At 51.2% G+C, this 71,818-nt stretch overlaps 1 protein-coding gene across 2 annotated transcripts; it reads right to left on the bottom strand.

The window, feature by feature from the left end:
- Positions 1-15,648: 15,648 nt before the first annotated feature.
- On the bottom strand, positions 15,649-53,203 carry PLEKHO2 (pleckstrin homology domain containing O2). Of its 2 annotated transcripts, none has more exons than XM_038767577.1 (6): positions 53,088-53,203; positions 41,808-41,957; positions 31,063-31,203; positions 27,096-27,203; positions 23,294-23,392; positions 15,649-18,972 (listed from the first exon to the last, which is right to left on the bottom strand). In XM_038767577.1, the coding sequence occupies exons 1-6, from the start codon at positions 53,094-53,096 to the stop codon at positions 17,893-17,895; spliced, it is 1,587 nt and encodes a 528-aa protein (XP_038623505.1). In that variant the 5' UTR covers positions 53,097-53,203; the 3' UTR covers positions 15,649-17,892. The 2 variants fall into 2 exon arrangements, with proteins under 2 accessions (XP_038623505.1, XP_038623506.1); XM_038767578.1 differs by having other exon boundaries at positions 31,063-31,179.
- Positions 53,204-71,818: the final 18,615 nt, after the last annotated feature.

The raw sequence follows: 71,818 nt of genomic DNA, 5'->3' as shown, positions 1-71,818 counted from the left end.
TACCAGAAGCTTACACTCTAGAGGGGCAGACTGGACTCAGTCAATCATCATCATCAATCGTATTTTTTGAGCGCTTACTATGTGCACAGCACTGTACTAAGCGCTTAGTATGATCAATCAATAGTATGAATTCAGAACTTACTGAGTAACCGCTTAACTTAGAGAAGCAGGGTGGCTCAGTGGAAAGAGCCCGGGCTTTGGAGTCAGAGGTCACGGGTTCAAACCCCGGCTCCGGCAACTGTCAGCTGTGTGACTTTGGGCAAGTCACTTGACTTCTCTGGGCCTCAGTTCCCTCATCTGTAAAATGGGGATGAAGACTGTGAGCCTCCCGTGGGACAATCTGATCACCCTGTAACCTCCCCAGCACTTAGAACAGTGCTTTGCACATAGTAAGCACTTAATAAATGCCATTATTATTATTATTAACTGAGGAAATCAAGGTGAAGTGGGTTGGGGGCTGGGGTGAGGGGCCTGAACCAGGACAGTCAGAGGGAAGATTTACCTTTAGGCCTGCTCCCCCGTCCCCGAGTCCAGCCTGTTTCACCAGGGCTGGGCCCGATGCCCCCCACCTTCCCCAAAAATGACGGCCCCAGGCCCAAGGTGTTGCTGCCAGGGGTTGGGGCAAGGACAGGGGCAGGGACCGGGGCTGGAGACAGAGATTGGGCCCAGCCATGCCCTGAAGAGTGGAAGAGGAAAGACTTCTTTTTGCGGCTCCATCCTGCCCACTCTTGCCTCTTCCTCAGGGGCCCGGGGTCATCGCCGATGACCCCATTCCACTCCAATTAAGAGCACGGGCATTGATTTTCCAGAGCAGAAATAAACACCAGACAGCTTCTTCTGTGCCTCCTGCCCCTCCCAGTTTTCAGATCTTGTTCCTTATTTCACCTCAGTGGCCAGCCCTCTTCTCTTCTTCCCTCTCCGCCTCCCCCTCCACTTCTCTTCTTCCCTCTCCACCTCCTCCTCCTCTTCTCCCCTCTCCACCTCCTCTTCTTTTCTTCGTCCCTCTCCACCTCCTCCTCTTCTCTTTGTCCTTCTCCTCCTCTTCTCCCCTCTCCTCTTCTCCTCTTCCTTCTTTTTTTCCCCTCACCTTTCTCTTCTTCCATCTTCCCTTTTCTTTTCTCCTTTTCTTCTTCCATCTCCTTCCCTCTCTTCCTCTTCTTCCCTCTCCTCCTTTTCTTCCCTCTCCTCCTTCTCTTATCCCCTCTTCTCCTTCTCCTCTTATCTTCTTTTCTTCACTCACCTCCTTCTCTTCTTCCATCTCCTTCCCTCTCCTCATCTCCCCTTTCCTTCACCTCCCCTCTTTCTCCCTCTCCCCTCCCTTCCCTGTCCCATCTCCTCCACCCTTTCTTCTACTCCTCTATTTCTCCTCCTTCCCCCTACAGATCCCATCTTCTCCTCCTCCCCTTCCCTTTTCCCTCCTCTTTGTCCTCTGGCCCTCCTTCCCCTTTCCTCTCCTCCCACCTAGGGCACCTAGAGGGGCAATGGTGGGGAGCAGGGGTCTTTGGATGGGTGTATGTGTGTGCATGTGTGTGAGGGGGCTGCTCGAAGACAAGGTGGAAAAATGCCTCCACCCCATAGCTATGGTTCCAGTTACAATGGTAAACTGCCCCACAGTCTACTTCTCCACTTCAGGGGGCCAGTGACTGATCCTGTTGCCCCCCACCTCGGGTAGCCTCAGGCCAGGGGGGTCACACATGGACCCACGTCGGACTAGCATTTTTGGCCAGGCCTGATACACCCCTAACCGACAGAAGGACCCGGCGGACCCAGAATACTGCGTTTCCCACAGCAGTCGCGAACAGTCAGTGCTTAACAAATACCCACAATTATTGTTATTAGTCGGCAAGAGCGTTTCCACCCTCCAGAGCTGGATTCTTCCAGCTGGGTTTCCTTTTAGGGCTCAAACTGGGGCTTGTCCTGGTAGGACCACTCAAACCTGTCCCCTTTAAGGACTTGATATTCACCCTCCTTTTCAGCTCCACTGCACTTATGTTCCTCTCCGGGATTGAGCTTCTAGCCTCATGGGCAGGAACGGGCCTGCCAAATTCTGTTGTATCGTCTCCTCCCGACCGCTTAGTCTAGTGCTCTGCTCGTGATAAGCGCTCAATAAATATCCCTGATGGACCCATCGATTCCCCCCGTCCTCGAAGATCCCAAAGCATTTCAGAGTGTTTACGAGAGAGGCAGAGAGACAAAGAAGGACACAGAAGGGCCCAGGCAGCCGAGCCAACGCCTTCGTGAGACGGGAAAGAGTCCTGCAGCTGTTCACAGCTGGCCTGCAAATCTCCGCCCCGCGTCCGGAGCAAGACAGCTGAGATGGGGGGAAAAAATGTGTTGGTGGATCCTTTGGCTGCATTCTGGACTGAATATCTGTTCTCCATTCCCTCCTTAGGCCATGGTGCGGAACAGAGATTGTGTCAGACCTCATTATCTTGCATCTACCCCAGCACCTAGTATACTGCCTGGCGCCAAGTAAGCGCTTAAAAATAACAATAATGATGGCATTTGTTAAGCGCTTACTATATGCAAAGCACTGTTCTAAGCGCTGGGGGGATACGAGGTTATCAGGTTGTCCCACATGGGGCTCACAGTCTTAATCCCCATTTTACAGATGAGGCAAGAATAATAATGATGGCATTTGTTAAGCACTTACTATATGCAAAGCACTGTTCTAAGCACTGGGGGGATACAAGGTTATCAGGTTGTCCCACATGGAGCTCACAGTCTTAATCCCCATTTTACAGATGAGGCAACGGAGGCCCGGAGAAGTTAAGTGGCTTGCCCAAGGTCACACAGCTGACAAGTGGTGGAGTGGGATTCGAACCCACGACCTCTGACTCCCAAGTCCGCACTCCTTCCACTGAGCCACACCGCTTCTCTACTTAACCACGGCTACAATTATTACCGTTATTATTATTACAATTATCACCATTACAGAGAAGCAGCGTGGCTCAGTGGAAAGAGCCCGGGCTTTAGGAGTCAGAGGTCATGCGTTCAAATCCCGGCTCCGCCAACTGTCAGCTGTGTGACTTTGGGCAAGTCACTTCACTTCTCTGTGCCTCAGTTCCCTCATCTGCAAAATGGGGATTAAGACTGCAAGCCCCACGTGGGACAACCTGATCACTTTGTATCCCCCCGGCTCTTAGAACAGTGCTTTGCACATAGTAAGCGCTTAACAAGTACCATTATCATCATTATTATTATTATTCTCTGGGCCTCAGCTCCCTCATCTGTAAAATGGGGATGAATACTGTGAGCCCCACGTGGGCCAACCTGATGACTTTGTATCTATCCCAGCGCTTAGAACAGTGCTCGGCACAGAGTAAGCACTTAACAAATGCCATTATTATTATTATTATTATTACTTAGTACAGTGCAGGGCACTCAGAAAATACCACCATTGACTATTAACTCTCCTCCCTCCTACTTAGACTGTGAGGCCCATTTGGGACAGGGACTGGTCCCTCCAGCATATAACATATCCACCCCCAGAGTTTAAAATAGTGCTTGATACATAGTAAACCAGGGCCTTAGTGTCCAAAGAACCTAACTTCTAAACTCAACTCTGCCCCTTGTCTGCTCTGTGACCTTGGTCAAGTCACTTCACTTCTCCGGGCCTCAGTTCCCTCCTCTGTAAAATGGGGATGAAGACTGTGAGCCCCCCCGTGGGACAACCTGATCACCTTGCATCTACCCCAGCGCTTAGAAAAGTGCTTGACACATAGTAAGCGCTTAACAAATGCCATAAAACCCCCCAAATATGACAATTATGAGTCTTATCCTTATTATTATTACCCCTGGAAAGACCGTTTGGTCTTTGAAAGTGGGGGCAGGGCTTGTGTGGGTGGACTCCCCTAGATAGCCATCTAATAATAATAATCCTTATGGTATTTGTAAAGCGCTTACTAAGTGCCAAGCATTGTTCTGAGCCCTGGGGTAGATATAAGTTAATTAGGTTGGACACAGTCCCAGCCCCTCATAGGGCTTACAGTCTTAACCTCCATTTTACAGATGAGAGAGTTGAGGCCTGGCAAAGTGCAGTGACTCACCCAAGGTCACACAGCTAGGCCTTTGCCAGTGGGTCCCCCAAACCACCAGCTGGACAGGAAATGGGTTAGAAGGAGCCCACACGCCCCATGAGGACCAGCTTCCTTATTAGATATGATTCATTTTTTTGCTGTGGCTACGGTAGCTACGATCTCCGGGCTTTGGGTGGATTTGCTGGGAGGAGAAGCTGATGAGCGAAAACACAAATACCCCCCCGAGGGGCACAGTACGGGGAGGTCTACGGGGCACTACTGGGAGTCCAGTTGCGTTGACCACCTTGGCTGGACCTAAGCCGGTCAGGGGGTCCGGTCGAAGCCCGGGAAGTGAGCCGACGTGGCCCAGAAAGGTTGGTGGGGCTCAGGCTGGGCTGGACCGGACCTGCAGAATAATAATAATAATAGTAATTATGGAGTTAAGCACTTACTACGTGCCAGGCGCTGTTCTAAGCGCTGGCGTAGGTACAAGTTAACCAGGTTGGACACAGTCCCTGTCCACATAGGGCTCACGGTCTTCACCCCCATTTTACAGATGGGGGAACTGAGGCGCAGAGAAGTGAAGTGACTGGCCCAAGGTCACACATCAGACAGGTGACAGAGCTGGGACAAGAACCCATGACCTTCTGACTTCAGGGCCCATGCTCTATCCACTAGGCCAAGCACCCTCTCCTCATCCTTAAGAGAAGCAGCGTGGTTCAGTGGAAAAAGCCCAGCCTTTGGAGTCAGAGGTCATGGGTTCAAATCCCGCCTCCTCCACTAGTCAGCTGTGGGACTTTGGGCAAGTCACTTCACTTCTCTGGGCCTCAGTTCCCTCCTCTGTAAAAAGGGGATGAAGACTGTGAGCCCCCCGTGGGACAACCTGATCACCTTGTAGCCTCCCCAGCGCTTAGAACAGTGCTTTGCACATAGTAAGTGCTTAACAAATGCCATTATTATTATTAGTAGTAGTAGTAGTAGCACAGTGCCCTGCACACAGTACGACTGAATGAATGAATGAATCTAGTGTGTGTACGCGCTTCGGAAATATAATAATAGCAATTATTATTCCCCAGCGGGAGCAGTCCCACCCTCCCCTCGGGAAGTCAGGAATGAGCGTCACGCTCCGGGTGGGTGGGCCGGCCATGGCCTACAATTTGGGCCGGGAGAGATGGGGAGGCGGTCGGGGACCCAACCGGCCTGGGGTCCTGGGGACGGGGCAGGTAACAGGGCCGAGGGCAAGCGGGGGGCTCCTCCCTGCCACTGCTAGGGGTCTGACGTCCAATCAATCAATCAATCGTATTTATTGAGCACTTACTGTGTGCAGAGCACTGTACTAAGCGCTTGGGAAGTACAAGTTGGCAACACATAGAGACAGTCCCTACCCAGGTCCAGGGGCTGCTCCCGTCGTCGTCGTCCGTGAGGGAGCCGGCAACGAGCCGTGCCCAGTTCAGGCTCATGGCCTTATTCCTGTGAGGTAACTGAGGCAGAGAGAAGTGAATCTCCCCCTCCCCCTCCCGTCTTATCAATCAATCAATCAATCGTATTTATTGAGCGCTTACTGTGTGCAGAGCACCGTACTCAGCGCTTGGGAAGTACAAGTTGGCAACATATAGAGACAGTCCCTACCCAACAGTGGGCTCACAGTCTAGAAGGGGGAGACAGAGAACAAAAACAAACATATTAACAAAATAAAATAAATAGAATAGATATGTACAAGTAAAATAAATAGAGTAAAAAAATATGTACAAACATATATACATATATACAGGTGCTGTGGGGAAGGGAAGGAGATAAGACGGGCCTTACCTCCTTCCCCTCCCCACAGCACTTGTATATATGTTTGTACGTATTTATTACTCCATTTATTTGTACATATTTAGCCTATTTTGTTAATATGTTTTGTTTTTTTCTCTGTCTCCCCCTTCTAGACTGTGAGCCTGCTGTTGGGTAGGAAGGTACCTCCTTCCCTTCCCCACAGCACCTGTATATATGTATATATGTTTGTACATATTTATTACTCTATTTATTTATTTATTTTACTTGTACACATCTATTCTATTTATTTTATTTTTTTAATATGTTTTGTTTTGTTCCCTGTCTCCGCCTTCTAGACTGTGAGCCCACTGTTGGGTAGGACCGTCTCTATGAGTTGCCAACTTGGACTTCCCAAGCACTTAGTACAGTGCTCTGAACACAGTAAGTGCTCAATAAATACGATTGATTGATTGATTGACCGTCTCTGTATGTTGCCAACTTGGACTTCCCAAGCACTTAGTACAGTGCTCTGCACACAGTAAGTGCTCAATAAATACAATTGATTGATTGACCGTCTCCGTATGTTGCCAACTTGTACTTCCCAAGCACTTAGTCCAGTGCTCTGCACACAGTAAGTGCTCAATAAATACGATTGAATGAATGAATGAATGTTGGGTAGGGACCGTCTCTATATGTTGCCAACTTGGACTTCCCAAGCGCTTAGTCCAGTGCTCTGCACACAGTAAGCGCTCAATAAATACGATTGAATGAATGAATGACTGTTGGGTAGGGACCGTCTCTATATGTTGCCAACTTGGACTTCCCAAGCGCTTAGTCCAGTGCTCTGCACACAGTAAGCGCTCAATAAATACGATTGAATGAATGAATGAATGAATGAATCGTCTTGCCCGAAGTCACACAGCAGACAAGTGGCAAAGCTGGAATTGGAACCCAGGTCTTGGCTCTATCCATTAGGCCACACTGCTCTCCTCTGGTTCCCTCCTGCCACCACCCCAAAATAATAATAATAATAATGATGGCATTTATTAAGCGCTTACTATGTGCAAATTCATTCATTCATTCATTCAATCATATTTATTGAGAGCTTACTGTGTGCAGAGCACTGTACTAAGCGCTTGGGGAGTCCAAGTTGGCAACATATAGAGACGGTCCCTACCCAACAGCGGGCTCACAGTCTAGAAGGGGGGAGACAGAGAACAAAACAAAACATATTAACAAAATAAAATAAATAGAAGCAGCATGGCTCAATGGAAAGAGCCTGGGCTTTGGAGTCAGAGGTCATGGGTTCAAATCCCGGCTCCGCCAATTGTCAGCTGGATGACTTTGGGCAAGTCACTTCTCTGGGCCTCAGTTCCCTCATCTGTCAAATGGGGATGAAGACTGTGAGACCCCCCGGGGGACAACCTGATCATCTTGTAACCTCCCCAGAGCTTAGAACAGTGCTTGGCACATAGTAAGCGCTTAATAAATGCCATTATAAAAAAATAGAATAAATATGTACAAATAAAACAAATAAATAAGTAGAGTAATAAATCCGTACAAACATATATACATATATCCAGGTGCTGTGGGGAAAGGGGGGGGAATGGGGACGGAGAGGAGGGGGAGAGGAAGGAGGGGGCTCGCTGGGGAGGTTACAAGGTGATCAGGTTGTCCCACGTGGGGCTCGCAGTCTTCATCCCCATTTTACAGATGAGGGAACTGAGGCACAGAGAAGTGAAGTGATTTGCCCAAAGTCACACAGCGGACAAGTGGCAGAGCCGGGATTTGAACCCATGACCTCTGACTCCAAAGCCCGGGCTCTTTCCACTGAGCCACACTGCTTCTCTGTTTCCCAAAAGGAGGGTCCCTTGCAGGGACCATTTCCACCATGCCCCTGCTTCAGGGTTGGGGGCCCCAACAACAATAAATACGATTGAATGAATGAATGAATGAACGCTCAGTGGGGCCTCATAATAATAATAATGATGGTATTTGTTAAGCGCTTACTATGTGCCCGGCACTGTACTAAGCGCTGGGGTGGATACAAGCAAATCAAGTTGGACACCGTCCCTGTCCCATGTGGGGCTCACAGTCTCAATTCCCGTTTAACAGATGAGGTAACTGAGGCACGGAGAAGCGAAGTGATTTGCCCAAAGTCACACAGCAGACAAGGGGCGCTGCCAGGATTAGAACCCATGACCTTCTGAGGTAACTGAGGCACGGAGAAGTGAAGTGACTGCCCAAAGTCACACAGCAGACAAGTGACACAGCTATAATGAGAACCCGTGACCTTCTGTGGTAACTTGGGGCCCAGAGAAGTGAAGCAACTTGCCCAAAGCCACACAGCAGACAAGGGGCACTGCCAGGATTAGAACCCACGACCTTCTGAGGTAACTGAGGCACGAAGTGAAGTGACTGCCCAAAGTCACACAGCAGACAAGTGACACAGCTGTGATGAGAACCCATGACCTTCTGTGGTAACTTGGGGCCCAGAGAAGTGAAGCAACTTACCCAAAGTCACATAGCAGACAAGGGGCGCTGCCAGGATTAGAACCCATGGCCTTCTGAGGTAACTGAGGCACGGAGAAGTGAAGTGACTGCCCAAAGTCACACAGCTGACAAGTGACACAGCTGTGATGAGAACCCATGACCTTCTGTGGTAACTTGGGGCCCAGAGAAGTGAAGCAACTTACCCAAAGTCACATAGCAGACAAGGGGCGCTGCCAGGATTAGAACCCATGGCCTTCTGAGGTAACTGAGGCACGGAGAAGTGAAGTGACTGCCCAAAGTCACATAGCAGACAAGTGACACAGCTATGATGAGAACCCACGACCTTCTGTGGTAACTTGGGGCCCAGGGAAGTGAAGCAACTTGCCCAAAGTCACACAGCAGACAAGGGGCGCTGCCAGGATTAGAACCCATGACCTTCTGAGGTAACTGAGGCACGGAGAAGTGAAGTGACTGCCCGAAGTCACACAGCAGACAAGTGACACAGCTATGATGAGAACCCATGACCTTCTGTGGTAACTTGGGGCCCAGAGAAGTGAAGCAACTTGCCCAAAGTCACACAGCAGACAAGGGACGCTGCCAGGATTAGAACCCATGACCTTCTGAGGTAACCGAGGCACGGAGAAGTGAAGTGACTGCCCAAAGTCACACAGCAGACAAGTGACACAGCTATGATTAGAACCCATGACCTTCTATGGTAACTTGGGGACCAGAGAAGTGAAGCAACTCGCCCAAAGTCACACAGCAGACAAGGGACGCTGCCAGGATTAGAACCCATGACCTTCTGAGGTAACCGAGGCACGGAGAAGTGAAGTGACTGCCCAAAGTCACACAGCAGACAAGTGACACAGCTATGATTAGAACCCATGACCTTCTATGGTAACTTGGGGACCAGAGAAGTGAAGCAACTCGCCCAAAGTCACACAGCAGACAAGGGGCGCTGCCAGATTAGAACCCATGACTTTCTGAGGTAACTGAGGCACGGAAAAATGAAGTGACTGCCCAAAGTCACACAGCAGACAAGTGACACAGCTATGATTAGAACCCATGACCTTCTGTGGTAACTTGGGGCCCAGAGAAGTGAAGCAACTTGCCCAAGGTCACACAGCGGACAAGTGGCACAGCCAGCCAGGATTAGAACCCGTGACTTTTCGACTTTCAGGCCCACACACAGTCCGTTACGCCACGCTGCTGCTCATAAGGGGTTTTCCACTTTCTGCTGGGCTTAGTCGGGGCGGGGGATCGTGAGCTATCAGAATTGCAAGGCACTTCCTGCAGCAGGAAGAACAGCGCGCTTTTCCTTCCCCCCGTTCAGGCAGATGGCTAGGAAAGGAAACGCGCTTTATGACAAATCCTAAGGAGGGAAACGGGAAATCTGACGCAAAGTGGCTCGGTGAACGCGACGGGGACCGGGAACTTCTGGGCCTCTTTCTCCCCTCTCCCTTGGAGACCCCAGACGGAAGAACAGAAAGACAAGGGGCCTAAAAGCCGGGGGACCTTGGTCCTCCTCCCGTCTCTGCCGCTTTCCCTGCTGTACGACCTTGGACAAGTCACTTCGCTTTTCTGTGCCTCAGTTTCCTCCTCTGCAAACTGGGGGCTTTAAATGCCTGTTCTCCTACCCGCGTAGGATGGAAGCCCCGTGTGAAACAGGGTCTGTGTCTGATTCATTCATTCAATCGTATTTATTAGAACCCATGACTTCTTTTAGACTGTGAGCCCACTGTTGGGTAGGGACTGTCTCTATATGTTGCCAATTTGTACTTCCCAAGCGCTTAGTACAGTGCTCTGCACACAGTAAGCGCTCAATAAATATGATTGATGATGATGATGACTCCCAAACCGGGCTTTTTCCACTAAGCCATAAAGCCACGCTGCTTCTCATACAGGTAAGCAGCGTGGCTCAGTGGGAAGAGCACGGGCTGGGTGACTTTGGGCAAGTCACTTCACTTCTCTGGGCCTCAGTTCCCTCACCTGGAAAATGGGGATGAAGACTGTGAGCCCCCCCCTGGGACAACCTGATCACCTTGGAACCTCCCCAGCGCTTAGAACAGTGCTTTGCACATAGTAAGCGCTTAATAAATGCCATCATTATTAATATTATTATTATGGGTTCGAATCCCGACTCTGCCACATGTCTGCTGTGTGATCTTGGGCAAGTCACTTCACTTCTCTGGGCCTCAGCGACCTCATCTGTAAAATGGGGATGAAGACTGTGAGCCCCACGGGGGACAACCTGATCACCCTGTCTCCTCCCCGGCGCTTAGAACAGTGCTTTGCACATAGTGAGCACTTAACAAATGCAAATTATTATTATTAATTATTAACTGTCACAGTGAGGCAAGGGATTGCATCCCCGGGGGAGGCCCGCAATCCAGCCAGACCACAGCGGGGCCGGTCCACACCCATTCATTCATTCGATTGTATTTATTGAGCGCTTAATGTGTGCAGAGCACTGTACTAAGTGCTTGGGAAGTACAAGTTGGTAACATATAGAGACGGTCCCTACCCAACAGTGGGCTCACAGTCTAGAAGGGGGAGACAGAGAACAAAACAAAATATACTAACAAAATAAAATAAATAGAATAGATATGTACAAGTAAAATACATAAATAAATAATAGAGCCCACCCACGCTGGACGCAGCCTGGGAACCTAGGAGGATGCGTCAGAGGGAAAGGGGGTAGGGAGGGTGACTGATTCTCCCTCCTCCTCTCTCTCTCTCCCCCCAGTACCCTCTTTTCGGGATTTTCAAGGGGAGAGTCTAAACTGTAAGCCCCCATGGACCGTAAGCTTGTCGTGGGCAGGGGACGTGCCCACCAATAATGATAACTGTGGTATTTGTTAAGCTATGTGCCGGGCACTGTACTAAGCACTGGGGCTTATTTATTTTATTTATATTATTTTGTCACTGTGTTTTGTTTTGTTTTGTTGTCTGTCTCCCCCTTCTAGACAGTGAGCCCGCTGTTGGGTAGGGACTGTCTCTATGTGTTGCCGACTTGTACTTCCCAAGTGCTTAGTACAGTGCTCTGCACACAGTAAGCACTCAATAAATACGATTGATTGATTGATTGATTGATTTTTTAGACTGTGAGCCCACTGTTGGGTAGGGAATGTCTCTATATGTTGCCGACTTGTACTTCCCAAGTGCTTAGTACAGTGCTCTGCACACAGTAAGCGCTCAATAAATACGATTGATTGATTGATTGATTGAGCCCACTGTTGGGTAGGGACCGTCTCTATATGTTGCCGACTTGTACTTCCCAAGCACTTAGTACAGTGCTCTGCACACACTAAGCGCTCAATAAATACGATTGATTGATTGATTGATTGATTGAGTCCGCTGTGGGGTAGGGACCGTCTCTATATGGTGCCAACTTGGACTTCCCAAGTGCTTAGTACAGTGCTCTGCACACAGTAAGCGCTCAATAAGTACGATTGAATGAATGAATGGGGCGGATCCAAGGAAATCGGGGGACACAGTCCCTGTTCCAGATGGGGCTCACTGTCTCCATCCTCGTTTTAAACATGAGGTAATGGAGGCTCAGGGAAGCGAAGGGGCTTGCCCAGGGTCACCCAGCAGACAAGTAGCGGAGGGGGGATTAGAACCCACGACCTTCTGACTCCCAGGTTGGGGCTTTATCCGTTAAGCCGAGCGGCTTCTCGACTGGCGTGGGTGAGGGAGAGGAGCCTGGCGAGGCCATGACCATGGGCAGACCGTGGAGGATGGAGGGCTGGGGGGGTGGTCATGAGTTTGGCAAGGAGAGCCGTCTCGCCCATTTGCCTCTGGCCCCGGGCCAAGGTCAAAGGAAATATTAAAAATTTCCCATCAGTGGGCTAATGGAGCCAGTCGAGCGGGAGGGCCCTGGGAAATCAATCAATCAGTCAATTGTATCTGTATAAATAATCAATCGTATAAATCAATCAATCGAGCGTAAAATAAATGGAGAGGGGTGATTGGCTTCTGCCCAGCGGAGTCTGACAGGGAAGGGGAAGGCCCCAGATGGGCTGCCAGCAGTGAGAAGGTCGGGAGGGGAAGCAGTGTGGCCTAGCGGATAGAGCGCGGCCTGAGAGTCAGGAGGACCGGGGTTCCAATTCCACCTCCCCCATTCATTCATTCATTCACTCAATCGTATTTGTTGAGCGCTTACTGTATGCAGAGCACTGTACTAAGTGCTTGGAAAGTACAATTCAGCAACAAATAGAGACAATCCCTGCCCACAGTGGCTCACAGTGCAGAAAGGGGGAGATAGATATACAGAAGAGTAAAAACAGTAGCATCCATATAAGTAAATAGATGTCCTCTAGTTGTCCAGACCTCCCCATGAAGCCACCCCACAGCCCCCTCCATCTCCCAACAGCCCCCTCAGAGCTGCTCAAAACTTCTCAAATCCCCGATTTCCGTGAATACCTCCATCATCCCTGTCCCCCTCAAACCTGGCACTGCCTAGACCCCCCCAGCCTGGGTTCCCGACACCCCAACCCTTGGAAAAAATTGTGCCCTCCACAAAGGATGCCCTCTCCAAGCCCCCCACAACCAGCCCCGGACCCTGCCCCACTTTCCAGCCTTCCCTTCGGCTCTCTCACCCTTCAAGGCGCTGAGGCCTGGAGCTAGGGTGGTTGAAGGGGTTGTCTTTTGAGGAGGAGGCTATAGAGGAGCTATGAAGCTCCAGTTGTCTACCGTGCGACCTTGGGCAAGTCGCTTCACTTTTCTGGGCCTCAATCACCTCATCTGTAAAATGGGGATTAAGACCGTGAGCCCCATGCGGGACGGAGACTGTATCCAACCCGACCCGCTGGTATCCACCCCAGCGTTCAGTACGGTACCCGGCACACAGTAAGGACTTAAGAAATACCACGATTATCAGGAGGTAGAAGTAATGGGGATTCAACTAGTGAAGCGGCTTACTTGAGGCTCACAAGCTTGATCCCCATTTTACAGATGAGGGAACTGAGGCCCAGTGAAGTGACTTGCCCAAAGCTGATAAGTGGCGGAGCCGGGATTGGAACCCACAACCTCTGACTCCCAAACCCGGGCTCTTAAAACACTAAGCCACGCTGCTTCTCTAAAATGGGGATTTTGTAGAGTGGGGATTCTGTAAAATGGGGATGAAGACTGAGCCCCATGTGGGACAACCTGATTATTAACTTCGTTCATTCAGTTGTATTTATTGAGCACTTACTTTTTGCAGAGCACTGTACTAACCGCTTGGGAAGTTGTCGGTTCCCCCTCCTTCCTCTCCCTCTCCTCCCCCTCCCCATCCCCCCCCGCCTTACCTCCTTCCCCTCCCCACAGCACCTGTATATATGTTTGTGCAGATTTATTACTTTATTGATTTTAGTTGTACATATTTATTCTATTTATTTTGTTAATATGTTTTATTGTCTGTCTCCCCCTCCTAGACTGTGAGCCCGCTGTTGGGTAGGGACCATTCCTATATGTTGCCAACTTGGACTTCCCAAGCACTTAGTACAGTGTTCTGCACACAGTAAACGCTCAATAAATGCGATTGATTGATTGATTGATTGATGATTAGTACAGTGCTCTGCACACAGTGAGCGCTCAATAAATACGATTGATTGAATGAATGAACGAATGAACCAGGAGGCAACAGACAGGGAGGCAACGGGGCCTAGTGGGGAGATGGGGCTGGGGCCCCCCACTCCTGGCCTGCTGGGTGACCTTGAGAAAGTCACTTTACCCCTCTGGGCCTCATGTGAACAATCCCATAGCGTGTAAAATGGGGATATGGCCCTTCGGGTGTGTTCCGCTGAACTCAGTCCAGTCATAAAGACTTCAGGACCCCGGGCCCGCTAGGAAATGGGATAAATATAGGGATGAGAAACCTGTTCAGTTTCCTTCTTAGACTGTGAGCTCAGGGTAGGACGGGAACTATGTCTGATCATCATCAATCGTATTTATTGAGCATTTACTATGTGCAGAGCACTGTACTAAGCACTTGGGAAGTACAAACTGGCAACATATTTGTCTGATCTGATTATCTTGTTACCAGCTCTCGACACACGATTAACACGGAATAAATACCATCATGAACTACCATCTCTGATCTGGTGGTTTTGTTCTTCGAGACTGTGAGCCCACTGTTGGGTAGGGACTGTCCCTATATCAATCAATCAATCAATCGTATTTATTGAGTGCTTACTGTGTGCAGAGCACTGGACTAAGCGCTTGGGAAGTACAAGCTGGCAACATCTAGAGACAGTCCCGACCCAACAGTGGGCTCACAGTCTAGAAGGGGGAGACAGAGAACCAAACCAAACATACTAACAAAATAAAATAAATAGAATAGATAGGTACAAGTAAAATAAATAAATAAATGAGTAATAAATATGTACAAACATATATACATATATACAGGTGCTGTGGGGAAGGGAAGGAGGTAAGATGGGGGGGATGGAGAGGGGGACGAGGGCGAGGGGAAGGAAGGGGCTCAGTCTGGGAAGGCCTCCTGGAGGAGGTGAGCTCTTGGTAGGGCCTTGATTGTTGCCAACTTGTACTTCCCAAGCGCTTAGTACAGTGCTCTGCACACAGTAAATACGATTGATTGATCCCTTTTAGACTGTGAGCCCACTGTTGGGTAAGGACTGTCTCTCTATGTTGCCAACTTGTACTTCCCAAGCGCTTAGTCCAGTGCTCTGCACACAGTAAGCGCTCAATAAATACGATTGATTGATTGATTGATTGATTGTTTGGCTTCAGCTTCCAGCCTCTGGCCTGGCCTTCTGGAGGTGCATGAATTCACTGCCTGCTGGTTGTGGTTCTCTCTAGACAAGGCCCCCCACCCCACTGCCTGCTCGGAGTGATTCTTCTAGACTGTGAGCCCACTGTTGGGTAGGGCCCGTCTCTATATGTTGCCAACTTGGACTTCCCAAGCGCTTAGTACAGTGCTCTGCATACAGTAAGCGCTCAATAAATACGATTGATTGATTGATTGTTTCTGGACAAAGCCCCCCACCCTGCTGGGAACAGTTCTCTCTGGACAAGACCCCCCGCCCCCGCCACTGCCTGCTGGGAGTGGTTCTCGCTGAGCAAAGCTGAAGGGGTTGAGATAATAATAATCACAAATGGCATTTATTAAGCAACTTACTATGTGCAAAGCACTGTTCTAAGCGCTGGGGGGATGCAAGGTGATCAGGTTGTCCCCCGTGGGGCTCACAGTCTTCATCCTCATTTTACAGATGAGAGAACTGAGGGACAGAGAATTGACTTGCCCAAAGTCACACAGCTGACAATTGGCGGAGCCGGGATTTGAACCCACGACCCAGCCCAGACTCCCCCCCCTGCCCCTTCCCTCAGGAGCAAGACTTCTGATCTGTGCCTGCCTCCACCCCTTCGACTCCAATCCCCCCAACAAAGGGCGCTAGGGTCCGGCTGGCCTTAAAAAGTGTTTTATTGACTTGCGTCCAAAAAGGCGCTTTAGAAGCGAAGACCGTCTCCTCTGTCACGGCTCTGCCGGGCAGTCGGGGATTCACATTTGCTGGCACAGACGCCGACGGCCCTCTGGGAGTCGGGGGGGGGCGGGAGGGAGACTAGGCCGGACCCCGGGGTCCCCTGCTAGGATCAGACTCTAGATCCCTCTCTCCCGACTCTTCCGGGATGGGATGCGGGGGAGTCGCTGGCGGGCGGGGGTCGGTCCCCATTCAGCTGGGACCCAAGGGAAGTCTTGGAAGGAACAGGCGCGACATAGAGCCGGGAAAGTTTAAAAGCCAGCGGGCCTCGCTCCGGCCTTTCTCCAGAGCGGAGGTGGGAAGGATGAGGCGGAGGAGACCGGGTGTGGGGGATAGGAAGGGACTGGACCACCCTGAGGGTCCCTTATCAAGAAGACGGCTACAGGGGGGTGGGGGTCGGGAAGAGGAGGAGGATGACCACGGACTTGGACTGGGAGTCCAAGTAGGAGTGCAGCCGGGTCCGATCTATCTCGAGCCCGCCCGGGCGCTTAACGCAGTGCTTGGCACCGAGCCATCGCTCAATAAATACCCCCAGTAATTCACTAATGGACGTCCGGCACTGCGACTCGGCCCTCCCAGACTCCAGCCTTGTTGCTGATCACCCCCAAATCCTCCCAGGGAGATGATGGAGTACAGGGTTTTGCTTTTATAGCTAATCAAACTCAGCAAACGGGCAGGTTACGGATGCCACGCTGGGGCATCTTAAGGTTTGTGTTGGGGAATGGTGAAGGGGGAAGAGGCGCTCTTCCCAGAGCCATCTCGGCGGGGAGGCCCGACACCCCGCCTCCGCCCGGCCGGGGAACTCTGGGGGAAAAATAAACAAAGTGCGTGTATGGAAAATCCGCTAAATCGTAAGCTCCCGGCGGGCAGGGATTGTGCCGTCCAACTTGTCATCTCCCAAACAGTCCAGCGCCGGGCCCACGGCAGACGCTCAGTCGGTAGTCCTGACGGGCTGATTGGTTGAGTGGGGGTCGAGACCCCCCTCCCAGCCCCCCGCCCTGCCCGATCACTGACCCTGTGTGTTAAAGAGCGGGCCCCTCTCAGGAGCTCAGTACAGCACTCGGCCTGCAATAAATACCTCTGGTTGATGGGTTGGGTTGAGGGGGAGCACCAGTATGGCGGGGGTACTCTGTACCACCAAAGGAACCTGCCTTTATACTGGAAAGAAATGCCTAAAAGCCCCATCACCCGGATTCTGTGCGGGAGGAGAGGGGCCGTCTGATTCGCTTCACCGCTAAGAGATGGTTGGAGGCAGGGGGATGGATGAGTTGACTCCCCCGAGAGTCAACTCTACCTGCCGCCTCCTCTGCCCAGCCCCCCGCCTGTCTGCCCACCCGGGAGGTCATCACCACCTGAACCCAGACCCCGGCAGCCGGCGGGTAGAGTTGGGTGGGCGGGGAGGGAGAGCGGAGAGGGGAAACTGAGGAACGGATGGCAGCAGGAAAAGAAATCTCTCTCCCTGAAGCATCAAGGTGCCGGTTGGATCTGTCTGTGGGCACGCCTGCTTGAGATTCGGGCAGGTGGGCTACTCTTGCCAAGGGGTCCCCTCTGCAGGGTGTAGTCCCCAGCATCTCCCACTCACCTGACCCCACCGCTCCCTCTCTAATGCCCCCCGCCGCAGCCAGGATGGAGGGGAGGCGGACCCAGTTGGGAGCCGGGGCTGATCCCTGCTCCTGCTGCAGCCAGGGTGAGAGGTCAGAGGGCACGAGGAAGGGGGAATTCCCCGTCTCACTGCCCCAAGGATCCCGGCAGCCGCCGCCTTCAAATGCCGGGCGGCCCCGGGAATCTCGGTCCCGACACCCGCCCCGCCTCACCAACGCATACAAATCCCCTCTACCCCCCGGGGGCTGGAAATTGGCCCTCTGGGGATCATCGGCCTGCTCTGTCCCAGCCGGCGTCCGGGCCAGGAGCTGCTGGGATCGGTGGAAATCGAAGGCGGCAAGGTGGCATGGGCATCAGGCTGGAGGAGGACCAGGCTACCCGAAAGCGGAGCTGCCCGGGGTCCGGCCCAGGAGGATGGGGTGGGAGGGTTGGGAGGGGGCGGCCAGGGGCAAGCAGGAGCAGAGCCCGGAGCGATCCCACCTCGGCGGGGCCCCGCTACGCCAATGACACCCGGAGCGAGGCGGGGGCGGCTCGGCTCAGGGAACACTTCTCCTGTACAGGGTCACCAGGTCCTTTCGCTCTTGTTTCTGGTCCCCGCCGCGCCCCCGGGGTTCCTTGTTCAGTTCCCCTAGGCCCTTGATTTCCTGTAAGACCTGGGTGGCCTGCCTCAGCTGCTCCACGGCCCGGTTGAGCAACACCTCGGCTTTGAGGGGGGCCCCGTTCCCCTCCGGCTCCAACGCCGCCCCTCGCAAGACCTGGCTCAGCAGCAGCTCCGTCTTCTCCCGCTCCGACGCCACCTTCCTCTCCATCCCGGCCAGGGGATGCGGGTGGCCGCTCTCGGACAGCAGGTCGCTGAGGGAGGCGCGGCGGGCCGGAGGTGGGCCTTCCCGCGGGCCCTCGGTCGGCCCGTCCGTCTTCGGGGAGGCCGGTGGACCTCTCCCCTCTTCCGGCCGAGGGACCCCCAGGCTCCTTTCCCCAATGGCTCCATGGGTCTCCAAGGCAGGCCCGGGCTCGGCCCCGTCCGACGTGTCCAAACTGGACGGGGGGCAGTTCTCTCTGTCGTCGGGGGCTTGGGGGTCACTGGGGGCAGCGGGCTCTGATGGACCAGAGTGCATGGACTGCTTTAGTTTCTCCGACAGGATCTTGGGGGGCGGGGTGGGCGGCTTCCCAGCCTCCTTAGGCCCAGCCTCAGTGGGAGCCTCCGCACCGGTGGGAACGGACGGTTCCGGCGGGGGGTTTTCCCAGCTCACTTTCAGTTTGTCTGAGAGGATCTTCGGGGGAGGAGCCGGGGGTAGCCTGGGCCCCTGACCCACGTCCGCCGTGGCCTCCTTGCCGTCCCCCACGGGGGCTACCGGCCCCCCTCCGATCTGGCCCTCGGCCTCCTGCGCCCCGGGGCCGCCGCCCCCCAGGCCGTCCTGGAGCGATTCCGGGGCCGGCGGTCGGGCCCCCTCCTCAGCCGTGGGCAGGGGCTTGGTCGGAGGCATCGGCGGCTTCGGGGTATCCCTGGGGGGTGAGACGGTGGCATCGTGGCCGGACACCGGGGTCAAGGACGGCGGGCCGCTGTCCGGCACGTCGAGGTCCAGCCTCAATAGCCCATCAGATACCGCGTTGGCGACCTGCAGGGGGAAGGATGGGGCAAGGGACTCATTCATTCATTCATTTAATCGCATTTATTAACAATAATGACGGCATGTATTAGGCGCTTACTACGTGCAAAGCACTGTTCTAAGCCCTGGGGAGGTTCCAAGGTGATCAGGTTGTCCCATGTTGGGGGGGCTCACAGTCTTGATCCCCATTTTCCAGATGAGGTAACTGAGGCCCAGAGAAGTGAAGTGACTTGCCCAAAGTCACACAGCTGACAATTGGCGGAGCCGGGGTTTGAACCCATGACCGCTTGCGCTTACAGTGTGCAGAGCACTGTACTAAGCGCTTGGGAGGGTGTAGCGGTACTCCGTTACAGCTTCACCATGGTGGGGTGGCCGGACTCCTGTTCGTCCCAGGGTTTCACACAGTGCCTGGCGTGGAGTAAGTGCTTACTAACCAGGACGCCTTCCCAGACTGAGCCCCCCTCCTTCCTCTCCCCCTCGTCCCCCTCTCCATCTCCCCCACCTTCCCTCCTTCCCCTCCCCACAGCACCTGTATATATGTATATATGTTTGTACGGATTTATTACCCTATTTATTGACTTATTTTACTTGCACATATTTATTCTACTTATTTCATTTTGTTAATACGTTTTGTTTTCTTCTCTGCCTCCCCCTTCTAGACTGTGAGCCTGCTGTTGGGGACGGACCGCCTCTAGACGTTGCCAACTTGGACTTCCCAAGCGCTTAGTCCAGTGCTCTGCACACAGTAAGTGCTCGATAAATACGACTGAATGAATAAAAACCACACTGACTCGCTTCCCGCCGGCCCGTGCGTCAGCCCACAGCCAGGCTCCCTAAAAAGCTCCAGACACCCCAAGTTGGCGGTGGCCTTTTTTCTCCCCAATTCCCCAAGCCCTCCCTGTGACCCCGCTCCCTTTCACTCCCAGCCCTTCTTTCCCCTCTAAATAATGCAGACGGTGGCTGTCGTCGTCCTCATCTATTTTTCATGCCCTGTTTCTGCCCCGTCTCCCTGTGGGTCGAGCGGGGCCTTGAGCAGCCTTGGAAGCATCTCAAGGGTGGGGACTGTTCCCCAGGTGGTCCTTTTTCTTTCCCTTTTTGGGGGTCCGGGGCCCCCAATAATAATAATAATAATAATAATGGCATTTATTAAGCGCTTACTATGTGCAAAGCACTGTTCTAGGCGCTGGGAAGGTTACAAGGTGTTCAGGTTGTCCCACGGGGGGCTCACAGTCTTAATCCCCATTTGACAGGTGAGGTAACTGAGGCCCAGAGAAGTGAAGCGACTTGCCCAAAGTCACACAGCTGACAATTGGCAGAGCTGGGATTTGAACCCATGACCTCTGACTCCAAAGCCCGGGCTTTTTCCACTGAGCCAAGCTGCTTCTCTACAAAGTCCCTGGCTCCCTCAGTGCCTGTGGAGAGGGACGTGGGGCTTTCAAAGTTGGTGAGTTGATCATATTTATTGAGTGTTCACTGTGTAAAATAATAATAAGAACAATAATGACGGCATTCGTTAAGCACTTACTATGTGCCAAGCACTGTTCTAAGCGCTGCAGTAGATACAAGGTAAATCAGTTGTCCCACTTGGGGCTCACAGAGAAGCAGCGTGGCTCCGTGGGAAGAGCCCGGGCTTTGGAGTCAGAGGGCGTGGGTTCAAATCCCGGCTCCGCCGCTTGTCAGCTGTGTGACTTTGGGCAAGTCGCTTCACTTCTCTGGGCCTCAGTTCCCTCATTTGTAAAATGGGGATGAAGACTGTGAGCCCCCCGTGGGACAACGTCATCACCTTGTAACCTCCCCAGCGCTTAGAACAGTGCTTTGCACATAGTAAGCACTTAATAAAAAATGCCATCATTAACCTCTGACTCCCAAGCCTGTGCTCTTTCCACTAAGCCGCGGTACTGTTTGGAAGAGGACAATAGAACAATATAAAAGATGCAATCCCTGTCTACAACGAGCTTACACTCAAAGCCAGCCGGGCCAGTTCCCAGGGCAGCAAATAATAATAATAATAATAATAATAATATTTGTTGAGCGTTATTTGTACATATTTATTCTATTTATTTTATTTTGTTAATATGTTTTGTTTTGTTCTCTGTCTCCCAATTCTAGTCTGTGAGCCCACTGTTGGGTAGGGACCGTCTCTGTATGTTGCCAACTTGGACTTCCCAAGCGCTTAGTCCAGTGCTCTGCACACAGTAAGCACTCAATAAATACGATTGAATGAATGAATGAATGAAATACGATTGAATGAATGAATGAATGAATGAATGAATGAATATCCGCCAGGCACTATACTAAGCGCTGGGGTGAACACAAGCAAATCGGGTTGGACGCAGTTCCTAGTCCACGTGGGGCTCACAGTCTCAATCCCCATTTTACAGATGAGGGAACTGAGGCCCAGAAAAGTGATTTGCCCAATGTCGCCCAGCATACAAGTTGTGGGGCCGGGATTAGAATAATAATAATAATGATGGCATTTATTAAGCGCTTAGCCCACTGTTGGGTAGGGACCGTCTCTATACGTTGCCAACTTGTACTTCCCAAGCACTTAGTACAGTGCTCTGCACACAGGAAGCGCTCAATCAATACGATTGAATGAATGCAAAGCACAGTTTTAAGCGCTGGGAAGGTAACAAGGTGGTCAGGTTGTTCCATGGTGGGGGCGGGGGGCTCACAGTCTTCACCCCCATTTTCCAGATGAGGGAACTGAGGCCCAGAGAAGTGAAGTGACTTGCCCAAAGTCACACAGCTGACGAATGGCGGAGCCGGGATTTGAACCCATGACCTCTAACTCCAAGGCCCGTGTTCTACCCACTTGGGCATGCTGGTTCTTCTAGACTGTGAGCCCACTGTTGGGTAGGGACTGTCTCTATATGTTGCCAACTTGTACTTCCCAAGTGCTTAGTCCAGTGCTCTGCACACAGTAAGCGCTCAATAGATATAATTGAATGAATGGTTTCATATTTAATTGTAGGTGTTAACCACTACTAAAAAAGGGGGGCTCAAACCGGTTATTGCTTGATTCCCAGCCGAAAGCAGCGGGACTCAACGTGTTAGGCGGCCTTTTCCAGACTGAGCCCCCTCCTCCCCCTCTCCATCCCCCCCATCTTACCTCCTTCCCTTCCCCACAGCACCTGGATATATGTTTGTTCGCATTTATTACTCTATTTATTAATTTATTTTACTTGTACGTATCTATTCTATTTATTTTATTTTGTTAAGATGTTTGGTTTTGTTGTCTGTCTCCTCCTTCTAGACTGGGAGCCTGCTGTTGGGTAGGGACCGTCTCTCTGTGTTGCCAACTTGGACTTCCCAAGCGCTGAGTACAGCGCTCTGCACATGGTAAGCGCTCAATAAATACGATTGATTAAGCCAAACAACCGTGTGTTTCGGCTCCACCACCCACCCAGGCTCCAAGTTCCCAGGCACGTCCACAAGCCTGCTGTCCTCAATGGAAAGAGCCTGGGCTTTGGAGTCAGAGGTCATGGGTTCGAATCCCGGCTCTGCCACATGTCTGCTGTGTGATCTTGGGCAAGTCACTTAACTTCTCGGAGCCTCAGTTCCCTCATCTGTAAAATGGGGATTAAGACTGTGAGCCCCCCCGTGGGACAACCTGATCACCTTGGAACCTCCCCAGCGCTTAGAACAGTGCTTAGCACATAGTAAGTGCTTAATAAATGCCATTATTATTATTATTATTAGGGACCGTCTCTATATGTTGCCAACTTGTACTTCCCAAGTGCTTAGTCCAGTGCTCTGCACACAGTAAGCGCTCAATAAATACGACTGAATGAATACGTTTCAGATCTGTTACCCTTATTTGTGCATATTTGCTATTCTATTTATTCTATTTTGTTAACATGTGTTGTTTTGTTGTCTGTCTCCCCCTTCTAGACTGTGAGCCCGCTGTTGGGTAGGGACCGTCTCGATATGTTGCCAACTTGTACTTCCCAAGCGCTTAGTCCAGTGCTCTGCACACAGTAAGCGCTCAATAAATATGATTCAATGAATGAATATGTTTCAGATTTGTTACTCTTATTTGTACATATTTACTATTCTATTTCTTTTACTTTGTTAACATGTTTTGTTGTCTGTCTCCCCCTTCTAGACTGTGAGCCCGCTGTTGGGTAGGGACCATCTCTACTTGTTGCCAACTTGTACTTCCCAAGCGCTTAGTACAGTGCTCCGCACACAGTAGGCGCTCAATAAATACGATTGAATGAATGAATCCCCTTCCCCCGTCTCCCCCAGCTCTTCTTCCTTCCACCGGGTCCTTTCTCTTGCCCCCTCGCGCCCGGCTCTGCGGGCGTCCCCTCCGGTGGGCCCTCACCTCCTTCAGATGGGATCGGGTGGGCGGCCGACGGTTTTGGCCCCGTTTGACCCGGTCTCTGGTCACGTGTTCGAGGGCACAGCTCTGGTCCACCTTCACCTGCAACGGCAAACCGGACAGGCTTCAGCCGCTGGCCGAGCGTGGCCTTCGGAAGGAGAAGAAAAGGCGTGTGCCGCCCGCCCACCCACCCTCCCCACAGGCGTACGTAACCTAGTAGAGCCCCCAGCTCTGCCATATCTGTAGTAATAATAATAATAAATTATAATAAGAAAATAATAATAATAATATTTGTCATAATAATAATAATAATAAAATACTAGAGAAGCAGCGTGGCTCAGTGGAAAGAGCCCGGGCTTTGGAGTCAGAGGTCACGGGTTCGAACACCAGCTCCACCATATGTCTGCTGTGTCACCTGGGGCAAGTCACTTCACTTCTCTGTATGTGTGTATATATATATATATATACACTTGTATATATGTATATATTTGTACATATTTATTACTCCATTTATTTTACTTGTACATATCTATTCCATTTATTTTATTTTGTTAATATGTTTGGTTTTGTTGTCTGTCTCCCCTTTCTAGACTGTGAGCCCACTGTTGGGTAGGGACTGTCTCTATGTGTATGTGTGTGTGTGTGTGTGTGTGTGTGTGTATATGTATATATTTGTACATACTTATTACTCTATTTATTCACTTATTTTACTTGTACATATCTATTCTATTTATTTTATTTTGTTAATATGTTTGGTTTTGTTCTCTGTCTCCCCCTTCTAGACTGTGAGCCCACTGTTGGGTAGGAACTGTCTCTATGTCTCTATGTGTATATATATATATATATACCTGTATATATATGTATATATTTGTACATATTTATGACTCTATTTATTCATTTATTTTACTTGTACATATCTATTCCATTTATTTTATTTTGTTAATATGTTTGGTTTTGTTCTCTGTCTCCCCCTTCTAGACTGTGAGCCCACTGTTGGGTAGGGACTGTCTCTAGATGTTGCCAGCTTGTACTTCCCGAGCGCTTAGTACAGTGCTCTGCACACAGTAAGCGCTCAATAAATACGACTGATTGATTGATTGACTGATTGATTGGTGCGAGTGTGATGGAGGTGGAGGTGTTACTGATAGTGTGTGGTTTCCCAGGGAGAGGCTGGCCAGGCTAACACCGCTAGAAACACCCCACACCCAGCACGGCGCCAAACCTCAGAGCTCTACATTTCTGGGCCTCACGCGCCTTGGGCAATCCACTTCACTTCTCTGTGCTCCGGTTACCTCGTCTGTAAAACGGGGATGGAGACGGTCAGCCCCGCATGCAGCAGGGCCTGTTTTTTAACTTGATTCAATCATATCCACCTTAGCGCTTAGTACCATGAGTGGCACGTCATAAATGCTGAACAAATACCACGGTTATTATCATTATATGCTGTGTGACTTTGGGCAAGTCACTTAGCTTCTCTGTGCCTCAGTTCCCTCATCTGTAAAATGGGGATTAAAATGATGGTATTTGTTAAGCGCTTACTAAGCGCAAAGCCCTGTTCTAAGCGCTGGAGAGGATACAACGTGATCAGGTTGTCCCACGTGGGGCTCACAGTCTTCATCCCCATTTTACAGATGAGGGAACTGAGACCCAGAGAAGTGAAGTGACTTGCCCAAAGCCACCCAGCTGACAAGTGGCAGAGCCGGGATTTGAACCCATGACCTCTGACTCCAAAGCCCGGGCTCTTTCCACTTTCCACGGATTAAGACCGTGAGCCCCACGTGGGACAGCCTGATTACCTTGTATCTACCCCAGTGCTTAGAACAGTGCTTGGCACATAGTAAGCGCTTAACAAAATACTATTATTATCCAGCGCTTAGAACAGTGCTTGGCATATAGTAAGTGCCCACATGGGACAACCTGATTACCTTGTATCAACCCCAGTGCTTAGAACAGTGCTTGGCACATAGTAGGCGCTTAACAAAATACTATTATTATCCAGCGCTTAGAACAGTGCTTGGCATATAGTAAGTGCTTAATGAATACCACAATTATTATCATTATTAGTAAGCGCTTAACAAAATACTATTATTATCCAGCACTTAGAACAGTGCTTGGCATATAGTAAGTGCTTAACGAATACCACAATTATTATCATTATTACTATTAGTTCCTCATCTGTAAAATGGGGATAACCACACCTGGCTCTCCCTACCCCAACAGGGAGGCAATTCGGAAAGTGGGACAGGAGTTCTTTGGAAAAATAGAAACAGCACGGCCTCGTGCCTAGAACATAGGCCGGGAGTCAGGAGGATCTGGGTTCTAGTCCCAGCTCTGCCACCCGTCTGCTGGGTGGCCTTGGGCAAGTCACTTCCCTTCTCTGTACCTCAGTTACCTCATCTATAAAATGGGGACTGAGACTGTGAGCCTCACGGGAGACAGGGACTGTGTCCAACCCCATTTGCTTCTAATCACCCCGGCGCTTAGGGGACATTGTAAGCGCTTAACAAATAGCAGTGTGGCTCAGTGGAAAGATCGTGGGCTTGGGAGTCAGAGGTCACGGGTTCTAATCCTGGCTCCGGCACTTGATAATAATAATAATAATAATGGCATTTGTTAAGCGCTTACTATGTGCAAAGCAGCACTTGTCTGCTGTGTGACTGGGCAAGTCACTTAACTTCTCTGTGCCTCATTTAGCTCATCTGTAAAATGGGGACTAAGACTGTGAGCCCCACTTGGGACAACCTGATCACCTTGTATCCCCCCAGCGCTTAGAACAGTGCTTCGCACATAGTAAGCGCTTAACAAATACCATTATTATTATTATTTTATTATTCTCTGGGCGCTTCCGTTCCCTCATCTGGAAAAAGGGGAGGAAGACTGTGAGCCCCCCGTGAGACTCGTGCTGTGTCCAGTTGGATTTCTGGGCAGGTCACTTCACTTCTCTGTGCCTCAGTTACCTCACCTGTGAAATGGGGATGAAGACTGTGAGCCCCAGGCGGGACAACCTGATCACCTTGTATCCTCCCCGGCGCTTAGAACGGTGCTTTGCACATAGTAAGCGCTTAACAAATGCCATCGTTATTATTATCATTAGCTTGTAGCTACTGCGGCGCTTAGAAGAGTGGCACGTAGTATGTGCTTAACGAATACCATAAAAAAGGAATAAAGAAAAAGGGCCATTCAGATTCACGGGATTTGGGGTCTCTGCCCCTTCCTCGCTGAAGCCAGAGTGAAGGAAGGCGAGTGAAGAGGTGGGCTCTGATCCCGAGTTGCTGTTGTGGGGGGCCCGGCTCTAACGGCCCCGCTCCCCGCGCCCTTTCCCCCGGAGGAGTCAGGCAGGAAACCTCAGGGCCACAAAGACCACCCCACAGCTGCCAGCCCCCACTGTGCCCTGATGCCCCACAGGGGAGGGAAGCCCTGCAGCGTACCCCATTTGCTCGCTCTCTCTTAATCACATACACACATACAGCCCAGGGGGAAGGCCCAGCAGAAGGCTGCGGTCGCCAGCGGCGGAGCCCCGAGCCGCTTTTGGGACCCGGACGCCCGAACCCCGGACAGAGCCGAAACCACACTTTCTGCAGTTGCCTCCCTCGGCCTCGGCCACGCAGCTGACAAGCTGCACGCCCGGCCACGTGAGCCGGAGCCCGGGCGAGGGGGAAATGCATCCCCCAGCCCGAGACTTCGGGGGCCCCCCTGTCCCAGGCCCGCCGTCCTCGATGCCGACGGAGGAAGCCGCGGCCGTCGCCGGGAGCGGGCGCGTGGGTCCGCCCGGCCGGAGCCCCCCAACCCGTCTCCGCTCTCTCACCTCATCGAACGCCTTATTTTTGCCCTTGTTGATGCCATCGTTGAGGGCTTTGATCCACAGTTCCTTCTCCTCTCCAGTCGCGGCCTGGAACTTAAGGTCATGAACCTGCTGTGGGGGGAGACGTCAGTCCGTCAGCGTCACCCTGGGGGAGAGGGGAAGGGGGTTCCCGGGCCACCCCCAGATGCTTAGGACCCTCCCGCTCCCTGAGGAACTCCAGCCCCGCCGAGGGAAGCTCTTCGACAGCCTGGCCCGGGGCCACACACTGTGACGGGCTCCATCCGGCCCCTGCCAGGCCCATCTCTCTGCGGCCACCCGCTTGGGCAGTGCCAGAGCAGGGGGCTCCGGGGGACTCAGTGGGGCGGACTGTCTCCCTCCTGACTGGCATGATCCGAGCAAGACGAGGCTCACTGCCACGGCTCCCCACCCTTTTAAAAATGTGCAAACACACAGGCACACACGTGCACACACGCCTGCTCCCGAGAGCTGTCTGAGCACGAGAAACAGCTCAGTTTGTGGTTGGGATGCCCAGAGTGCCCAAAGTTGAGGTGGGTGAGGGCAGGGAGCGGGGGGAAGGAAGGGAGGGCGAGAGAGACAAAGAGAGGGGGAAAAGAGAGAGAAAGAGAGAGACGAGGAGGAGGAGGGGGGCCTGGGAGGTGGGAGAGGGGGAGAAAGGGCAGGAGCGGAGCTGGCAGGAGACTGGGGTGACGACTAAGCCAAACCAGGCCCGGTGCCCGCCACCTCGCCCCTTCCCCCCGCCGGGCACTGCTGCCAGCCTGGCAGCCTTCGAGGATGACCTCACGGGTCAGTCAGCGCTGAGGGGACCGGGACGGGGCAGACACTGGGGCCTTTGTTGAGTTGCCGCAAGTGTGTCCGGCTGCGAGAGGGGTGGCCCCGTGACCGTGGCGACGGCCAGCAGCCGGCCCCGTGAAATGGGACACAGAACCTCCCCCACCCTGACGAGACGGAGAGACACGGAGACAGAGGCACAGAGACGGACAGTGCACGGCTCAGAGTCCCAAGAAGTCAGAGTGTCTGAGCCTGGGCCGGGGAGAGGGCACAGTTAGTCCACAGTGCCTTCGGCCTCTCCCTCAAGGACCGCCACCCCCTTGTTGTCATAGCAACGGCAGGGGCATCCTCTCCCATCCGGAGTGGGGGGCGGGTTTGCTGGAAGGGGTGGGACCCATTTCCCAGGAAGCAGACTTGGGAGTCCCGGGCCTCGAGGGACAAGGGTGAATAGCCAAGTGTTTCAGTGATGCGGAAGTGGCAGCGGGGGGTGAGGGGTGAGATGTTAGTCATGGGAGGCTTCCCGGAAGAGGTGATTTCAGGAGGGCTCTGAAGACGGGGAGAGCGGAAGACCACTGGATGCGAAGGAGGAACGAACGCCAGACAGTGGGGGAGGATGTGAGCGGGAGGCTGGTAGAAAGACAATGAGAGAGAGACAAGTTCATCGAAGGCACGGGATGTGCCTGCTTATTGTTCTATTGTATTCTCCCAAGCGCTTAGTACAGTGCTCTGCACACAGTAAGCACCTAATAAATACGATTGAATGAAAGAAGCCCCATGAGGATCCCCAAGCCCCACGGGCTTCTCTCACGGGAGACTAACTCCGTGCCGATCTCCCTCCAACCAGCCCTAAGGCCAAACCTGCACCCATCCTGGAGCTGGAGAAGCCGGCGGGCAGGTCTGGACTCCCGGATCCCGGAGAGAGATTTCGGGATGAAGCGCCTCAGGCCGGATGTCTCCAGGAGGGCATCATCATCATCATCATCATCATCAATCGTATTTATTGAGCGCTTACTATGTGCAGAGCACTGTACTAAGCGCTTGGGAAGTACAAATTGGCAACATCTAGAGACAGTCCCTACCCAACAGTGGGCTCACAGTCTAAAAGGGGGAGACAGAGAACAAAACCAAAAATACTAACAAAATAAAATAAATAGAATAGATATGTACAAATAAAATAGAGTAATAAATATGTACAAACATATATACATATATACAGGTGCTGTGGGGAAGGGAAGGAGGTAAGATGGGGGGGATGGAGAGGGGGACGAGGGGGAGAGGAAGGAAGGGGCTCAGTCTGGGAAGGCCTCCTGGAGGAGGTGAGCTCTCAGCAGGGCCTTGAAGGGAGGAAGAGAGCTAGCTTGGCGGATGGGCAGAGGGAGGGCATTCCAGGCCCGGGGAAGGACGTGGGCCGGGGGTCGATGGCGGGACAGGCGAGAGTGAGGTACGGTGAGGAGATCAGCATCACCGGGAGGCCGGGTGTCACGGCGGCGAGGGAGGTGGGGAAAGAGGATGGGAGCTGGCTCAAGTCGCTGCCCCCGTTTCCCATCCATCCTCGGGAAAGGGGCAAGGGTCCGCTCTGACCCCTCCTGCAGAAATGATCTCTCTCTCTCACACAGACATACACACTCACACACACCATCGTGCGCATACGGGCCCGCGATTTTCACGGCATCTTGGGCTCGAGTTAGGGCAAATCGGAGTCCCGTGAGTCCTCAGAGGCCCTTCCAGCTCCTGGCACCGAATCTGCCTGTGGCAGCTGCTGCCGTCGCCTCCTTCTCCACTTCCCATCTGCCCAACCCTGGCCGCCGTCTGGCCTTCAACGCGCGCAGCAAAGGGTTCCCCACCGCAGGTGGGCCGCGGTGCCCGGCCGAGGGAGAGGAAGGGAGGAAAAGGCCAGCAGGAAGGGGGGGCCGGGGTGGTGTGGAGGCAGGGGGAGGGATCGGATGAACCCTGAAGAAGCCCGGTAAGCGGTCTGCCCTCGGCCCGGGGGAGCCAGCCCTCAAACAAACGTGCCGTGGCGGAGAAGGGGGCGGGAGGAGAGGGAGGAGAAAAGGGATACCTCCTTCCCTTCCCCACAGCACCTGTATATATGTATATATGTTTGTACATATTTATTACTCTACTTATTTATTTATTTGTTTTACTTGTACATATCTATTCTATTTATTTTATTTCGTTAGTATGTTTGGTTTTGTTCTCTGTCTCCCCCTTTTAGACTGTGAGCCCAGTGTTGGGCAGGGACTGTCTCTATATGTTACCAATTTGTACTTCCCAAGCGCTTAGTACAGTGCTCTGCACATAGTAAGCGCTCAATAAATACGATTGATGATGATGAGGGGAAGAAGCGGGAGGAAAAAGGACAAGGAAGAGGAGGAGGAGGGAGAGGAAGAAGTGGAGTGCTGCTGCAGGGAGGGAGAGATCTCCCACAGCCCGCGCCGAGGGGCCGGACTCCCGAGCCCTCCAAACACAGGCCAAACCCTGGACTCGCAAATCAGCGGGATTGGCCGCCCTCTGACCCATCACCCTGCCCCCCATTAAGAAGCAGCGTGGCTCAGTGGAAAGAGCCCGGGCTTTGGAGTCAGACGTCATGGGTTCAAATCCCGGCTCCGCCACTTGGCAACTGTGCGACTTTGGGCAAGTCACTTCACTTCTCTGGGCCTCCGTTCCCTCAGCTGGAAAATGGAGACTGTGAGCCCCCCGTGGGACAACCTGATCGCCTTGTAACCTCCCCAGCGCTTAGAACAGTGCTCTGCACATAGTAAGCACTTAATAAATGCCATCATTATTGTTATTATTATCAACCCCTCCCCGCCATAAACGGGCAACAGCACAGAGAGCAGGTCCTGGGTGTGTGTGTAACCCCCAAGGGAGTTGGCACTCCCTAGCCCGATCCCAGCTCCATCCTCTCAGAGCGAGGCAAGCTCCGGGAGATCCCGCCCCAGGCCGGAGGGGTTCCGGCTGGGGCCGGCCTCGACGCGTCTAGCAAAAACCTGACAACGGTCGCCGGCCGACAGGAAACGCCGGCTGGCCTCGGTGGTTCGGAAACAGCACGGCTGCCGCTGAGGGGACGGGGCAGCGGGGGCGGTGACCACCTCTTTTTCGGGCCCCGGGCTGGTCTGGCCTTCTCGTGCCATCTCCCGGGGCATCCCCAGGCCCAGCGGTCGGGGCCGGACCGGCCTACCTTGTTCCCGGGAGACCGGATGAGGATGAACCGGTGCTTCCGCTTCAGGAGAGCCCGCAGGTCCTGACACCGCTCGTAACTGCCCAGCTCCACTGTCTCCAGGCACTTCTGCTCATCCTGCCCAGAGAGGGAGAGAGAGGCCTGGGGTCCCGAGCCAAGGGGGTCAGAAGGTCATGGGTTCTAACCCCGGCTCTGCCGCTTGTCTGCTGTGTGATCCTGGGCAAGTCACGTCACTTCTCTGGGCCTCAGTTCCCTCATCTGGAAAATGGGGATGAAGACTGTGGGCCCCATGCGGGACAGGGACCGTGTCCAACCTGCTTAGCTTGTATCTACCTCAGCACAATGTACAGCGCCAGGCACAGGGCAAATGCTTAACTGATATCATAAAAATTAAAAAAGCTCTGCCACCGACACGCTGCGTGTCCTCGGGCAGGTCACTGAACCTCTCTGGGCCTCAGTTTCCTCATCTGCAAAATGGGGCCAAATGTGCTTGCCTCTCCCTCTCTCCCAGGGGTGCCGTGAGGATAAATTGACTTCTCTGGGCACTACTGCGATCCCGGCCCAGCCCCCAGCCCCTGCCCGTCTTACTCCTGTCCATCAATCTGTCCGTCGGTAGCACTTATATATTTATTACTGTATTTATTTATTTTACTTGTACATATCTATTCTATTTATTTTATTTTGTTAGCATGTTTGGTTTTGTTCTCTGTCTCCCCCTTTTAGACTGTGAGCCCACTGTTGGGTAGGGACTGACTCTATATGTTGCCAACTTGTACTTCCCAAGAGCTTAGTACAGTGCTCCGCACACAGTAAGCGCTCAATAAATACAATTGATTGATTGATTAAGGAGCACTCCCGTGGGCTAGACACCGTGCTAAGTGCTTGGGAGAGCGCATCGGAAGCAAGAGACCAGTTCCCTGCCCTCAAGGAGCTTCCAGTCTAATGACAGTTCAAAACTGTGTCTGACTAGCGTGGGCAGGAGGAAGAACAAGAATAAAACAGGAAGTATAAGAAATCTACCGGGAGGAAATGGCTGAATAAAGAGTTGAGTAGACCAATAAAAGCAGGCATGCGTACGTAAGGGACCTGCCCGCCCCGGGGCCCCCAGAGAACCCGCCGGCCCTGGATGGCAGTCTGTTGGCCCTCTGAGGGATGGGGGTGGGGGGGTCCCTAAGGGGTAGGGCGTCGTTACGCCCACCCCAGCCCTGGACTCCCGCTTACCGTCGGGCCTGGACTCCTGATGAGGAGGAGCCCGGAGGAGGGGGCTGGGGGATACCCGCTTACCAACGGTCCTTGGACACCGGGATCAGAGGGCACAGTCCTATCCCATGAGGCTCAGGGGGAACACTCCTATCCCAGGAAGATCAGCAGGCACACTCCTTTCCCCTGAGGCTCAGTGGACACCCTCCCATCCCATGAGGCTCAGCGGGAACACTCCTATCCCATGAGGCTCAGCAGGCACATTCCTATTCCCTGAGGCTCAGTGGGAACACTCCTATCCCATGAGGCTCAGAGGGCACACTCCTATCCCAAGAAGCTCAGCAGGCACACTTCTAGCCCATGAGGCTCAGCGGGATCACTCCTATCCCATGAGGCTCAGTGGGAACACTCCTATCCCATGAGGCTCAGCGGGCACATTCCTATTCCCTGAGGCTCTGCGGGAACACTCCTATCCCATGAGGCTCAGCGGGAACACTCCTATCCCATGGGGCTCAGCGGGAACACTCCTATCCCATGGAGCTCAGCAGGAACACTCCTATCCCAAGAAGCTCAGCAGTCACACTTCTATCCCATGAGGCTCAGCGGGAACACTCCTATCCCATGAGGCTCAGCAGGCACATTCCTATTCCCTGAGGCTCAGCGGGAACACTCCTATCCCATGAGGCTCAGGGGGCACACTCCTATCCCAAGAAGCTCAGCAGTCACACTTCTATCCCATGAGGCTCAGTGGGAACACTCCTATCCCATGAGGCTCAGCGGGCACATTCCTATTATCTGAGGCTCAGCGGGAACACTCCTATCCCATGAGGCTCGGGGGAACACTCCTATCCCATGAGGCTCAGCGGGAACACTCTTATCCCATGAGGCTCAGCGGGAACACTCCTATTCCATGAGGCTCAGCGGGAACACTCCTATCCCAAGAAGCTCAGCAGTCACACTTCTATCCCATGAGGCTCAAAGGGAACACTCCTATCCCAAGAGGCTCAGCGGGCACACTCCTATTCCATGAGGCTCAGCGGGCACACTCCTATTCCATGAGGCTCAGCGGGCACATTCCTATCCCATGAGGCTCAGCGGGAACACTCCTATCCCAAGAGGCTCAGGGGGAACACTCCTATCCCAAGAAGCTCAGCAGTCACACTTCCATCCCATGAGGCTCAGTGGGAACACTCCTATCCCAGAAGCTCAGTAGGAACACTTCTATGCCATGAGGCTCAGAGGGCACACTCCTATCCCATGAGGCTCAGTGGGCACATTCCTATCTCATGAGGCTCAGAGGAAACACTGCAATCCCATGAGGCTCAGCGGGAACACTCCTATCCCAAGAGGCTCAGCGGGAACACTCCTATCCCATGAGGCTCAGAGGGAACACTCCTATCCCATGACGCTCAGCGGGAACACTCCTATCCCATGAGGCTCAGAGGGAACACTCCTATCCCATGAGGCTCAGTGGGAACACTCCTATCCCAAGAAGCTCAGCAGGCACACTTCTATCCCATGAGGCTCAGAGGGCACACTCCTATCCCATGAGGTTCAGCAGCCACACTCCTATCCCATGAAGCTCGGTGGGCACATTCCTGTCCCATGAAGCTCGGTGGGCACATTCCTGTTCCATGAGGCTCAGCAGGAACACTCCTATCCCATGAGGCTCAGAGGGAACACGCCTATCCCAAGAAGCTCAGCAGGCACACTTCTATTCCATAAGGCTCAGCAGTCACACTCTTATCCCATGAGGCTCAGGGGGAACACTCCTATCCCAAGAAGCTCAGCAGGCACACTTCTATCCCATGAGGCTCAGGGGGAACACTCCTATCCCAAGAAGCTCAGCAGGCACACTTCTATCCCATGAGGATCAGCGGGAACACTCCTATCCCATGAGGCTCAGTGGGCACATTCCTATTCCATGAGGCTCATCAGGTACAGTCCTTCCCATGAGGCTGAGAGGGCACACTCCTATCCCATGTGGCTCAGCAGGGACAGTCCCATCCCAGGAGGTTCAGCGGGGCCAGTCCCTTCCCACGAGGCTCACCGGGGACAGTCCCACCCCAACCGACTCCTGGGTGGCCCGTGCTTCCAGGACCGGCCTCCCCAGGGCTGACGTCCAAGCTACAGCAGGGGATGGGGCTTCCTCACCCACGGACTCCGCTCCCACCCCCGGCCTGGTCCGATGAGGGCCGGCCAGCTTCCGACAAAGATTTTCCCTCCAAGGTGCAGATCTAGGAAGGCTGAAGAGGGCCGGCCTCTCGGTCCTGGGGCAGCGGGTCGGACGGGGCTGCCCGAACCCCAGTTGAGGAAAGTCTCGGGGCGTCCAGTCGGCATTGACATCCGAGGTGCTCGATCACCCTCTCTCACGTTCCCCGGGGCAGGGGGGCACTGCCATCGCCCTGGGGAACCCCGGGACAAGGAACCACACACGTGACCAAACTCCAACAGGCCTTCCCCGACTACCCTCTTCTCCCACTCCCTTCTGCATCACCCTGACTTGCACCCTTCATTCATCCCCCCTCCCAGTCCCACAGCACTTAAAAAACACATAAATTACAGATAGGACATATTAACAACCGTCTCCCCTTCTAAGCTGTGAGATCGCTGTGGCCTGGGAATGTATCTGTGACACTGTTGCATTAACACTCTCCCAAGTGCTTAGTACAGTGCTCACACAATAAGCGCTCAATAGATACGACTGACAGACTGACCGAATCGTCCAGCCGGGCAGAGCAATGTGAGAGAGGCGGGAATCCCGTGGTACTAGAGGGTTTCTTTGGCGGGGTGGGAGGATGATAGTGATTAGCACTATCATCAACCCCTCCATATGAGTGTTCAGTCCCAAAGCGTCCGGACTGCGGCTCCTCCATCGTTCCTGACCAGAGACTCCATCGTACGCCAGGACTTCGACTACCTCAGATAAATTGGCTTCCTCCTGCTTGCCCTCTAAATGGCATTTATTAAGTTCGCGCCCCACACTCTTCTAGACTGTGAGCCCACTGTTGGGTAGGGACCGTCTCTCTATGTTGCCAACTTGTGCTTCCCAAGCGCTTAGTCCAGTGCTCTGCACACAGTAAGCGCTCAATAAATACGATTGAATGAATGAATACTAAACTCTGGGGTAGACAGACGCGATGGGAGTGGACACGGTTCCCATTCCGCACAGGGCTCTCAATAATAATAATAATAACAATAATGGTATTTAAGTGCTTATTATATGGCTAAGCACTGTGGTAGATACAAGATATTCGGTTTGTCCCACGTGGGGCTCACAGTCTTAATCCCCATTTTACAGATGAGGTAACTGACGCACAGAGAAGTGAAGCGACTTGCCCCAAGTCACACCGCTGACAAGTGGCGGAGCCGGGATTAGAACCCGCGACCTCTGGCACCCAAGCCCATCCTCCTTCCTTGACCTTCCTGTCCCACGTCTGTAAACTCACAGACGCTTCTTTCTTTCACCGCTCCCAATCAATGAGTGGTATTTATTGGGCACTTCCCAGGACCGTGCTGTACTTGGCCACGCTGCCGACTCTTGCGGCGGCGATCCTCACGGGCAAGGATTGTGTCTTCGAACTCTACGGTATTGTACTCTCCCAAGCGCTCAGTGCAGTGCTGTGCGCACGGTAAGTGCTCAATAAATATCGTTTAGTACTAAGCGCTTAGTACAGTGCTCTGCACACAGTAAGCGCTCAATAAATGCGATTGATGATGATGATCGTTGACTGATCCATTAAATCGTGCCAGTTCTTCATTAGCACCATTTCCTGGCTCAACCCCTCCCTCTCCACCCAATCAGTCCCCCGTCCCCGGCCCAAGCTCTGGGCGAACCACGGTCAGTATCGGCGCCTCGCCGGTCTTGGCCTGATGGCCTGGGAGCCAGCGGGACCTGGGTTCTAATCCCGGCTCCCCAACTTGTCTGCTGTGTGGCCTTGAGCAAGTCACTTCACTTCTCTGGGCCGCCGTTACCTCAGCCGAATAATGGGGACCAAGACTGGGAGCCCTATGCCACTTGTGGCGCTGGGCAAGTCACTTAACTCAGAAGCAGCACGGCTCGGTGGAAAGAGCCCGGGCTTTGGAGTCAGAGGTCGTGGGTTCAAATCCCAGCTCCACCCATTGTCAGCTGTGTGACTTTGGGCAAATCACTTCACTTCTCTGGGCCTCAGTTACCTCATCTGGAAAATGGGGATTAAGACTATGAGCCCCCTGTGGGACAACCCGATCACCTTGTAACCTCCCAGCGTTTAGAACAGTGCTTTGCACATAGTAAGCGCTTAATAAATGCCATCATTATTATTTTCTGGGCCTCCGCTACCTCAGCTGTATAATGGGGACCAAGACTGTGTACCACTTCTGAATTTGGGCAAGTGACTTAACTTCAAACGAGCATGGCCCAGTGGAAAGAGGCTTTGGAGTCAGAGGTCATGGGTTCAAATCCCGGCTCCGCCCGTTGTCAGCTGTGTGACTTTGGGCAAGTCACTTCACTTCTCTGGGCCTCAGTTCCCTCATCTGTAAAATGGGGATGAAGACCGTGAGCCCCCCGTGGGGCAACCTGATCATCTTGTAACCTCCCCAGCGTTTAGAACAGGGCTTGGAACATGGTAGGCGCTGAATAAATGCCATTATTATTAGTGTTACTATTATTAACTTCTCTGTGCTTCCTGGCACATAGTAAGCGATTAACAAACACCGTTATTATTACGATTCTGAGTGGAAGCCACGCTCTGCTCATCTACTACTCATCTAGCTCTCCTCCTCCCTTCAAGGCCCTACTGAGAGCTCACCTCCTCCAGGAGGCCTTCCCAGACTGAGCCCCTTCCCTCCTCTCCCCCTCGTCCCCCTCTCCATCCCCCCATCTTACCTCCTTCCCTTCCCCACAGCACCTGGATATATGTATATATGTTTGTACAGATTTATTACTCTATTTATTTATTTATTTATTTTACTTGTACATACCTATTCTAGTTATTTTATTTTGTTAGTATGTTTGGTTTTGTTCTCTGTCTCCCCCTTTTAGACTGTGAGCCCACTGTTGGGGAGGGACTGTCTCTATATGTTGCCAATTTGTCCTTCCCAAGCGCTTAGTACAGTGCTCTGCACACAGTAAGCGCTCAATAAATACGATTGATGATGATGATGGTGGCCCCGGGCTCCCCACGGACCCACATCCCACTGTCGTCTCTCCCACCCCCAACCCCTCGCTCCCACTGTCCTCTCAACTGGACACCCCCTTGTCTCCTTCTGCATCCGCCGCGCCACAGCTGTCCCTATCATAAAAGCCCTCCTCCTCCAGGAAGCCTTCCTCGTCTAAATCACGCCACCCCGCTCACGGCAACCCAATGGCCACCCTCACCGTTTACGGGTTTCTAATTAATTAATTAATAATGGCATTTGTTAAGCGCTTACTATGTGCAAAGCCCTGTTCTAAGCGCTAGGGAGGATACAAGGTGATCAGGTTGCCCCACATGGGGCTCACAGTCTTAATCCCCATTTTACAGATGAGGTAACTGAGGCCCAGAGAAGTGAAGTGACTTGCCCAAGGTCACACAGCTGACAATTGGCGGAGTCGGGATTTGAACCCATGACCTCTGACTCCCAAGCCCGTGCTCTTTCCATTGAGCCACGCTGCTTCTCATCCTACCCTCAGCCCTTGGTGTACTTGGGCCTATTTATTTGAAAATAAATAATAAAATATATTAAATTAATCACGAGGGGCGGCGTGACCGAGTGGAAAGAGCCCAGGCCATGGAGCCGGAGGACTTGGGTTCTAGTCCCGGTACCGCCACTCGGCTGCCGTGTGACCTTGGGCGAGTTACTTAATAATAATAATAATAATAATAATAATAATGATGATGATGATGGTATTTCTTAAGCGCTTACTATGTGCGAAGCCCTGTTCTAAGCACTGGGGGGGATACAAGGTGATCAAGTTGTCCCATGTTGGGCTCCCAGGCTTTATCCCCATTTTACAGATGAGGGAACTGAGGCACAGAGAATAATAATAATAATGATAGCATTTATTAAGCGCTTACTATGTGCCAAGCACTGTTCTAAGCGCTGGGGGGGATACAAGGTGATCCGGTTGTCCCACGTGGGGCTCACAGTCTTAATCCCCATTTTACAGATGAGGGAACTGAGGCCCAGAGAATAATAATAATAATAATAATAATGTTGGTATTTGTTAAGCGCTTACTATGTGCCAAGCACTGTTCTAAGCACTGGGGTAGACACAAGGTAATTAGGTTGTCCCATGTGGGGCTCACAGTCTTAATCCCCATTTTACAGATGAGGGAACTGAGGCCCAGAGAAGTGAAGTGACTTGCCCCAAGTCACACAGCAGACAAGTGGCGGAGCCGGGATTAGAACCCACGACCTCTGACTCCCAAGCCCGGGCTCTTTCCACTGAGCCACGCTACTTAATGTTTCTGTGCCTCAGTTTCCTCAACTGTAAAAATGAGGATTCAATCCCTGTTCTCCCTTCCCCGAGACTGTGAACCTCTTGTAGGGCAGGGACGGTGTTCTGCCCGATTATCTTGTATCTACCCCAGACTAAACCCCGCTTTTCCTCAGTTCCCCCTCCCTTCCGTGTCATTCATTTAATATTTATTGAGCGCTTACTGTGTGCAGAGCACTGTACTAAGCGCTTGGGAAGTCCAAGTTGGCAACATATAGAGTCGGTCCCTACCCAACAGCGGGTTCACAGTATAGACTGTGACTAGACTAGACTAGACTGTGAGACAAGGCGTCGCCTTGACTCGCTCCCTTTGCTCTACTCCTCCCCATCCCACGGCGCTTTCATTCATTCAATCGTATTTATTGAGCGCTTACTGTGTGCAGAGTACTGTACTAAGCGCTTGGGAAGTCCAAGTTGGCAACATACAGAGACGGTCCCTCACTTATGTATATATCTGTAATTCTATTTATTTTTATCAATGCCTGTTTACTTGTTTTGATGTCTGCCTCCCCCCTTCTAGACCGTAAACCCCGTGGGCAGGGATTGTCTCCCTTTATTGCTGAATTGTACTTTCAATCAATCAATCAATCAATCGTATTTATTGAGCGCTTACTGTGTGCAGAGCACTGGACTAAGCGCTTGGGAAGTCCAAGTTGGCAACATACAGAGACGGTCCCTACCCAAGAGTGGGCTCACAGTCTAAAAGGGGGAGACGGAGAACAAAACCATATTAACAAAATAAAATAATAGAATAGAATAGAATAATAAAATAAACAAAATAAAATAAATAGAATAGGTATGTACAAGTAAAATAAATAAATAAATAGAGTAATAAATATGTACAAACATACATACATACAAGCGCTTAGTACAGTGCTCTGCATACGGTAAGCGATCAATAAATACAATTGAATGAATGAATGAATGCTTGGCCTACAGCAAACACAAACACCGTAATTATGATTAGTAATTATCGAATGTTCAACCATCTACTTGGGCTTTTTCACTCTGACACACTCGGGCTACTTCCTGTTACGCTCCTGCTCTCGCTCGTTATAAATTATTTTTGTCTGCCCGAAACCCACACGCGACTGAAAGCTCCTTGAATGCAGGGACTTGCTTCTACTGCACTTTCTGCAGTGCTTCGCACAGCACTTTGCGCCCAGAAGGCGCTCAGTGGATGCCGTCGACCAAGGCATTATTTATTTTACTTGTACATATCTATTCTATTTATTTTATTTTGTCAGTATGTTTGGTTTTGTTCTCTGTCTCCCCCTTTTAGACTGTGAGCCCACTGTTAGGTAGGGACTGTCTCTATGTGTTGCCAACTTGTACTTCCCAAGCGCTTAGTACAGTGCTCTGCACACAGTAAGCGCTCAATAAATACGATTGATGATGATGATGATGATGAGGCCAAGTCAGCGTGTCGCGGGGGGGATGGAGCGTTGGTCCTCTCCGTCCCCCTCAACTTCCTCACAAAATCCAGGCCTGTATGTCGGGGAGCCTCCCCGCTGTTGGGTAGGGACCGTCTCTATATGTCCCCAACCTGTACTTCCCAAGCGCTTAGTACAGTGCTCTGCACACAGTAAGCGCTCAATAAACACGATTGAATGAATGAATGAATTTACTATTCTATTTATTTTATCCTGTTAATATGTTTTGTTTTGTTGTCTGTCCCACCCTTCTAGACTGTGAGCCCGCTGTTGGGTAGGGACTGTCTCTGTATGTCCCCAACTTGTACTTCCCAAGCACTTAGTACAGTGCCCTGCACACAGGAAGCACTCAATAAATACGATTGAATGAATTTACTATTCTATTTATTTTATCTTGTTAATATGTTTTGTTTTGTTGTCTGTCCCCCCCTTCTAGACTGTGAGCCCACTGTTGGGTAGGGACCCTCTTTCTATGTTGCCGACTTGTACTTCTCAAGTGCTTAGTACAGTGCTCTGCACACAGTAAGCGCTCAATAAATACGACTGATTGAATGAATGAATTTACTATTCTATTTATTTCATCTTGTTAATATGTTTTGTTTTAATAATAATAATAATAATGGCATTTATTAAGTGCGTACTATGTGCCAAACACTGTTCTAAGCACTAGGGAGGTTACAAGGTGATCAGGTTGTCCCACGGGGGGCTCACAGTCTTAATCCCCATTTTACAGGTGAGGTAACTGAGGCCCAGAGAAGTGAAGCGACTTGCCCAAAGTCACACAGCTGACAGTGGGCGGAGCTGGGATTTGAACCCATGACCTCTGACTCCAAAGCCTGGGCTCTTTCCACTGAGCCACGCTGCTTCTCCCCTTCTAGACTGTGAGCCCGCTGTTGGGTAGGGACCGTCTCTCTATGTTGCCGACTTGTACTTCCCAAGCGCTTAGTCCAGTGCCCTGCACACAGTAAGCGCTCAATAAATACGATTGAATGAATGAATGAGTTTACTATTCTATTTATTTTATCTCGTTCTTATGCTTTGTTTTGTTGTTTGTCCCCCCCGCACCAGACTGTGAGCCCGCTGTTGGGTAGGGACCGTCTCTATATGTCACCAACTTGTACTTCCCAAGCGCTTAGTACAGTGCTCTGTACACAGTAAGCGCTCAATAAATACAATTGATTGAATGAATGAATGAATTTACTATTTATTTTATCAATCAATCAATCAATTGTATTTATTGAGCGCTTACATTGTGCAGAGCACTGTACTAAGTGCTTGGGAAGTACAAGTTGGCAACATATAGAGACAGTCCCTACCCAACAGTGGGCTCACAGTCTATCTTGTTAATATGTTTTGTTTTGTTGTCTGTCCCCCCCTTCTAGATTGTGAGCCCGCTGTTGGGCAGGGACCTCTATGTCGCCGACTTGTACTTCCCAAGCGCATAGTCCAGTGCTCTGCACACAGTAAGCGCTCAATAAATACGATTGATTGATTGATTGATTAGTCCAGTGCTCTGCACACAGTAAGCGCTCAATAAATATGATTGATTGAATGAATGCATGAATGAACCTCTCCAGGCAGCAGTGGAGTCGAATCGGGGTCCCGCCGTGGAGGTCGGGCCCCTGTCCCCGACCGACCCCCGCCCCGCTCACCTGGTTCTCGAAGACCAGCAGCTGTGCCTTGCAGAGGAGGAGGTAGCGATCCTTCCAGATGCCCAGGATGCCCCCGCTGCTCTTCTTCACCCAGCCGACCTTGTCCGCGTTTCGCGCGCCCTGGGCCTCATCGCCGCTCTCTTTCACGCCCTGCGACAACGGGGAAGGAAAGCTGACTGGCGTAACGGCCCACCTCGTACCCATCCCGGAGTGCCAGCCTCATTCATTCCCAGACTGAGCCCCCTTTTTCCTCTCCCCCTCACCTTACCTCCTTCCCCTCCCCACAGCATCTGTATATCAATCAATCAATCATATTTCTAGACTGTTGGGTAGGGACTGTCTCTATATGTTGCCAACTTGGACTTCCCAAGAGCTTCGTACAGTGCTCTGCACACAGTAAGCGCTCAATAAATACGACTGAATGACTGATTGAATGAGCCCCACCTCCCGCTCCCCAAGGGAACCGAGCCACCCTCCGACTCCCGCAGATGGGGTTGGCCAGCAGATTGGCCCTCCGTGGCCACAAGCAGCATCATCAATCGTCATCAATCGTATTTATTGAGCGCTTACTGTGTGCAGAGCACTGTACTAAGCGCTTGGGAAGTACAAATTGGCAACATATAGAGACAGTCCCTACCCAACAGTGGGCTCACAGTCTAAAAGGGGGAGCCGGAATAATAATAATAATAATAATAATAATGGCATTTATTAAGCTCTTACTATCTGCCAAGCACTGTTCTAAGAGCTGGGGAGGTTACGATGTGATCAGGTTGTCCCACAGGGGGCTCACAGTCTTAATCCTGTATATATGTTTGTACATATTTATTACTCTATTTATTTATTTATTTATTTTACTTATACATATCTATTCTCTTTATTTTATTTTGTTAGTATGTTTGGTTTTGTTCTCTGCCTCCCCCTTTTAGACTGCGAGCCCACTGTTGGGTAGGGACTGTCTCTATGTGTTGCCAACTTGGACTTCCCAAGAGCTTAGTACAGTGCTCTGCACCCAGTAAGCGCTCAATAAATACGATTGATTGATTGATTAATCCCCATTTTCCAGATGAGGTAGTGAAGTGAGTTGCCCCAAATCACCCAGCTGACAATTGGCGGAGCTGGGATTTGAACCCGTGACCTCTGACTCCAAAGCCCGGGCTCTTTTCCACTGAGCCACGCCGGAATTGGCCGGGCTCTTTCCGCCGGCCGGCGGCCACTCCAGGGGCGGCTAGCCTGTTGGCAGTCGGCCCATGGTCGGCTTCTGGAGCCAGGTGGGCTCTGTGGGAAGCCACCCTGGTCCTCCCTCACCCCTCCCGGTAGAGCCGCTCCAAGGCGGCCAGGAAAATCCAGGCCGACGGTGGGGTCCAAAATCCAGGCCGACAGTGGGGTCCGTCCAACCCGGCCTCCTCCTCTTCCTTCGGGCACGGCCTCTGGCTCCGGCTCGCGGTCGGAAACGCGACATCCTTCTTGTTCTCCATCGATCGACGGGAAAACCTAACCCCAGCCCTGAGCTCCGGCACCCCGACTCCTCCCCGGGGCCCTTCCCAGTGGTTAGCGCAGTGCTTTAGGACATAGGAAGTGCCTAAAAACCACCCTATCATGGTAGAAAATGGTACAGTAATGTCATTTTCTCCTCCTCCATCCTCCAGCCACTGACCACAGCCTCTCCCTGCCAGAGTGAGAGAGCCTCCCCCCCCGTCCGCCTGCCCCCCGCTCCCCTTCCTTTCCACCTGTCCCCACAAAGTATCCCGGCTGGGCTCTGGGCTAGAGGAAGGAGACCAGAACTGGGATAATGTTGGTATTTGTTAAGCGCTTACTATGTGCAAAGCCCTGCTCTAAGCGCTGGGGTGGTTACGAGGTGATCAGGTTGTCCCACGGGGGGCTCACAGTCTTAGTCCCCATTTGACAGATGAGGGAACTGAGGCCCAGAGAAGTGAAGTGACTCGCCCAACGTCACACAGCTGACAAGTGGCGGAGCCGGGATTTGAACCCATGACCTCTGACTCCAAAGCCCGGGCTCTTTCCACTGAGCCACGCTGCTTCTCCTGAGTAGGGCCCCAGTCCGACCACTGATCTTACTGGACCTTAGGCAAACCACTCAACCTCTTTGGGTAGGGACCGTCTCTATATGTTGCCAACTTGTACTTCCCAAGCGCTTAGTACAGTGCTCTGCACACAGTAAGCGCTCAATAAATACGATATTGATTGATTTCCTCATCTGAAAAATGGCGGTTCAATACTTGTTCTCCCTCCCCCCCAGACCGTGAGCCCTGTGCAAGACAGGGACTGCGCCTGACCAGACTATTGTTTCTTCCCCAGCACAGCGTTTAGCTTATTGTCTGCTCTGTGACCTTGGGCAAGTCACTTCACTCCTCTGGGCCTCAGTTCCCTCATCTAGAAAATGGGGATTGAGACTGTGAGCCCCACGTGGGACAGGGACTGTGTCCATCCCGATTTGCTTGTATCCACCCCAGTGCTTAGTACAGTGCCTGGCACATCCTTCTAGACTGTGAGCCCACTGTTGGGTTGGGATTGTCTCTCTTTTTTGCTGAATTGCACTTTCCAAGCACTTAGTACAGTGCTCTGCACACAGTAAGCGCTCAATAATAATAATAATAATAATGATGGTATTTGTTAAGCGCTTACTGTGTGCAAAGCACTGTTCTAAGTGCTGGGGAAGTTACAAGGTGATCAGGTTGTCCCACGGGGGGCTCCCAGTCTTACTCCCCATTTTACAGATGAGGTAGCTGAGGCCCAGAGAAGTTAAGTGACTTGCCCCAAGTCATACAGTTGACAGTTGGCAGAGCTGGGATTTGAACCCATGACCTCTGACTCCAAAGCCCGGGCTCTTCCCACTGAGCCACGCTGCTTCTCCTTCTCAATAAACATGACTGAACGAATGAATGAATACCAAGCGCTTAACGAATACCATCATTATTAATTCTAATTACAGTAGAGTCAGGGGGCCTGGGTTCTAATCCTGGTTCTGCCACATGCCTGACAAGTGTCCTTGGGCAAGTCACTTCTAGACTGTGAGCCCACTGTTGGGTAGGGACCGCCTCTATATGTTCCCAACTTGTACTTTCCAAGCGCTCAGTCCAGTGCTCTGTACCAGTAAGCGCTCAATAAATACAATTGAATGAATGAATGAATGACCCCCCCCCGCCCCGACCCAAGCTCAGAAGCCGGAGGAGGCAGATTCCGGGGCCTCCCATTCCCCCAACATGGAGAGCAGGCTGATGGTCACACTAGGCAAGCTCTCCCTCTAGACTGTAAGCTCACTGAGGGCAGGGAATGTGCCTGTTTATTATTGGATTGTCCTCTCCCAAGTGCTTAGTACAGTGTCCTGCAAACACCAAGTGCTCAATAAATACGACGAACGGACCGACTGACACACCTACTCTGGCCCCTCGGAGTGTCCCCCCGCCTTACCTCCTTCCCTTCCCCACAGCACCTGTATATATGTATATAGGTTTGTCCATATTTATTACTCTATTTATTTTACTTGTACATATCTATTCTATTTATTTTATTTTGTTGATCCGTTTTGTTTTGTTCTCTGTCTCCCCCTTCTCGACTGTGAGCCCGCTGTTGGGTAGGGACCGTCTCTCTATGTTGCCAACTTGGACTTCCCAAGAGTGCTCTGCACACAGTAAGTGCTCAATAAATACGATTGATTGATTGATTGATTGATTGTCCCCCTTCCCTCCTCCCTGGCCACCATTTCTGGAAGTCAGGGCTCTGGTAGGGCCCGGGGGAGGCCTGAACGAGGCCTTTCCCGCCACAGGCCCTCTGTTCTCCGCAGCCTGGCTTCGCCGACCTGTGAGCCCGCTGTTGGGTAGGGACCGTCTCTATATGTTGCCAACTTGTACTTCTCAAGCACTTAGTCCAGTGCTCTGCACAAAGTAAGCGCTCAATAAATACGATTGATTGATCGATTGATTGCTGACCCATGCCCATTCTGCCCCGCGGCTTCCCTCTCCGGGGTCAGCCCCACGCTCTGCGGCACTCTACGCCCACTGCGCCTGCTCCCCATCGTGTGCAAGTGGCAATGAAGGAGCAAAACCAGGGATGCCCAGTTCCCCGGGGGGGGGGGGGGGGGGGGGGCACTGGGACTACTGCATCCATCCATCCACCCTCCTCTTCCCCTCAGGCCCCTGCCCAGGCGATTACCGCTCTTTCTCCAAGGATTCCCCCGGACAACTCCGCCACTGTGACGCGATTACCGCTCTTTCTCCAAGGATTCCCCCGGACAACTCCGCCACTGTGACGCGATTACAGCTCTTTCTCCAAGAATTCCCCTGGACAGCTCCGCCACTGTGACGCGATTACCGCTCTTTCTCCAAGGATTCCCCCGGACAACTCCGCCACTGTGACGCGATTACCGCTCTTTCTCCAAGGATTCCCCCGGACAACTCCGCCACTGTGACGTAATTAAGCTCTTTCTCCAAGGATCCCCCCGGACAACTCCGCCACTGTGACGCGATTACCGCTCTTTCTCCAAGGATTCCCCCGGACAACTCCGTCACTGTGACGCGATTACCGCTCTTTCTCCAAGAATTCCCCCAGACAACTCCGCCACTGTGACGCGATTACCGCTCTTTCTCCAAGGATTCCCCCCCGACAACTCCGCCACTGTGACGCGATTACCGCTCTTTCTCCAAGGATTCCCCCGGACAACTCCACCACCGTGACGCGATTACCGCTCTTTCTCCAAGGATTCCCCCGGACAACTCCGCCACTGTGACGCGATTAAGCTCTTTCTCCAAGGATTCCCCCGGACAACTCCGCCACTGTGACGCGATTAAGCTCTTTCTCCAAGGATCCCCCCGGACAACTCCGCCACTGTGATGCGATTACCGCTCTTTCTCCAAGGATTCCCCCGGACAACTCCGCCACTGTGATGCGATTACCGCTCTTTCTCCAAGGATTCCCCCAGACAACTCCGCCACTGTGACGCGATTACCGCTCTTTCTCCAAGGATTCCCCCGGACAACTCCGCCACTGTGACGCGATTACAGCTCTTTCTCCAAGAATTCCCCTGGACAACTCCGCCACTGTGACGCGATTACCGCTCTTTCTCCAAGGATTCCCCCGGACAACTCCGCCACTGTGACGCGATTACCGCTCTTTCTCCAAGGATTGCCCCGGACAACTCCGCCACTGTGACGTGATTAAGCTCTTTCTCCAAGGATCCCCCCGGACAACTCCGCCACTGTGACGCGATTACCGCTCTTTCTCCAAGGATTCCCCCAGACAACTCCGTCACTGTGACGCGATTACCGCTCTTTCTCCAAGGATTCCCCCAGACAACTCCACCACCGTGACGCGATTACCGCTCTTTCTCCAAGGATTCCCCCGGACAATTCCGCCACCGTGACGCGATTACTGCTCTTTCTCCAAGGATTCCCCTGGACAACTCCGCCACTGTGACGCGATTACCACTCTTTCTCCAAGGATTCCCCCGGACAACTCCGCCACTGTGACGCAATTACTGCTCTTTCTCCAAGGATTCCCCCGGACAACTCCGCCACTGTGACGCGATTACCGCTCTTTCTCCAAGGATTCCCCCGGACAACTCCGCCACTGTGACGCGATTACCACTCTTTCTCCAAGGATTCCCCCGGACAACTCCGCCACTATGACCCGGCCGGACCCACCCCCTCGCCGGCCCCTAATCGCAGGCGGGACCACACCAGGCCACAGCCTCATCCTGGCCGGGAAACGGGGTCACCAGAAACACGCCGGCTCCAGCCAACGCCGCCTCTTCGGCCCGGAGTCCAACCGGCCGGGGGTTGTGCCATCACGGAGGCTGGCACCAGGGAGAGGAGGCCGGAAGGGCCGGTGGGTGGGGGTCATTTCTGGTTTCCGCCTCGGGTGCCGGTCACCCTCGTCCCGGGGATTGGGGTGACTTCGGGCCTGTGGGGGGGGGGTGGACCCCTGGTCACTGGAGTGGCTGGAGATGGCACATGGGGGAGGTGAGGAGGTGGGGAAGAGGCAAGCAAAAACGAAACACTAGCTCGGAAGGGCAGGAAGCGGCTTCAGGAAATGCTGCTGCCGCAAAATGCGGCTGCACCCCCTCATCTCTCCTGGCAGCAGCGGGCGGGCTGGGGGGGTGGGGACTGACCGTCACTGCCAAAGAGGAAGGTGCCGGGGCTCCTAACCACCCCCCGTCCCCACATCCCGACTGGGGGCCCCGCCCCAGACCCGAGCCCTCAGGAGGGTGCCCGTCGGGTGGACGGACGCACAATCGCACACACCATCACCCATCCGCCAAGCTCGCTCTCTTCCTCCCTTCAAAGCCCTACTAAGCGCTCACCTCCTCCAAGAGGCCTTCCCACACTGAGCCCCCCTTTCCCTCTCCTCCTTCCCCTCCCCACAGCACCTGTATATACGTTTGTACAGATTTATGACTCTACTTACTAATCTATTTATTTTGTTGATGATGTGCATCTAGCTTTAATTCTGTTTGTTCTGATGACTTGACACCTGTCCGCATGTTTGGTTCTGTTGTCCGTCCCCCCGCTTCTAGACTGTGAGCCCGTTGTTGGGTAGGGACTGTCTCTATATCAATCGTATTTATTGAGCGCTTACTGTGTGCAGAGCACTGTACAAAGCGCTTGGGAAGTACAAAAGCGCTTGGGAAGTACAAGTTGCCAACTTGGACTTCCCAAGCGCTTAGTCCAGTGCTCTGCACACAGTAAGCGCTCAATAAATACGATTCAATGAATGAATGTTTGTACAGATTTATTACTCTATTTGACTTGTACATACTGACTAATCTATTTTGTTGATGATGTGCATCTAGCTTTAATTCTGTTTGTTCTGACGACTTGACACCTGTCCACGTTTTGTTTTGTTGTCCGTCCCCGCCTTCTAGCCTGTGAGCCCGCTGTTGGGTAGGGACCGTCTCTAGATGTTGCCAACTTGGACTTCCCAAGCGCTTCGTCCAGTGCTCTGCACACAGTAAGCGCTCAATAAATACGATTGAATGAATGAATGAATGTTTGAACAGATTTATTACTCTATTTGACTTGTACATACTTACTATTCTATTTATTTTGTTGATGATGTGCATCTAGCTTTAATTCTATTTGTTCTGACGACTTGACACCTGTCCACATGTTTGGTTTTGTTGTCCATCCCCCCTTTCTAGTGAGCCCACTGTTGGGTAGGGACCGTCTCTATATGTTGCCGACTTGTACTTCGCAAGTGCTTAGTCCAGTGCTCTGCACACAGTAAGTGCTCAATAAATATGATTGAATGAATGAATGAATCAGCCTCTACCATGGCTAGCCCTGCCCCAGGGGCTTCCTGGGAGGCCTCGTGAGCCCACTGTTGGGTAGGGACCGTCTCTATATGTTGCCATCTTGGACTTCCGAAGCGCTTAGTACAGTGCTCTGCACACAGTAAGCGCTCAATAAATATGATTGAATGAATGAATGAATCAGCCTCTACCATGGCTAGCCCTGCCCCAGGGGCTTCCTGGGAGGCCTCGTGAGCCCACTGTTGGGTAGGGACTGTCTCTATACGTTGCCAACTTGGACTTCCCAAGCGCTTAGTACAGTGCTCTGCACACAGTAAGCGCTCAATAAATACGACTGAATGAATGAATGAATGAATGAATGAATGGAGCCGGCTCTCTGGGCACAGGAGCCTTTGATCGGGGTGGGGAGGAAGGGGTCCGCCACCCCTGTCCAGGCGACCCCCAGGGCAGGGCTGGCCAGGCCTCAGAGGGCAGCGGGTGTTGAGATTGTACTTCCCAAGCACTTAGTCCAGTGCTCTGCACACAGTAAGCGCTCAATAAATACGACTGAATGAATGAATGAATGAATCATTCCAGCTGCCCTGCCCCCTCCCCACAGGGTGAGTAGACTGTAATCTCATCTTGGGCCAGGAATAATAATAATGATGGCATTTATTAAGCGCTTACTATGTGCAAAGCACTGTTCTAATCAATCAATCAATCAATCGTATTTATTGAGCACTTACTGTGTGCAGAGCACTGTACTAAGCGCTTGGGAAGTCCAAGTTGGCAACGTATAGAGACGGTCCCTACCCAACAGTGGGCTCACAGTCTAAAAGGGGGAGACAGAGAACAAAACCAAAAATACTAACAAAATAAATAGACTAGATATGTACAAGTAAAATAAATAGAGTAATAAACATGTACAAACATATATATACATATATACAGGTGCTGTGGGGAAGGGAAGGAGGTAAGATGGGGGGATGGAGAGGGGGACGAGGGGGAGAGGAAGGAAGGGGCTCAGTCTGGGAAGGCCTCCTGGAGGAGGTGAGCTCTCAGTAGGGCCTGGAATGGAGGAAGAGAGCTAGCCTGGAGGATGGGCAGAGGGGGAGGTTACAGGCCGGGGAGGCTACAGGGTGATCAGGTTGTCCCACAGGGGGCTCCCAGTCTTCATCCCCATTTTACAGACGAGGGAACTGAGGCCCAGAGAATTGAAGTGACTTGCCCAAAGTCACACAGCTGACAACTGGCAGAGCTGGGATTCGAACCCATGACCTCTGACTCCAAAGGGAATGTGTCTGTTATATTGGCACATCATCCTCTTCCAAGCATTAGTACAGTGTTCTTCACACAGTAAGCAGCACAGTGGAAAGAGCCCCGGCTTTGGAGTCAGAGGTCATGGGTTCAAATCCTGGCTCCCCCGCTTGTCAGCTGTGTGACTTTGGGCAAGTCACTTGGCTTCAGCGCTTAGAACAGTGCTTTGCACATAGTAAGCGCTTAACAAATACCGACATTATTATTATTATTATTCTCTGCACCTCAGTTCCCTCATCTGTAAAACGGGGATTAAGATTGTGAGCCCCACATGGGCTTTCGCCTGGGTTTGGCGGGCAGCGATGGGCTGTCCGGAGCGACGCCCTGCATTGTGACTTTGGGCAAGTCACTTCACTTCTCTGGGCCTCAGTTCCCTCATCTGTAAAATGGGGATGAAGACTGTGAGCCCCCCGTGGGACAACCGTGATCACCGTGTAACCTCCCCAGCGCTGAGAACAGTGCTTTGCACATAGTATATATATATATATATATATATATATATATATATATACATATATACGTATATATGTTTGTACTTATTTATTACTCTATTTATTTATTTATTTTACCTGTACATATCTATTCTATTTATTTTATTTTGTTAGTATGTTTGGTTTTGATCTCTGTCTCCCCCTTTTAGACTGTGAGCCCACTGTTGGGTAGGGACTGTCTCTATATGTTGCCAACTTGGACTTCCCAAGCGCTTAGTACAGTGCTCTGCACACAGTAAGCGCTCAATAAGTACGATTGATTGATTGATTGATTGATAGTAAGCGCTTAATAAATGCTATCTTATTAGTAGTAGTAGTAAGCGCTCAGTTAATACGACTGACTGACTGGGAGGGGACAAGGATAGAGAGGGAGAGGGGAGAAAACCGCCTTTTCTTGAGTCTCAAAGCCTCCGGCGGTCCAACTCCTCAGAATCAGGGGCGGCTAGTGCTTTGCACATAGTAAGCGCTTAACAAATGCCAATTATTATTATTATTATTATTATTAATGGAGGCCGTTCGTTTCCTGGGTGGGGGGGGGCTACAGCCGTGACCTCTGACCCCCTACACTGCCCCCCGGGACCCCCGGCTCCTCCCTCCCCAACCCACTGAGAGATTGCGGGGCTCGGTGGAAAGAGCCCGGGCTTGTGAGTCAGAAGTCATGGGTTCTAATCCCCGCTCCGCCACTTGTCAGCTGTGTGGCCTTGGGCCAGTCACTTCGCTTCTCTGGGCCTCAGTCTGTAAAATGGGGACGAAGCCTGGGAGCCCCATGCGGGACAACCTGATGACCAGCGCTCAAAAAATACGATTGAGTGAATGAATGAATGAGCTTGTACCCATCCCGGCGCTTAGAACAGTGCTTGGCACATAGTAAGCGCTTAACAAAATACCATCATCATCATCATCACCACCTTATGAGCCAGTGGGAGTCTTCGAGTTTTGGTCCGGGGGATCTGTGGGCGCTTAGCACACGGCCCCGGCTGGGAGATGAGGACGCCCATGAGGACGCCCCCGAGTAGGTCCGGGCAGTGGTCGGAGGCTGGGGGATTTCTCCATTCATTCAGTCATTCATTCATTCAGTCATTCATTCATTCATTCAGTCAGTCAGTCATTTTTATTGAGCACTTACTGTGTGCAGAGCACTGTACTAGGCGCTTGGGAAGTACAAGTTGGCCACATATTTATTGGGCGCCTGCTGTGTGCAGAGCACTGTACTAAGCGCTTGGGAAGTACAAGTTGGCCACATTTATTGGGAACCTACTGTGTGCAGAGCACTGTACTAAGCGCTTGGGAAGTACAAGTTGGCCACATATTTATTGGGCACCTGCTGTGTGCAGAGCACTGTACTAAGCACTTGGGAAGGACAAGTTTGCCACATATTTATTGGGCGCCTACTGTGTGCAGAGCACTACACTAAGCGCTTGGGAAGTACAAGTTGCGTTGTTGGGTAGGGACCGTCTCTATATGTTGTCAACTTGGACTTCCCAAGCGCTTAGTCCAGTGCTCTGCACACACTAAGCGCTCAATAAATACGATTGATTGATTACTTCCCAAGCGCTTATCCAGTGCTCTGCGCACAGTAAGCGCTCAATAAATACGATTAATTGATTACTTCCCAAGCGCTTAGTACAGTGCTCTGCGCACAGTAAGCGCTCAATAAATACGATTGATTGATTACTTCCCAAGCGCTTAGAACAGTGCTCTGCACACAGTAAGCGCTCAATAATTACAATTGATTGATTACTTCCCAAGCGCTTAGTCCAGTGCTCTGCGCACAGTAAGCGCTCAATAATTACAATTGATTGATTACTTCCCAAGCGCTTAGAACAGTGCTCTGCACACAGTAAGCGCTCAATAATTACAATTGATTGATTACTTCCCAAGCGCTTAGAACAGTGCTCTGCACACAGTAAGCGCTCAATAATTACAATTGATTGATTACTTCCCAAGCGCTTAGTACAGTGCTCTGCACACAGTAAGCGCTCAATAAATACGACTGATTGATTGATTACTTCCCAAGCGCTTAGTCCAGTGCTCTGCACACAGTCAGCGCTCAATGAATACGATTGAATTGAATGAATGACTATTGATTGGGCGCCTACTGTGTGCGGAGCGCTGGTCTAAACGCTCCACTGATTGACGACCCTTCCTCTTTCTGTTCCTCCTCCCCCACTGGACAGATGTCCCGGAGACGCGGACCCCTGACCGGCCCTGCCGCCCCCCGGGGGTCACCTCTTCCATGGCCGGTCGGTCGGTCCGTCGGTCGGTGGGTGAACCGGTCAGTCGGCCGCCCCCCGTCCCGCGGCTCTGCGCTGCCCCATGGGGAGCCGGGCGGCGGCGGCGGCGGAGCCCGGGCCTCGCTCCGGTCCCGTCCCGTCCCGCCGCCCAAAGAAACTTCGGTGAAGGAGCGGCGGGAGGGACAAGGTTTCCGGGCCGGCGGGAGGGGGCGGGGCCCGGGGGACGGACACTACTGATTGGTCGAGGCGAGGGAGGGCGGGACCGGGCGTGTCTTTGGGGGCGGGGCCCGGGGGTACGGAGACAACTGATTGGTCCAGACGAGGTTGGGCGGGGATGGGCGTGTCTTCGGGGCGGGGCCGGGGGTACGGAGACAACTGATTGGTCGAGGCGAGGGAGGGCGGGACCGGGCGTGCCTTGGGGGGCGGGGCATAGGCTACGGGGCCATCTGATTGGTCGAGACGAGGTTGGGCGGGGCTGGGCGGGGCTGGGGGGGCGGGGGCCCGGGGTACGGAGCGATCTCATTGGTCGAGACGGGGGGGCGGGGCGGGATGGGCGTGTCTGGGGGCGGGGCCCGGGGTACGGAGCGATCTGATTGGTCGCGACGCGGGAGGGCGGGGCGGGATGGGCGTGTCGGGGGGGGCGGGGCCCGGAGTACGGAGCGATCTGATTGGTCGAGACGGGGGAGGGCGGGACTGGGCGTGTCTTTGGGGCGGGGCCGGGGGTACGGAGACAACTGATTGGTCGAGGCGAGGGAGGGCGGGACTGGGCCTGTCTTCGGGGCGGAGCCTGGGGTACGGAACGAACTGATTGATTGGTCGAGACGGAAGAGGGCTGGCTGGGCGTGTCTTTGGGGGCGGGGCCCGTGGTACTGAGCGAACTGATGGGGCAAGACGAGGTTGGGCGGGACGAGGTTGGGCGGGACTGGGCGTGTCTGGGGGCTGGGCCTAGGGAAGGAAGGAGCTGATTGGTCGAGACGAGGGAGGGCGGGACTGGGTGTGTCTGGGGGCGGGGCCTGGGGTAAGGAAGGAGCTGATTGGTCAAGATGAGGGAAGGTGGGACTGGGCTTGTCTGGGGGCGGGGCCTGGGGTTCGAGGCCTGTCTTTGTGGGTGGGGCCCGGGGTACGGAGAGAACTGATTGGTCAAGACGAGAGAGGGCGGGGATGGGCGTGCCTTGAGGGGGCGGGGCCCGGGTATGGAGCGATCTGATTGGTCGAGACGAGGGAGGGCGGGACTGGGCGTGTCTCGGGGGCGGGTCCGGGGTACGGAACGATCTGATTGGTCGAGAGGAGGGAGGGCGGGGCGGTCTAAGGGACTGATGTGTTGCCCACTTGTACTTCCTAAGCGCTTAGTCCAGTGCTCTGCACACAGTCAGCGCTCAATCCATACGATCGAATGAATGAATGAATGAATGAATGAATGAAGGCTCTCTTTTTTTTTTTAACGGCATTTGTTAAGCGCTTCCGATGCATTCATTCGATCGTATCGATTAAGCGCTGACTGTGTGCAGAGCACTGGACTAAGCTCTTAACCAATGCCATCATTATTAGTAGATTATTATTATTATACTATGTGTTGGGCACTGTACTAAGCACTGGGGAAGAACCGTCTCTGTTGCCGACTTGTAATAATAATAATAATAATAATAATGATATTGGTTAGGAGTTTACTATGTGCGAAGCGCTGTTCTAAGGGCTGGGATGGATACAAGGTCCTGGGGCTGTTCCACGTGGAGCTCACAGTCTTCATCCCCATTTTACAGATGAGGGAACTGAGGCCCGGAGAAGTGAAGATTTATTACTCTATTTATTTTACTTGTTCCTTTTACTTGTTCACCTGTATATATGTTCGTACATATTTATTACTCTATTTACTTATTTATTTATTTCACTTGTACGTATCTATTCTATTTATTTTATTTTGTTAGTATGTTTGGTTTTGTCTCCCCCTTTTAGACTGTGAGCCCACTGTCGGGTAGGGACTGTCTCTATATGTTGCCAATTTGTACTTCCCAAGCGCTTAGTACAGTGCTTTGCACACAGTAAGCGCTCAATAAATACGATTGATGATGATGATATTTACTAGTCTATTTTATTTTGCTAATATGTTTTGTTTTGTTGTCTGTCTCCCCCTTCTAGACTGTGAGCCCACTGTCGGGTAGGGACCGTCTCTATATGTTGCCAACTTGGACTTCCCAAACGCTTAGTCCAGTGCTCTGCACACAGTCAGCGCTCAATAAATACGATTGAATGAATGAATGAATGAATGACTTGCCCAAAGTCACACAGCTGACAAAGGAGACAGGATTAGAACCCACGACCTCCGACTCCCAAGCCCGGGCTCTTTCCCCTGAGCCACGCTGCTTCTCTACTTCCCAAGCGTCTAGTCCAGTGCTCTGCCCACAGTAAGCGCCCAATAAATACGATTGATTGAATGAATATAAGATATTCAGGTTGGACCCAATCCCTGTCCCAGGTGGGGCTCACAGTCCATAGCTCCATTTGACAGATGAGGGAACTGAGGCCCAGAGATGTGAAACGACCGGCCCAAGGTCACCCAGCAGACACGTGGAGGAGCCGGGATTAGATCCTTCCCTGGCTGGAACGCCCTCCCTCCACACACCCGCCAAGCTAGCTCTCTTCCTCCCTTCACAGCCTCCTGAGAGCTCACCTCCTCCAGGAGGCCTTCCCACACTGAGCCCCCTTTTTCCTCTCCTCCTCCCCATCCGCCCGCCCTACCTCCTTCCCCTCCCCGCAGCACTTGTATATGTTTGTACAGATTTATTACTCTATTTATTTGACTTGTACATATTTACTACTCTATTTTGTTAATGATGTGCATTACAGCTATAATTCATTCATTCATTCATTCATTCAATCGTATTTATTGAGCGCTTACTGTGTGCAGAGCACTGTACTAAGCGCTTGGGAAGTCCAAGTTGGCGACAGGTAGAGATGGTCCCTACCCAACAACGAGGACTGTGCTCTCCTACCGGACTCCGACAACCAGCCCTCCATCCCCGGGGCATCCTGTTGGCGGGTCGGGCCCAGCCTGGGCCGAGGTCAGGCGGGGAGGAGAGGAAGTGAGCTCTGATGCAACGTGCCCAGTTTCCGTGTGGTTTTCCTTTCTCAATCTCTAGCTCCCAGCAATCTTCGGTCCCGGTTTCTGAGGCGAGGGCGCCTGGCTGCCCCCGCCGGGGCTGCTCCCATCGAAAGGAAAGACCGGAGAGGGAGCTCAGTGCAGGGCCTGAGACCAGTCCCCAGCCCCCCTCAACGTGACTCTGGGGGAGAGGAGGTTGGGGATGCAGGGTGGGCGCTGGATCTTTTAGACTGTGAGCCCACTGCTGGGTAGGGACTGTCTCTATATGTTGCCATCTTGTACTTCCCAAGCGCTTAGTACAGTGCTCTGCACACAGTAAGCGCTCAATAAATACGATTGATTGATTGATTGACCCCGAGGGAGCCAAGGAACGTGTGGATCCTTAGAGAGACCTTGTGTTCCCCTCCCTCTGCCCATCCGCCAAGCTAGCTCTCTTCCTTCCTTCAAGGCCCTACTGAGAGCTCACCTCCTCCAGGAGGCCTTCCTACACTGAGCCCCTTCCTTCCTCTCCCCCTCATCCCCCTCTCCATCCCCCCCCATCTTACCTCCTTCCCTTCCCCACAGCACCTGTATATATGTATATATGTTTGTACATATTTGTTACTCTATTTTACTTGTACATACCTATTCTATTTATTTTATTTTGTTAGTATGTTTGGTTTTGCTCTCTGTCTCCCCCTTTTAGACTGTGAGCCCACTGTTGGGTAGGGACTGTCTCTATAAGTTGCCAACTTGTACTTCCCAAGCGCTTAGTACAGTGCTCTGCACACAGTAAGCACTCAATAAATATGATTGATGATGATGATGATGATGATGATGACCTGGGCGTGAGGGTCTTGAGCCCCCTCCCTCCGGAGATGGATTGGGGGAAGGGGTGCTAAAGGGGTAGAACTCCCAGAGCCCCCCCTGACTCTGGCCCATCCCTCTGGCCTGGCTTTGCCCCCCAGAGGCACTTACCCCCAGGAAGGGAAGACTCAGTCAGTCAGTCAATCGTATTTACTGAGCCCTTACTTTGAGCAGAGCACTGACCTAAGCCCTTGGGAAAGGACAATACAACAATCTACAGACACATTCAATCAATCAATCAATCAATCAATCGTATTTATTAAGCACTTACTGTGTGCAGAGCACTGTACTAAGCGCTTGGGAAGTACAAGTTGGCAACATATACAGTCCCTACCCAATAGTGGGCTCACAGTCTAAAAGGGGGAGGCAGAGAACAAAACCAAACATACTAACAAAATAAAATAAATAGAATAGATATGTACAAGTAAAATAAATGAATAGAGTAATAAATATGTACAGACATATATACATATATACAGGTGCCGTGGGGAAGGGAAGGAGGTAAGATGAGGGGGATGGAGAGGGGGACGATAGGGATTCCCTGCCCCCAGTTTCGAGGGGGAGATAGACATTAATAGAAATAGGTAAAGGACGGATATGGACGTAAGGATTGCGGGGATGGGAGGGGGAAGAATCAAAGAAGCAAGTCACGGTGACGCAGAAGGGAGAAGAAGCAGCATGGCTCAGTGGAAAGAGCCCGGGCTTTGGAGTTAGAGGTCGTGGGTTCAAATCCCGGCTCCGCCACTTGTCAGCTGTGTGACGTTGGACAAGTCACTTCACTTCTCTGGGCCTCAGTTCCCTCATCTGTAAAATGGGGATGAAGACCGTGAGCCCCCCGTGGGACTACCTGATCGCCTGGTAACCTCCCCAGCACTTAGAACAGTGCTTTGCACATAGTAAGCACTTAATAAATGCCATCAAAAAAAAAAAAGAGGAAAGGAGGGCTTAGTCAAGGAAGGCCTCTTGAGACAGCACCTGTATATATGTTTGTACATATTTATTACTCTATTTATTTTACTTGTACATATCTATTCTATTTATTTTATTTTGTTAGTATGTTTGGTTTTGTTCTCCATCTCCCCCTTTTAGACTGTGAGCCCAGTGTTGGGTAGGGACCGTCTCTAGATGTTGCCAATTTGTACTTCCCAAGCGCTTAGTCCAGTGCTCTGCACACAGTAAGCGCTCAATAAATACGATTGATGATGATGATGATGACTGGTAGGGTCGCGTGGTCTCCCCACAAGGCCTCAGGCTTCAATTTTCCCGGCCAGGAAGGCCCCCTTTGTTGGAGGGGGAGGACACAGGGAGTTACTGTTCTGCAGGGCCTGAGGTCGTGGATGTGACCTTCACATCCCCCGGGGAGGCCTCGGCCGAGCTCCTTTTCGGGGCCTCGGCAGCCACAGGCCGGGGGAAGTCCGGACGGATGAAACCAGCCGCAAACCCCAAACCTTACTGGAGACAAGAACGGACAGCGGATTTGCTCCCAAGGAGCAAAGCTAAGGGAACGGTTTCACCTCCTCTTTCTGATCCGTCCGAACCTTGAGATTCGGTCACGTAGGAGGGCGAAGGAGAACTCTCCTTCCCCGGACTCCAGATTGGCCCGAAGTGATGGTGATGTGAGCCTTATTGTGGCGGGAGAATTTGCACACGCCGCTAATGAAGCTTAGAGCTATGCCATCATCATCATCATCAGGAGAACTCTCCTTCCCCGGACTCCAGATTGGCCCGGAATGATTGCGATGTGAGCCTTATCGTGGCGGGAGAATTTGCAAACGCCGCTAATGAAGCTTAGAGCTCTGCCATCATCATCATCATCATCAATCGTATTTATTGAGCGATTACTATGTGCAGAGCACTGGACTAAGCGCTTGGGAAGTACAAATTGGCAACAATTGAGAGATACTTTCTCGTCAGGGTCACCCGTATTGGAAAGGCCTAGACCGAAGCGTCAGACGAAGTTGATTCACCTGTGCTCGGCGGCGGCGGCGCGGGAAACGGTCGAAGGCGGGTGATTAGGGGATCAAAATGTTGATCAGACAACGGCTGAGACTCGAGTTTTTACTGCGCAGAAGAAGGCAATGATAAACCACTTCTGTATTTTTGACCAAAAGAAACCTCTTTGGAAAAACAAACATAGCCTGGCTATCATCATCATCATCATCATCAATCATATTTATTGAGCGCTTACTGTGTGCAGAGCACTGGACTAAGCGCTTGGGAAGTACAAATTGGCAACATATAGAGACAGTCCTTACCCAACAGTGGGCTCACAGTCTAAAAGGGGGAGAGGGCTATGAATCGGAAATGACTTGACGGCGTTTAAGAAGAAGAAGACAAGCACCCTCTAGACTGGAAATTCCTTGCGGACAGAGAATATGAGCCTTCCAGGGGTCAGAGACCATGTCTAATTTTTTTATGGTATTTGTTAAGCGTTTATTGTGTGCAAAGCACTGTTCTAAGCTCTGGGGGGATACAAGGTGATCAGGTTGTCCCACGTGGGGCTCACAGTCTTCATCCCCATTTTACAGATGAGGGAACTGAGGCCCAGAGAAGTGAAGGGACTTGTCCAAAGTCCCCCAGCTGACAGTTGGCGGTGCTGGGATTTGAACCCATGACCTCTGACTCCGAAGCCCGGGCTCTTTCCACCGAGCCACGCTGCTTCTCAACTGAACATTCCACGAGGTGCCTTGTACAGTGCTCAGCACACAATAAGCGCCTAATAAATACCACCACTACTACTACTAATGGTATTTGTTGAGCACTTACTATGTGCCAGAGCTTGGCTCAGTGGAAAGAGCACGGCCTTTGGAGTCAGAGGTCATGGGTTCAAACCCGGGCTCCGCCAACTGTCAGCTGGGTGACTTTGGGCAAGTCACTTCACTTCTCTGGGCCTCAGTTATCTCATCTGTAAAATGGAGATTAAGACTGTGAGCCCCCTGAGGGACAACCTGATCACCTTGTAACCTCCCCAGCGCTTAGAACAGTGCTTTGCACACAGTAAGTGCTTAATACATGCCATTATTATTATTATTATTAAGTGCTGGGGTGGATACAAGCAAATCAGGCTGGACACAGTCCCTGTCCCACGTGGGGCTCCCAGTCTCAATCCCCATTTTACAGATGAGGTCACCGAGGTCCAGAGAAGTGAAGTGACTTGCCCAAGGTCACCCAGCAAGGTGACCTTCCTCTCCCCCTCGTCCCCCTCTCCATCCCCCCCATCTTACCTCCTTCCCTTCCCCACAGCACCTGGATACATGTATATATGTTTGTACATATTTATTACTCTATTTATTTATTTATTTATTTTACTTGTACATATCTATTCTATTTATTTAATTTTGTTAGTATGTTTGGTTTTGTTCTCTGTCTCCCCCTTTTAGACTGTGAGCCCACTGTTGGGTAGGGACTGTCTCTATAGGTTGCCAACTTGTACTTCCCAAGCGCTTAGTACAGTGCTCTGCACATAGTAAGCGCTCAATAAATACGATTGATGATGATGATTGCTCCTGCTCCTGCTACTATACTGTTCTTTCCCAAGGACGTGGTACAGTGCTTGGCACACAGTAAACACTTAATAAATACGGCTGATTGGTGACATTCGTTAATAACCTCTAGATTGCAAGATCTTTGTTGGCAGGGAAAGTGGCAACCAACTCTTTCTCATCGCACTCTCCCAAGCACTTGACGCAGCGCTCTGCACACAGTCTGTCTCCCCGCCTCAAGATTGTAAACTCGCTCTGGGCAGGGGATGCATCTGTTTATTCATTCATTCGATCGTATTTATTGAGCGCTTATAATGTGCAGAGCACTGTACTAAGCGCTTGGGAAGTCCAAGTTGGCGACACAGAGAGATGGTCCCTACCCAACAACGGGCTCACAGTCTAGAAGGGGGAGAAAGACAACAAAACAAAATATATTAACAAAATAAAATAGATAGAAGAGTAAATATGTACGTCAAATAAATAGAGTAATAAATCCGTACAAACATATATACAGGTGCTGTGGGGAGGGGAAGGAGGGAGGGCGGGGAGGATGAGGAGGGGGAGAGGAAGGAGGGGGCTCAGTCTGGGAAGGCGTTTTGTCTTGTACTCTCCCAAGAGCCGAGTACAGTGTCCTGCACACAGTAAGCACTCAATAAATACGACTGACTTTATTTTACTTGTACATATCTATTCTATTTATTTTATTTTGTTAGTATGTTTGGTTTTGTTCTCTGTCTCCCCCTTTTAGACTGTGAGCCCACTGTTGGGTAGGGACTGTCTCTATATGTTGCCAACTTGGACTTCCCAAGTGCTTAGTACAGTGCTCTGCACACAGTAAGTGCTCAATAAATACGATTGATTGATTGATTGATTGATTGACTGATTGACTGGCTCCCAACACCATCCCAGGAGAAGCAGCATGCCGGAATAGAGAAGCAGCGTGGCTCAGTGGAAAGAGCCCGGGCTTTGGAGTCAGAGGTCATGGGTTCAAATCCTGGCTCCGCCAACTGTCACCTGTGTGACTTTGGGCAAGTCACTTCACTTCTCTGGGCCTCAGTTACCTCATCTGTAAAACGGGGATTAAAAGTGTGAGTTCCCCCCCCCGCCCCCGGGACAACCTGCCTCAGTTCCCTCATCTGTGAAATGGTGAGGCAGCGTGGCTCAGTGGAAAGAGCCCGGGCTCTGGAGTCAGAGGTCATGGGTTCGAATCCCGGCTCCACCACTTGTCAGCTGTGTGACTTTGGGTGAGTCACTTCACTTCTCTGGGCCTCAGTTCCCTCATCTGTAAAATGGGGATGAAGACAGGGAGCCCCCGTGGGACAACCTGATCACCTTGTAACCTCCCCAGTGTTTGAACAGTGCTTTGCACATAGTAAGCGCTTAACAAATACCATTATTATTATTATTATTATTATTATTATTATTATTAATGGAGAGAGCTTGGGCCTGGGAGTCAAAAGGACCTGGGTTCTAATTTCGGCTCTGCCACTTGTCTGCTGTGTGACTTTGGGCCAATCACTTCACTTCTCTGGGCCTTAGTTCATTCATTCAGTCAGTCATATTTATTGAGCACTTACTGTGTGCAGAGCACTGGACTATGCGCTTGGGAAGTCCAAGTTGGCAATATCTAGAGACGGTCCCTACCCAACGGTGGGCTGAAGGTCTAGAAGGGGGAGACAGAGAACAAAACCAAACATATTAACAAAATAAAATAAATAGAATAGATGTGTACAAGTAAAATAAATAAATAAATAGAGTAATAAATACGTACAAACATATATACATATATACAGGTGCTGTGGGGAGGGGAAGGAGGTAAGGCGGGGGGGTGGGGTGGGGAGGGATATTCATTCATTCATTCAATCGTATTTATTGAGCGCTTACTGTGTGCAAAGCACTGGACTAAGCGCTTGGGAAGTCCAAGTCGGCAACAGAGAGAGACGGTCCCTACCCAACAGCGGGCTCACAGTCTAGAAGGGGGAAACAGACAACAAAACAAAACATATTAACAAAGTAAAATAAATAGAATATGTACAAATAAAATAAATAAGTAAATAGAGTAATAAGTACGTACAAACGTACAAGGACTGACGGCAAAGCCCCACCAGGCCTTTCCCTGCTTGTGGAAAATAATAATAATACTAATAATGATGGCATTTATTAAGCACTTACTACGTGCAAAGCACTGTTCTTTACCATTGTCAATACCATTGAATGAATGAATGTTCATTCATTTCCCCACCTCCCCACCTCTCCCCACCTCCATCCCCCTGGCCTTACCTCCTTCCCCTCCCCACAGCACCTGTATATATGTACGTATGTTTGTACGGATTTATTACTCTATTTATTGATTGATTTATTTGTACATCTGTATTCTATTCATTTTATTTTGTTCATGTGTTTGGTTTTGTTGTCTGTCTCCCCCTTCTAGACTGTGAGCCCGCTGTTGGGCAGGGACCGTCTCTCTAATGTTGCCAAGTTGGACTTCCCAAGCGCTCAGTACAGTGCTCTGCACACAGTAAGCGCTCAATAAATACGATTGATTGATTGATTGACTGATTAAGAAAATACCGTAATTATTACTAATGATGCTGCTGCTGAGCTAGGTGTTAGCGCCACCTGGTGGCCTCCGGACGCCTCTTCGGCCTCTCCTCTGCCCCCTGGTGGCCGCCCGCCGCTCTAACACCTCGCGTTCTGCTCTCATTGAGGTTGCGGGAGATTTGGGGTCGTTCAGTTCATTCATTCGATCGTATTTACTGAGCGCTTCCTGCGTGCAGGGCACTGAACTCAGCGCTTGGAAAGCACAGTGCGGCAACAGGGACAATCTCTGCTCACAACGGGCTCAGGGTCTAGAAGGGGGGGAGAGAGACAGCTAAACAAATAAGCAGGCATCAGTAGCGTCATTTAAAATAGCTATAGATAGAAGCACATCATTAATAAAAATTAATAGAATTATAATTCTATCATAATAGAACAGAATTAATCAATTAATTATAGATTCGAATTAATCATTAGAATTAATTATATATAATTAATATTATAATGTAGAATAATTATACATTATATATGTATATTATATAATGTATGTAATTATAATAATTTTAATATAATGTATATGCATACATATATACATATACATACATATGTACATATACATATACATATATACATATACATATATACATATACACGCATATATACATATACATATACACACACACATATATATATACATACATATACACACACACACACACACACACATATATATATAGATATAGATATAGATATAGATATAGATATAGGTATAGATATAGATACACATACATAATGCCGGTCTATGCGCGCAGGAGGCCCTCAGGAAACATAGTCCACCCCCTAGAGAAGCAGCGTGACTCAGTGGAAAGAGCCCGGGCTTTGGAGTCAGAGGTCATGGGTTCAAATCCCGGCTCCGCCACTGGTCAGCTGTGTGACTTTGGGCAAGTCACTTCACTTCTCTGGGCCTCAGTTCCCTCATCTAGAAAATGGGGATTAAGACTGTGAGCCCCCCGTGGGACAACCTGATCACCTTGTAACCTCCCCAGCACTTAGAACAGTGCTTTGCGCTTAATAAATGCCATCATTATTATTATTATCCTTCCCTGCAAACGGACAGAGAATTCCACCTCCCTTCTGTGTTGCCCTGACTCCCTTTATTACTGCTACTACTACAACTAATAATGATATGATAATAATAATAATAATAATAATAATAATAATAATGGCATTTGTTAAGTGCTTCTATGTGCAAATCACTGTTCTAAGCGCTGGGGGGGGGGAATGCAAGGTGATCAGGTTGTCCCACGTGGGGCTCACAGTCTTCATCCCCATTTTACAGATGGGGTAAGTGAGGTTCAGAGAAGTTAAGCGACTTGGCCAAGGTCACACAGCTAAGTGGTGGAGCCGGAATTGGAACCCACAACCTCTGACTCCCAAGCCTAGGCTCTTTCCACTGAACCACACTGCTTCTCTATAACGACAAATTGTTTCCCAAACCTGACTCTGACTCTCTGGGGAATGGAGGGCGTCCTGCTCAGAGCTCCCCCATCATGGAGGTGGGCAGGGTCCCTGCCCCATCTCAGTGTTGCTAAGGATGCAGACCTATCCACCCCAGACCCGGCCTAGTGGAAAGAGTGCAGGCCTAAAAGTCAGAAGACCTGGGTTCTAATCCTCCCCCTCGCCCATCTGCAGCGTGGCTCAGTGGAAAGAGCCCGGGCTTGGGAGTCAGAGGTCATGGGTTCAAATCCCAGCTCCACCACGTGTCAGCTGTGTGACCTTGGACAAGCCACTTCACTTCTCTGGGCCTCAGTTTCCTCCTCTGTAAAATGGGGATTAAGACTGTGAGCCCCCCGTGGGACAAACTGATCACCTTGTATCCCCCAATTGCTTGGAACAGTGCTTTGCACATAGGAAGTGCTTAATACCATCGTTATTATTATTATTATCTGCTCACTACGAGACCCGTGGCAAGTCGTTTAACTGCTCTACGACTCAGTTTTCTTATCTGTAAAATGGGAATTAAATAGCTGTTTCCCTTCCCCCTCAGTAGGTGAGCCCCGCGTCGGGCCGGGCCTGGGTATCGAATCTCTATTTTGCTGATGAGAAAACTGAGGTACAGAGAAGTTAAGTCACTCGGCCAAGGTCACCCAATAGATGATCAATCCTTCAGTGGTGTTTATTGATTATCCTGTATCTACCCCAGCCCTTAGCACAGTGCTTAGAGCACTTCACAAACACCCCAGTTATTCTTTTGTTTGGAAGAGTTTCGGGGGGATAAGTCCATGAGGGGGAGTCCAGATCCCGAGAGCCGGATGGGCCAGGCATCCCTGGGATTCCAGCATCATCCCGGGAGGAGCAGTATGGTCTAATCAATCAATCAATCATATTTATTGAGCGCTTACTGGGTAGAGCCCGGACCCTGGGAGCCAGAAGGACCCGGGTCCTAATCCCGGCTCTTCCACTCGTCTCCTGCGTGACCAGGGGCAAGTTCCTTCACTTCTCTGGGCCTCAGTTCCCTCCTCTGTAAAATGGGGATGAAGACTGTGAGCCCCAAGTGGGACAGGGACTATACCTTGTATCTGCCGCAGGGTTAATACAGCTCCTGGCACATAGTAAGCGCTAAACAAATACCAAAAAAGAAAAAAAAGGTGATGATGATGATAATAGTAATAATAATGGCATTTGTTAAGCGCTTACTATGTGCCACACACTGTTCTAAGCTCTAATGATGATGATGGTATTTGTTAAGCGCTCACTATGTGCCACACACCGTTCTAAGCACTAATGATGATGATGACGATGGTATTTAATAATAATAATAATTGGCATTTGTTAAGCACTTACTATGTGCAAAGCACTGTTCTAAGCGCTGGGGAGGATACAGGGTGATCAGGTTGTCCCACGTGGGGCTCACAGTCTTAATCCCCATTTTACAGATGAGGTAACTGAGGCCCAGAGAAGTTAAGTGACTTGCCCAAAATCACACAGCAGACATGTGGCGGAGCCGGGATTCGAACCCATGACCTCTGGCTCCCAAGCCCGTGCTCTTTCCACTGAGCCACGCTGCTTCTCTACTGGTATTTGTTAAGCGCTTACTACGTGCCACACACTGTTCTAAGCGCTAATGATGATGATGGTATTTGTTAAGCGTTCACTATGTGCCAAGCATGCTGTAGGTGCTGGGTGAGATACAAGGTCATCAGGTTGTCCCACTTGGGGCTCGCAGTCTTCATCCCCATTTTCCAGATGAGGTCACTGAGGCCCAGAGAAGTGAAGCGACTGGCCCAAAGTCACACAGCTGATAAGTGGCGGAGCCGGAATTAGAACCCACAACCCCTAGCTCCCAAGCCCGGGCTTTTGACACTAAGTCACGCTGCTTCTCTCTAGTAGAAAGAGCACGGGCTTGGACTTCAGAGGACCTGGTTTCCAATCCCGCGGGGCTCCTCCACTTGTCAGCCGTGTGACCTCGGGCAGGTCGCTTCACTTCTCCGGGCCTCCGTGACCTCATCTGTAAAATGGGGATGAAGACGGCGAGCCCTGTGTGGGTCAGGGACTATGTCTGACCTAATTATCTTGTATCTACCCCACTCTTAGTACAATGCCTAGCACATAGTAAGTGCTTGATAAATACCACAGTTATTATTATCGTCCAGACCCTGAAGCCCCCTTCTGATCCATCTCTCATCCAGGTGTTAATTCCCCTTGGCATTTCTCCCAGAAGATCCAGCATTCCCTTTTCCCTCTTCCCAGCCTCCAAGGGAATAGTTTCATCGTGTTGTGCAGCTAGAGAGAGGAGGCATTTTTATTCTCCCTGCCGCCCCCTCACCCGGGAGGTTTGTTCGATGTGTTTATTCTACAGCTTGTGTTTGCGGAAAGCATGTTAACAGCTCCATTGAGGAGAGAATGAAAACTCTCCAGATGAGAAACAAAGGCAGGGGTGAGCAGGGGTGACGGGCTTCCAGTTTGGGAGAAATGCAGCTGGTTTGGGAAACCTGTCCGCTCCCTGACAGGCTCCAAACCTTCAACTGTCACCCGTGGTCCCCGGCTCTAGTCTCACTGTCGGTCGATCGATCTAGCGAATGTATTTTCATTCTATCGTATTTATTGAGCGCTTACTGTGTGCAGAACACTGGACTAAGCACTCGGGAAGGACAAGTTGGCCATACATAAAGACGGTCCCTCCCCGACAACGGGCTCACAGTCTAGGAGGGGGAGACAGACAGCAGAACAAAACATATAGACAGGTGTCAAAGTCATCGGAACAAATAGAATTAAAGCTATACGCACAACTATATTTTTATTTATATTATATTTATATTATTTATATTTATTGAGTGCTTACTATGTGCGGAACACTGTACTAAGCGCTTGGGAGAGGACAATGTAGCAATATAACAGACACATTCCCTTCCCACAAGGAGCCCATAGTCTAGCGGCGAGGCAGATATTAATATGAAAAAAAGATGGATATGGACCTAAGTGCTGTGGGGCTGAGACGGGGGTGAAAAAAGGAAATGAATCAGGGTGATGCAGAGGGGAGCGGGAGAAGAGGAAAGGAGGGCTTAGTCAGGGAAGGCCTCTTGGAAGAGATGTGCCTTCAGTAAGGCTTTGAAGAGGGGGAGAGTCATCGTCGGTCGGATATGAAGAGGGAGGGCATTCCAAGCCAGAGGTGGGATGTGGGCGAGACGTCGGAAGTGAGATAATAATAATAATAATAATATTGGCATTTATTAAGCGCTTACTGTGTGCAAAGCACTGTTCCAAGCGCTGGGGAGGTTATAAGGTGCTCAGGTTGTCCCACGGGGGGCTCGCAGTCTTCATCCCTATTTTACAGATGAGGGAACTGAGGCCCAGAGAAGTTAAGTGACTTGCCCAAAGTCACACAGCTGACAATGGGTGGAGCTGGGATTTGAACCCATGACCTCTGACTCCAAAGCCCAGGCTCGTTCCACTGAGCCACGCTAGACAAGAGGGAGGCCCAGAAGTAGGTTGGCATTAGAGGAGAAAAGTCTGCCAGTTCAGTTGGAGTAGGAGAGCGGCGGGATGAAGTTGGAAGGCGCAAGGGGACTGAATATTGAACGGGGAATCGCTTCCTTCCATCTGGGCTAATGACAGGAAGGTGCCTTTTTCCAAGAAATTCAGAGAATACCTACCTATTGACCCCCCAAAAACTGGAATTCCAGACTGAGCTCCTCGTGGGCAGGGAACGTGTCTACCAACTCCATTGTAGGGTCCTCTCCCAAGAGCTTAGTGCTGCGCTCTGCACATAGTAAGTGCTCAATAAATAGCATTGACTGATTGATTGGATCTGGGTGAGATTTTGCAGAGTGGGACAAGAGAGAAGCCTGAGTCTTTTTTTCTTTCTTCTTCCTCCCAGGACCTGGGGTTTCCCTGACTTAGTTCAGCTGGGAGGTGAATGAATCAATAAAGAGGAAATCGATAAGATGAAAAGTATAAGAGCGTTGCGGTGTCTGAGGGCCAGAGTGATTTAATGAGTGATTCGGCTATTTCATCGCGATGAAATGTGATGGTACTTATTAAGTGCTTCCTAAGGGAGCTCCTCTAATGCCACCCTACTCACTGTTCCTCCATCTCGTCTATCTCTCCGCCGACCTCTCGCCCACATCCAGCCTCTGGCCTGAAACGTCCTCTCTCTTCAAATCCGACAGCCTCTCCCCACTTTCAAAGCCTTATCAAAGACATATCTCCTCCAAGAGGCCTTCCCTGACTAAGCCCTCCTTTCCTCTTCTCCTTCTTCCTCTTCACCCTGGTTCGTTTCCTTTATTCATCCCCCCTCCCAGCCCCACCGCACTTACGTCCGTATCTCTAATTTATTGATTTCTATTAAGGTCTGTCTCGCCCCTCTAGACCGTAAGCTCCCTGTGGGCAGGGAATGTGTCTATATTGTTATGCGCCAAGAGCTTTGGATAGTGTTCTACACATAGTAAGTGCTCGATAAATATGATTGATTCACGGTATCCAGTGAGGGGGTGGATACGACATAATCAGATTGGTTACAATCCCTGTCCCACCCAGTGTTTACAGTGTTAGGGAGAGGGAGACCCGAATTTTATCCCAATTTTACAGATGAGGCTTCAGTTTCTCCTTCTTTATGTTGTGGTAATAACCTCTTCCACAGAGGAGAAGCAGCATGGCCCTTGGAGTCCGAGGATCTGTGTCCTGGCTCCGCTGCTCGTCTGCTGTGTGTCCTTGGGTGAGTCGCTTCACTTCTCTGTGCCTCAGTTCCCTCTCATCGGCACAATGGGGATTCAATACCTGTTCTCCCACCTGCTTAGACTGTGAGCCCCCTGTGAAACCCGGTTAGCTTGTATCTACCCCGGGGCATAGTACAATGCTTGGCACACAGTAAGTCTTAATAAATACCACCATAATAATAATGACAATAATATGTATATATAATGATAATAATTTAGTCATTACATATTATTATTATCATCATTAGGACAATAGAAAGGATAAAGTGACAGGTCTTTGGAAGAAACACACTCTGTAAATACAAGGCATAATCTCATTTGTCGGGAACATGTTGATTCTGCCCTGGAGGGCTATGGATCAAGTGCTTCGTACAGTGCTCTGCACACAGTAAGCGCTCAGTAAATACCACGGACCGTGGCAGTACCATATTGTCCGTTCAAAAAGATTGCCAAGAAAATTTTCTGAAAACTCATCTTTCCGCTGGTGTCATTTCGATAACAACTCTGGGAATGTGAGAATGTAAACAATGCCAGATATTCATCTTCTTTATAAATATCTTTAATTGAAAACAGCTTTTCTAAATAGAACAAACCCAACTAAATCATATGCATAATAGATCCCAAATCTTTGACTAGTTAACAAAAGCCTGGAGGGGGTGGTGGGGGCTGCCTAAATTAGGAATGGAAAGAAGGTTCTTGGCCATTTAGATCAATTTCCTCAAAAACAATCTGTGGGGGTATCAAGTAAGAAGAGAATACACTATTTATTTCTGCAGGCAGTAAGTGGGTCAATCAGTTGATCAATCATTCAATCAGCAAGTCAGTCAGGCAGTCAGAGAGACAGTGAGTCAGGCTGTCAATCATTCAGTCAGACTGTCAGTCAGCCAGCCTGTCAATCAGTCAGTCAATAAGCCAGTCAGTCAGTTTGGAGCCCTCCAAGTCGTACCAAGTGTCAAAAGCAGAGAGGGTTCCCCCACTCTGTCTTGAATTTTAAACAGAGTTTTGATCTCTCCAAGGCCCTTTCATCTCAGAGATCTCATTTTCTCCTCAGGCTGCACCTACGGGGCAGGGAAAAGCACTTATTATCATTTTACAGATGAGGAAACGGCCTCCGGGCAGGGGAAATCAGTCAGTTGTCCATCATCATCAGGGCTACGCAGAAGAGAGTGGGAGAAGAGGAAAGGGGGGACTTAGTCACTTCACTTCACTTATGTTGCCAACTTGTACTTCCCAAGCGCTTAGTACAGTGCTCTGCACACAGTAAGCGCTCAATAAATACAATTGATTGATTGATTGATTCTCTGGGCTTCAGTTAACTCATCTGCAAAATGGGGATTAAGACTGTGAGCTCCATGCAGCCCTGAACAACCTAATTTGCTTGTATCCACCCCAGCGCTTAGTACAGTGGGCGGTACACCATCACTATTATTATTATCTGGGCCTCGGTTCCCTCATCTGCAAAACGGGAATTAAGACTGTGAGCCCCATGTGGGACAGGGACTGTGTCCAACCTGATTATCTTGTATCAACCCCAGCGCTTAGAACAGTGCTTGGAACCTAATAAGCACTTAACAAAGTTCTATAATTATTAAATGCTCAGTAGAGTGTTATGCATGCAGTAAGCGCTCAATAAAGACCACTGATTGATTGGTTGAGACCCCGGGTTCTAATCCTGGCCCAGCCGCGTGTCTGCTGGGTGACCTGTGTGGGTTTGTTTCGTCAGCGGCAAAATGGGGCTAAGACATCTGCTCTCCGTCCCTCTTAGACTGGGAGTCCCAGGTGGGTCCGAGCTGACGATCCGTGTCCGCCCCCGGGGCGCTTGGCACAATGCTTGGCACAGAGTAGACGTCGAATTAATACCGCCGTTACCAAGGGGAGGGCTGCCCTTCTCAGAAGTGGATCGTCCATGGGAAAGGCCGGGCCGGGGCTTCGGTTCCTGAGATGACCGTGACAGTGACCAGGTCGCGGACGCTGCCCAGCGCAAGGGGAGTGAGGGGTGGCTGGTCCCTGAGGGGGGTCCATCAGCCTCTACAGCATTCCGTTCAGCTCCCTGACAGAGGGACATGAATTATTTAAAGATCGCCGTGGTAATGACACAGCTGTCACGGTTTGAAAGACCAGGAGGGACCAGATGTCCCACTTTCTGCTTGATATGATCAGCGCGCCCTGCCGTTTTTAATTATGGCTCCGCCCGGCCTCTCCGAAGGACTGGAGAGGGAGGGAGTTGAGGGGCTGCTGGGTTTGGGGGGGAGTAGCCTTTCCCTCTCAAACTTCTGAAAGGACAAAGAGGCAGGTTGGGTGGGGGAAGATCGGTTTTTGTCTCGTTTGGAAGAACTGGCGGGAATTTGGGTGGGAGTTCACTGGTCTGCGGCCTCCAAATGTCCAGTTCCCTGGGCTGGGCCTTGTCCAGATGCCCCCCACCCCGGCCCTCCATGAGCCCTCTTTCTACTCCATCCCTCCCCTCTTCTAGCCCAGTGCTTTTAGACTGTGAGCCCACTGTTGGGTAGGGACCGTCTCTATATGTTGACAACTTGTACTTCCCAAGCGC

Source organism: Tachyglossus aculeatus, chromosome 26 (genome assembly GCF_015852505.1).
Source record: "Tachyglossus aculeatus isolate mTacAcu1 chromosome 26, mTacAcu1.pri, whole genome shotgun sequence".
Classification (NCBI taxonomy): domain Eukaryota; kingdom Metazoa; phylum Chordata; class Mammalia; order Monotremata; family Tachyglossidae; genus Tachyglossus; species Tachyglossus aculeatus.
Note: the sequence above shows the minus strand (reverse complement) of the source record. Positions and strands in the feature narration are given on the sequence as shown.

Bases quoted from the DNA above. Each gene is read 5' to 3' on its own strand.
- PLEKHO2 (XM_038767577.1), bottom strand. The intron at 31,204-41,807 runs GTGAGCGGGGCG...TCGGGACCCCAG, and splicing joins TGCTGGTCTTCGAGAACCAG to GCCTCTCTCTCCCTCTCTGG. The intron at 27,204-31,062 runs GTAGGCCGGTCC...CTCCCCCCACAG, and splicing joins TCCGGTCTCCCGGGAACAAG to CAGGTTCATGACCTTAAGTT.